The sequence below is a fragment of the Lathyrus oleraceus genome, chromosome 4 (assembly GCF_024323335.1).
Source record: "Lathyrus oleraceus cultivar Zhongwan6 chromosome 4, CAAS_Psat_ZW6_1.0, whole genome shotgun sequence".
NCBI lineage: Eukaryota > Viridiplantae > Streptophyta > Magnoliopsida > Fabales > Fabaceae > Lathyrus > Lathyrus oleraceus.
This window is the reverse complement of record NC_066582.1, coordinates 63,750,314-63,822,402: the sequence shown is the minus strand read 5'-3', so window position 1 is coordinate 63,822,402 and position 72,089 is coordinate 63,750,314. Positions and strand designations below refer to the sequence as shown.

The following is a 72,089-nucleotide window of genomic DNA, read 5'->3' as shown; positions in this document are numbered from 1 at the left end:
TTTGCTCTACCTTTTAGTAGATACCTAATACTTAGAAAGGTGATGTGAACAATGTCATTATTCAGTGAACAATGCTTCTAACCAGATACATTATCTAACATCTCTCCTGGAATGCTTTTTCACTAAGTTTGCTTTTATGTTCAAACCCTCCAATAACTCTTTCTCTCCTTTATAAAGGAAGTTGGATATTTGAAGTAAGGTGTACAATAATAATGCAATACAGTATCTTTAACATAACTCTGAACTTTTATTTGTAATTGTTATTGCATAAGATCTTAAGATTTCTTATCTTTGTATATCTTTGAAATCTCACGAGGTTAAGAACCTTTGTGTTTGTTGCACAACTATTATACTTATGATTATGTATCTAAGTATAATGGTTATCATATCTACTAAACTATTTGTTTAAAATAGAGAAAGTTTCTTGCCTGCATGCTTGAGCACTAAAGACTCTTGTTTGTGTACTTGAGCAATGAAGTTTCTTTCTAGGTTAATTAAGTATAAGTCTCTTGCAAGGTTGCTTGAGCAGAAATATCTTTCTAGGTTGATTGAGCAAGTGAAGTCTCTTGAAAGTGTGCTTGAGCAAAGTGTAATTTGTTGATTATAGTGAAAAGCTCTTATTCATGTAAGGAGACTGGATTACTCTCAGTTAAGGAGAGGAACCAGGATAACCTTTACGTGTTACTTGATTTTACTTCTGATCATTAGTATTTCCAATGTTGTTACCATTTATAATATCAGACTCTGAACGTTATTCAGACTCTGAAGTTGCACTATTATAAGCGAAATGATTTTTAGCATACACAATTCGACCCCCTCCCCATTCTTGTGTACTTTTCTCATATTCAGTTGGCATCAGAGCACAGTTTGTACTAACATTAAATTGTGGTGCAGTAATCGATCATGAGAAAAATATACTTACTATATCATGCCAGGTGCTTCTATTTCTTATGAATATATTGCTAATGAGAAAAGTCATTATCATACTAAACCACATTCATTCAATGGTGATTCCACTCAATTTAAATGGTGGAAAAGCAAAATGTATACTTACATCATTGACCTTGATGATGAGTTATATGACATATTTGAAGATTGCATAGACTTGGCTTTCGATGGTGTTGGGATGGTTAAAGATGGGAAAACTCTTACACCATCTTAAAAGAAAGTGTATAGAAAACATCACAGAGTAAGAGGTATTCTGATTGAGGCTCTACCTAACTCGGAATACATAAAAATCATTTATAAGTCTACTGTCAATACTATCTTTGAATCATTGTGTTCCACTTATGAAGGGAATCAACAAGTAGAAGAAGCTAATGAAAATCTTCTTGTTCAAAACTATGAGTTGTTCAGGATGGAGGATAATGAAGACATTGAAACCATATTTTCTAGGTTTCAAACTCATGTATCAGGCCTTGAGATCCTGAGCAAAAGTTACACCGTTGTTGATCCTATAAAGAAGATCTTGAGAAGTCTCCCTGCTAAATACATACCTCAAGTCACAACTACTTATGAGGCTAAAGACCTGAATACGATGAGTCTTGAGAGTCTGATAAGCAATCTTTAGAGTCATGAAGTGGAACTGAATGGATATGAGCCAGTGATGAAACCAAAAATGGTGGCGTTGAAATTTGTGGCTGGAAGATCTTATGGTAAAGCCATCAGATCCTCTAAAGTCTGGAAATCATAAGAAGTTCTGATGGTGACTCTGATGAGGAGGAAATGGCCTTTATCATCAGGAGGTTTCATCAATTAACAAGAAAGAACAACAAATTATCTAGTAAAAGCAATGGCTTCAAAGTGTCTAGTTCTAAAGATAAAGTCGATGACCAAAAAAACTATTTCAACTGTGAGAAGCCTAGGGTTGATTGTCTTGATCTGCAAAAAGAAAGATCAAATAAAGGAAGATTCCAAGAGGATAGCTTCAGAAGAAAATTGAAGGGTTTCATTGCAACATGGGATAAACTTGATAATGAAGATGGATCAGACAAAGATGAGGGACAAGCAAATCTGGCTCTAATGGCCATCACACCTTCAGATATAAAATATGAATCAACCTCTGGTTCAGATTCAGATGGAGAATGTAACACCCGAAAAACCTGTGTGTAATTAAGATGTTGCAATCTTTAAGTGCTTAAGTAATCCTTATTCGAATTCATTAAAGGGAAATCTAAAATTCAACTGAGTGAATATACACTCATAAAAAGTGATTGAGAAGCCGTCAAAATAGGTACATATTTATTTATCATTATCAATAGGGGTGGCCGCCCAATCAAGAGTAATACCTATTTGTATGAGAATACTTTCTACTTTGGTTGTGTTGTAAAAAAAAAGATAGTCCTGAACAATCCAGGATTTACCTAGTGATACTGATTTGAGTTAGTTGGCTATTGTATGGAATAACTGTCTTACCTTTGGGCGGTAGAAAATTCCAGCCAAACATGGTCGTTTGATATGACTCTTGATCTCGACCTCGCTAGGATCCAAACTTACGTAAATATATAAGAATTAATATAATATTGAGTCCTCCCTTCATCCTAGGAAATAATCTCTTTAGATGATAAAAGGCAGACATGTAGGGGAGAGCTATAAATTTCCACTCGGGAGGCAGAGGTAATGTCACCAGTTCGAACACCACAATGGAATTTCCAACATTCTCATAAAAGAAAGCGCAATAAGACTCATATGAAAAGGTTTCCTCTAAGGAAGACGCACTAGAAACACCATTAGACTTAAAACTATTGGAAATAATTATTTGACTCAAAGTCGGGCGATTAAACATTAAAGAAGTAGTATTCGAGTTATCTAGAGTTTATGCCCTTATTGGTGATGAAAAATCGTCATCAACAAAACTATCTCCCAAACTAGCAAGTTGTTCATCTATATATACCATAACAAAGATAAAGAAACAAGAATGATAAATTATGATTCAATGGATGGAACTGATAGCTGAAAGGGAGACGCGTCAAAAAGACAAAGATAAGCAAAGGATGCGGGAGGTTGATCATAACTCAAAGGAAACACCATTCTGACAGAGTAGTCAGATGTCATAATAACAAATTACCATAAGTTTTAAGAAGAAAGGATGGTTTCTCAAAGACTAAGCATACTCTAGCTCATAATGGAAGCAAAAGTTCATTTGTAAAGTTAAGCGACTCTTATATAAAAATGGTAAATCATAAATCAACGGTCCAGTAAAAGAAAATGGGGAGTTAGAAAGCATCTTCCATATTCTTCTTGGAAACACCATGCCACTTAAGTGCACTTAAGAATGCTAGATGAAAGCACCAACCCTAGCCTTCGAGGCTAGGGCCATGTGTTTTAAATTCTCTCAAAATGTCTTAATGGTGGGAAAGCCATTTAATGTGCATGTTCCCCGCTCCACGATGACCAGACTTATCAATTCCCACGTACATTCAATTAGGTATCATAAGGCCGACACAAATTTAGAAATACTTCTAGTTCAACACATCATGACAAGCCTTGAAGGAAAATGTTATGGGACAAAGCTTAAGGTATAAACACATTTTTCACACCTCACTTTACTCCTTTTTGGACTCATTCACTGACTTAAGTGTTAAAGTGTTAACATTGCAGTCCCCTCAATGTTCAACGCTCCAGAGACTTGTAACACCACATCAGGGGTCCTCCACCTCAAGTTACACCCAATTTGTTTATTTAAACTTAATTTTAGTAGCTATAACACAATCAGTATTACTAGAAGTCTTGGAAGACAAAGAAACAGGTTGAAGAAACCACAAAGAATGCTATATGTATATATATAAATATATATATATATATATATATATATATATATATATATATATATATATATATATAGACACACACACATGCATGCATACGGCTTAATATACAAACACATTTTTCAAACTTCATTCTACTTATTTATTGACCCATTCATTGACTTGGGTGTTGAAATGCTAACATTGTAGCCCCCCTCAATGTTCAACGCTCTAGAGACTTGTAACACCACATCAAGGGTCTGCCACCTAAAGTTACACCTAATTCTTTGTGGTTTCTTCAACCTATTTCTTTGACTTCCAAGATATCTAGTAATACTGATAGTGTTATAACTGTTAAAATTTAAAGTTTAAATAAACAAACTAGGTGTACTTTAAAGAAGAGTGATGAGAAGGAAATTGATAAATTTGTGGATTCATAAGATAATGGTCATGAAGTGAAGTCTTTTAGGGTGTTTAAACGCCTAAGTCAATGTTGGTTGATTCTATTAACATATGAGATTTGGGGAGCCTAATTAAGAAGGCAAAGAATAAGGAGATTATTACAATAATTTTTTTGGAGTTTGTGGCAATTCAAGAAACCAAGCTTAGTATGGTATCAACTTCTCTGATACTTTTTATTTGGGGTAATGAGTTTAGTGAATGGATTTATGTACCTACAATTTCTAATAATAGAGGTATCATATATCTGGTGTAGGTCAAATGAGTCTTTTATTTTCTCTTTTGCGAGTAAAAGCTTCATTGGTGTTTGCCTTTATTGCAGTGTTTCCAATTTTACATGTTGTATGGTTAATATTTATTCTAGTTATCCTATTATTGAGAAGACGACTATGTGGGCAAATCTTGTGCAAAGGAAAGAGGTCCTTAATGGTGACGTGTGGTGTATTATGAGAGATTTTAACTCAATGTGTTATATATGTGAAATAGGGTGGAAATGAGCTATGTTGGTTTGAGGGATCCAAATTATATATCACTTTTTCAAACTTTATTGCTTAAATGGAGTTATTGGATCTTGTTTTGCTTGGTATGAAATTTATGTGGTTTCAACATAATAAGGGAACAACTAGTACACATGATAGTTTTTGTTTTGTTTTTTAGGGTAGGTGTGATATTTGGCGGTAGAGTTCTCAATGGGCTCTTCCTGAAGATGTATACTATCATTGTCATATCACCCTTCGTTATGCAAACCAAATTTGGGGGCATAAACTTTTATATTTAAAATCATTGGCTCGACCCTTCTAATTTGAGGGAAATTGTTCATGTTAGTTGGGATAACTTTATTTCTTTAAGACATAAAGACTTTGTTCTTAAAGTGAAACAAAACTATATAAAAGTTACTCTGAAAGTGTGGAATAGAGAAATGTTTGGTCAACTGCATCATCATTTATATGCCTTGAAAGTAGAGGTTAATGCTTGGGATTTAAAGGTTGGGAGTGGTCTGCTTCAGCCTGATGAATATTCTTATAGGACTAGGGAAATTACGAATTTATGTTCTTTTCTCCTCACCAAGTACCCCACCTATTTCAAACATCCCATAGTAGGTGATAAAGAAAGAAGATACACATACCAATTTCTTTCATGCTCGTGTTAAAAGTAAAAGGGTGAGGAACGTATCTTACCTTTTCAAGTGGTGGGGATTGGATATAAGGGGTGGATGAGATTCGTCGGAGGTGACTAGTAACATTTTTGAGAATTTTTAAGAACTTATCATGGATATTCGTCTTTTAGATGGCACACCTTTTCGGTCTCTCTCTAAATGATGTTGAGATGATATCTTTATGTTTTCTCCAATCAAAGACAAATCTGGCGATCTTTGTATATGATGGGAATAAGAGTCCAAGTCATAATGGTTTTAATTTTTCTTTTTGGAGGAGACTTTGGCATCTTATGAGAGACGATATGAGGATCTTATTTACCCAGTTTCATAGTCAGACTTATATTCCCTTGAGTTTTTTCTTACTTTATGACTTTGATTTTGAAAGTAGAGTCTCGTTCCCATTTCAATGAGTTCCGTCATATTTCTCTAGTGATGGATCTTGATAAACTGGTTACCAAAGGGTTGACTACTGGATTGACGAAGGTTATGGAGAAACTTATTTCTCCAAATCAACCAACCTTTCTCAAAGGGAGATTTATGATTGATGAAGTTGTGGTAGAGAATGAGTTGGTGGATCTTACAAAGAGATTAAAGAAAGATTTCCTTCTTTTTAAGGTGGATTTTGAAAAGTCTTATGACTCGTCGAGTTAGAGTTTTTTGGGTTATATGCTGGATAGGTTTGGGTTTGATATGAAATGGTGGGCATGGATACATGCTTGTATTTGTTGTTGCAATCCACATGTATTAGTTAATGGGTATCCGACTCAAGAGATCAATATTTAGAGAGGGTTGAAACAAGGCGACTCACTTTCCCCTTTTATTTTCTTGCTGGTGGTAAATAGTTTAAGTGGTTTGTTTTCTATGGTAGTGGAGTTGGAGTTGTCCTCATGGTTTATGGTTGAGACGTCTGACCCGGTGGTTTCTCATCTTCAGTATGCATGTGATACCCTTATTTTTTTTGAAGCGTAGATGGATAATCTTTAGGTTATCAAATTTATGCTTTTGGGTTTTAAGCTAGAATCATGCTCCATGTAGATTTCACTAAGAGATTTCTTAATGGTATCAATTTCTACTTTTTTTTGGGATTTAGTAGAAGAGTTTCTCCATTGTAAGATTGAAAGCTTTCCTATTAAATACCTAGGGCTCCATATGTGTGTTAATCCCCATAGGGAGTCTTCTTGGGAACCTCTCACCAGTCTTTTATCTATAAGGTTGGTTACTTGGCAAAATAATTATGTTAGCTCGGGGGTAGTTATTCTTCTAAATTTGGTTCTTAATTTAATTATTGTTTTCTATCTCTTTTTTCTTAATATGCCAGTTAAGATTTGAGAGAAAATTACGAAGATTTATAAAAGGTTCTTGTGGAAAGGGTGAATGGGGGTTCGAAGATACCTTTGGTTAGTTGATATGATGTTTGTAAACCAAGAAGGTGTAACCGGTTATATGTTCCGATATCTCCACTTGGTTAACTTGGCATTCATTGGTATGTGGCACTTGAGGCTTTTATCTCAGGAAAATGGGTTATGGAGGAATATTCTTTCTACTAGGTATGAGTCTCACATGGTTTCTTCAATGAAGGAGGTAGTTCCTCCAATTACTGCTTTGCCTCATCTTGGTGGAAATTGATCTATCTTTTAAGATATAAAAATGGAGAGTCTACTGATTGGTTTGTTGATAGACTCAAAAGAAGAACTGAGTTTGATATTCTTACATCCTTTTGGTATGACCCTTGGGCGGGGGATATTCCACTTAAAGAGACGTTTTAAAATACTCCATCTCATTGATCGTCATTAGGGTAGAAAAGTCAATGGGTGTCGCATCCTGCGAAAAATCAACCGGCGGGACTCAAATAAAAACACAACACAGAGCCGCCACTGCGCGTTATTTATCCCAAAATAGGGAAAGGAAACGCTCAGAGAAACCTGGAAAGGAAATGGTCTCGTGACCAAAGAGAAAGGGTAAGGGAGTCGGTTACGCAAGGGGAAGGTATTAGCACCCCTCACGTCCGTCGTACTCGACGGGATCCACGTTCTAAAATAAAGAAAAGGTTGCTAAAACATCACACACACACACAAGGGAACGCAGGTGGGGTTAGGAGAAGGGAGCTCGATAGGACATCGCATCCTATGCCTACATATCTTGTCTGGAACAAGAATCAGAGCCACTGTAGTTCGGCTTACGCACGCCAAACAACACAAAACATACAACAGATGGCAAACATGGAGCCCGACAACCACTCGATGGAATTACGTCAGCATCCGAACCAAAACACAAAAACGGCAAACGTGGAGCCCGACAGCCAATCACTGGACTTACGTCGGCATCCGAACCAAACACACGCCAAAGGGCAAACGTGGAGCCCGACAGCCAATTACTGGACTTACGTCGGCATCCGAACCAAACACACAGAAAATGGCAAACGTGGAGCCCGACAGCCAATCACTGGACTTACGTCGGCATCCGAGCCAAAACACGCACAATCAGATAACAAATAAACACACGCAAAAAGAAAAAAAAGGTTGCCCGGAGTGGTCTCGCACGACCACCTGCCTACATACCTCGTCTGGAACAAGGATCAGGGCGATGTAGTTCCCCTGAAAGGGACTGAATCACTAGCCAGAAACCAGGGAAAGACACACTACTAGGGAGCTGGACTCGAGCCTAGTGTTGTCATGCATCGTTACCCTAAGTTCAGTTTTCTATCCTACTTGCATAAGCAAACTACTCCTATCCAGGAAAGAAGCAAGCACACAAGCATACAAAATAATTCAAGCATACATCAAATGAGAACAAGCATCTCAAACAGATATCCACATAGCACGCACTATAACCAAACAAGTGGGCTCACACAATAGGTTTGACTGCCTCAGCAAGTCATCTGTACGGGCTGTGTTTGCTCTTAACCTTGCCATTACGAGGCTAAGGTGAAGCAGATGAAAGGTGAAGTGAGGATCAGACCTCACAGCTCTTATCCCTGACCAGGGAGAGCTTCTGACAAATGAGCATGGGTCCAGAATGGGGGAACCCTTCTATACTCAGAGACTCTGACACAATGTGCACTGCACAAGATCTTGGGCTTGTGATCTCAATGCTACAACCATGTAATGGGAGCAAGGAGAAGACTCAACTGAATAGTGGGGGATAGATTGCATATCCCTACCTTCCACCAATTGCCTTGATTAAGGACTTTACCTGCTTAGGCACAATATTAAACAATCACAAACATTGCCTCTTAAGGAGGACTTCAGACAGTTTGCCCGGCCAAATAACAAACCGGGTCTCCAGACTACATGAAGTCAAGAGGACCTACCTCAAATGGTTTACACAACCAAGCAGCGGCTATCAAGCAAGTTCTTAAAAGAACTAGAAGCGGCTAAATGTACCTGTACAAAAGCTAACCAGTTAGCAACTCAGACAACCAATCAGAAAACAACAAATGTTAATCAGTCAGACTATGCAAGCCAAGGCACACAAAGGCAAGCCATGAGCTCAAGCCCAAGCTTCACAACCTACAAAACAATGTTATGTTAGTGTACAAACATCACACAACATCATTTCAATCAACTTGGATCATTCTCCATGAGCATTGTGCTATTCATCCTGAAAAATCAAGCAAATGTTAGCAACAAGACCACTAGGCCAAGCCTAGGGTCCAAAAGCAAGAAAAGTTCCTAAACAGCAAGGTATCTCTAACCAAAGTCAAATTAATGTCAAACAAAAGCCAACACAATTAGTCCCATGTCCATATCATCCACCACATTCATTTCATGACCAAAACATGTCAACTTATGTCAAATGGAACACAAAACATCCAAACAGAACTATTGCATCCAATTCCATATCAAAACAATTCCAAAAAATCTCAAATAAATTACCCCTAAACAGGACATATCCTAGGTCTAGCATGTCAAATTTTAGCTTAATTGGACAAAGGAAACCATGTCAATGAAAATCAACAAAAACAGACACAATTATATGAGCCAAACCACCACTTCAACACATGCATTCATTTCAAAAATTCATAAATCAATGAAAACAATAAAGAAATGACTGGGACCAAAAGCATTATGTTCTATCATGTGTCTATAACCAGCAAGCCAAATTTCATGTTCATTCAATACCATATGAGCATTTCACATAAGATCTACCAACCTATGTCACACAAGCTTGCATAATTGGCTAACAAAAATGAAAAATAGCAATCAATTTGAAAATGCCACATAAAATTCCACAAAAATTCACATAGCTTCTTAACATGTTAACGAACCATCATGCAAAATTTCATATTATTCTAACAAGTATAAGCCATGCAAATAAATCCAGCAAGTTGACATAATGAGGTGTGACACAAATTGTCACACCTAGGTTCCAAAATTCATAACTCAAACACCAGGAATCCAAAATTCATGAAATTTACATGTAAATAAACATCAACCAGTCTACAATTACCACAAAAAATTTCAAGCATTTCTTTGTAACCATGAGGATTTCACAATGGATATGGCAAAAGGTACCAAAATTGCACACATGTTAATCAACCCTAGGTCAAACTAAATTCTCTCCAAGCACAACTTCCAAAAATAGGTCAACAAAATTCTACAGGGAATTAGGAAGTCATAGAAAAAATCCTCACATTTTTCTGATTTTCTAAAGTGATTATGAATTTTTAAGAATTTTTTAGAATTAATATAATTTAAATGAATTTTACAGTGGCAGAGTTGTAAATATGGAAACGCGGGGGCGGTAAACAACATATTTGAAAATTCAAATGGAAATGAAGATCAAACACATGAAATTTCCAGAAACTTCATCTTCCAAGTCTAGCAATGCCAAGAACACGTGGATTTCAAATCATCACCAAAATGAACAAGTAAACATCCGTTAGAACCGTCTTAACATGTAGATCTCAAATATGAACTTAATTTAACCTAAAAGTTCCTAAATCATCTGAATCGATCGCCCTAGGGTTTTGGTTCGAAACTTAAAATCCAGATTTCATGAGCTACGGTTCACCATTCGCAAAACTACAAACATCACCATGATCTACATGAAACAAACTATAGAACGCATATACCAATTCATAGAATCGTGACGGTCGAATTTCGACATACCTGGAAATTACAGTGTTGTTCTTGCTGTTCTTTGCGTGCTTCGACCTCAAACAGATGGAGTAAAGGCTTGTGGAAGTTAGATGCAAGGCTTAGGTTCCATTGACTTCACTTCTAGTACACGAAAACTCGATTTGCCATGAATGATGCTTGCTTGGACAGTTGAGCTTTGGTGCGAATTGGATGATGAAATGCAAAAACAGTTGACGATGATGATGAGAGGAGTTCGCAGCAAAAAGAACTTCGAAAATTGAGCAAGAATTGGGGAAGATCTTGTCAATTTTTGGTTTTGGTGTTCTTGAGAATTTGAGAGAATGTGATGAGTTTTTGGATCTGATTTGGTGAAGTGTGAATTCTGTTATGGTTAGTTAGGATTAGGATTATATATTCCAACTTAATCAATGCTTAATCACACCAATTAGCAAAAATGCCAATGATTAGTGAAATGTGTCATTTTCAAGCTAGGGGCAAAATTGAACTTTCACATGCCAGCTCATGACAGCTCATTGCCACCTCACACACCTCCTAAACACCTGTCATGAGCTATTGCCATTTGTCTCATGTTCATTGGACATGTATTTTAGAATTTCCACATGTGATGGCTATGTCATATATTTTCAAGTTCATTTTAAAAGCCAATTTCCAAACCATGAAGCCTTGGCATGTTATGAATATTCCAACAAGTTTCAAATGCCATTTGTGAAGTGTTGAAATAATCCCCATCCAAAAATTCCCATTATTTCTCAAGTTGGACAATTTTGCCCCTGGTTCATTTAACTGTCCAGTTGAAATTTGACTTTTTGCATTGACCATTTTTTGAAGAAATCCAATTATGCACCATGAAAGTACATGTCAAATGGAGTTTGTGCATATAAAGAACACCCAATTTGGACACTCCATGTGGAAGTTATGCCCTCCTGATTATGGGTCATTTCTGAAATTCACTGGACCATAACTTGACAACCATACATGGGATTTTCAAGTTCTTGGACTTTTTAGAAAGTTGAGAACAAGATCTACAACTTCCATGTTGAACAAATTTTCATTTGGAGCTTCCTTGGACACGTGGTTTTGAGGTCAAAACTTTCCATTTTTGGAAACTTCTATTACAAGTCACTTTCTATTTTTGGCAGTTTTTGTTCTGACTTGATTTTCTTCATTCTTGAGCTTTGAGATGTCAAATAACACTTGTTTCAACATGAATGAAGTGTATCCAACTCATTTTCACCTCCAAATCCATCAGATCATGCACAGTTGACCACAGTTGACTTTTCAATTGATAGATGAATTTGGCAATGCACTGATCAATATGAGCCCCAACCTCTGATGAAATGGCCCAAGGGGGAAACCCTAGCCTCAATTAACTCAATACAATCACATAATGATCCCCATACACATCACAAACCCCTCCTCCTGATCATGCCCTGATTGGCCCAATGCAACTGATTAGGGTTGACCAGTGGTCAAAACCCTAATCTCAAGGGATTAGCTTCAACACTTGATGAAATCCAACCATGATGATGATGATGTATCAATGCAATCAAGAAGAAGACCAATATCCTTGGAGAATCACAAAACCCTAATTCACAGCCCAATCCTCAGATGGCCAATGATCAGTCAATAAACCCTAGGCTTGCACTTTGACTTTCTCATCTTCTGATCAAGACTTGGGAGGATGACTTGCACAATGTAACCACATGATATGCAATATGCAATGCCTACTGACCTAAAGATGTATGTAATATGTTAATGCTAGTCCCAAGAGAGGAGGGCAAATTTTGAGGTGTTACAATGGGGTAGCAGTGTTAAAGGATGGTTTGTTTAGTTGTAATTTTTAATGAAGGATACCTTTCTTAGTTTGAGAACATGGGTTAGTTAATTTGTTTTTACCTGTCCTTTAAGAGGTAACTCTATTGCAAGATAGTGATTGCTGGTGGTGGAAGGTTGTTATAAATGGGGGTCTACTTAGTAGCTTCGAGATATAACTCCCTTATCGAGGCAAAGCTTGGTTTGTTCCTTCCTCTGAATAAGGTGGACCAACTTCTGTCTCGTATTTGGATTAGTTGAGCTCCGTCCAAAGTGTTGGTTTTCGCTTGGAAACTCCTTATTAATAAGTTTATCTATAGAGAGAATTTGTTACGGCACGAGGTCATTTTGGATCCAACTGGGTTGTAGTTATTTTTATGGGATGTTCGTAGAGTTGAGTCGACTTTTCACCTGTGTGTCACTTGTGAGGTCGTCTTGCATATGTGGTATACAATATTTAGGTGATTAAGTTAACCTTTAGTCATTCTGGAGGATGTTGCGTCTCTTTTGGAGATATTTGTTGCCTTAAATGTGTTTCCTAAGATTAGAGGTGATCTGATTATGATTTAACACTCGGTGATATGGTCTATTCGAAAATCCTTAAACAATTTTATTTTTTCCAGGTACATCCGTGTACACGAAACACTTGGAGCATATAAGCATTACACTGACTTGGAAATGGTACCTTTGAAAGTATTTGAACTAATCTTGTCCCTTCTCCGGTTGGTTGGAGAACCCTATTTTCTATTTAAGTCAATAACGACTTAAAATGTCTATGGTCTTACTTGATTTATATTTATTACCACCTTCCTTCTTAAAGTATTATGACCCGAGGTTATTGGAATTTAATCGGTGTTTCTTCGTCATCAAGGGTTGACCATGTTTTTCTATGCTTGTTTAAGGATTGTCTCGTTGTCTCTTTAATAAGGTCTTCTTTTGTTTTGGCGGGGTTTCTGAAATATGTAGTTTTGGTCTTGTTAAACATGTATTTATTTTTTGAGATTAGATGTAGTGCACCAACAACGTAAAATAGTTTTACATCGTCACCTGATAGAGATTCATCATTCAGCCATATCATATAATTAATTTAAAAATATTAAGGTGACTTGAATAATACGATTTTTTTACCCAAATAACCCAGTTTTTTTAAAAAAAAAAACCCAAAATAACCCACATTTCAGATAATTTCCCAAACCACCCCACTTTAAAAAAAAAATAAAACACGTCAAAGCATCGGTGTCAGACCAATTGAAGATTGCTCTCTAATTTAAAGAGAAGACGTCAATTGGATTGACTTCTACACCTAGTGTTGTCAATCCAATTGACACATATGTGTTAGGTTGAAGAGGTTGCACCAATTGGTCTGACACCTATGTGTGTTGTGTACTTTTTAGTATAAATAGAGATGTGGTGTGATTCATTTTTTCACATCTCTTCTCATTATATTGCAAACATGGTTCGTCTTCATCGTCACAATGGGAAAGTGATTTATTCGAGAGACAAGCCTCCGATGAAGATGCTCTTTTGAAATATTTGTAGTTTCGAGCAACTACAAAGGGAGTTATTTCGTTGGTTAGACTTAAACATACCTGAAGGCGGAAAAATTAGAAGTATTACAATGTCGTGCATGGGTGAGTGCGAGTTAAAAATGATAATGATGTGAGAGAAATGATGTTTGGACCAAATGATATTAGTTTGATTGTTGTAATCAGTTAGAAATATTGTGTTTAAATGTTGTGGTTACATATTTTTATTTGTTTTGATGTTTGTTGCATGTGTTGTTTATTTAGACTTGTTGTTGTTTGTTTTATGATATATTGGTTTCTTGTTGGAAATTGTTGTTGTTTTTAAGTGTGTTCAAGTCAGGGTGATGTTTGTTGTTAACATTGTTGTAACAAAAATTTATTAATGTATCAAAATCTAAGGTTACAAAAATTGAAAGGAGAAACTAAATTATGATGTAGAGGTTTCTCCGAGATTGGGACAATTTTTCAGGTTGTATCCGGGTTGACAATATATATATTACATAATCTTATCATTTTATCAGCCGTACCCATTTATATTCTAATACGCGTGCTGTTTGGCCGTCCTTTTTTATTTCTTTTCATCTCATAATTATGTAAAACTATGTCCCCTTGATATAGAAGCCAATATTCCTTTATTGTTGGCACTGTGAAGCTTTCGTTGTAGACATTCATGACGTTAATGGCCTTGTCAACACTAGATAAATGGTTGTAAGCGTCATGTCGAGTATGTGCGCATGCCACAATGACATGGGAGCAAGGTATACGGAAGGCCCAAAACTTGCCACTGTCGCCCCAACTCCTGTTTAGCCTGACATCATAAGATAAATTTGGCCTCCCCTCATTATGGTCCATTGTTTCCTGTACACTGAAAGTTTTTCTATGACGGTCAAAGATTGTAACTGCGTGTATGCTAGCTTTGATAGTTTCCTCTTTCATCACTTTCATGCAACATTCACTGAATAATTGACCTAACACTAACACTACACTCCATCTTTCACCTCTGGTTGCAAAGGTCGATGTCAACCTAAAATAGGTTATTCTCACCAATGCGGTTATTGGTAGATTTCTAATGCCTTTGAAGACGTTGTTCATGCATTTCACAAGGTTTGTTGTCATGTGGCCCCATCGACATCCTCCATTAAATGCCCTTGTCCACTGCTCCAATAGTATATTATCCACCCACCTTCTTGCATCTGCATTTGACAATCTAATTTCGTCATGGTAGTGTTAAAATGATGGTTGAGTTAGAGAATATCCTGCATTCACCACTTTTTTGCGAAGATTCTTGTCTTTGATTGCACGCATGAAGTTTTGTGCGATATGTCTAATGCAATAGACATAGGTAAAAGGAGGATTATGCCATATTTTATCATGGTTATTGTAAGCATTCTCAATAGCAACATGTATGTCTGAAATCAAATAGAGATTGACTTGTGGAGCGACATGTGTTCTGAGATAACTAAGGAAGAAAATCTAACCACCAGCGGTTTCTCCTTCAACCAGATTAAAGGCTATGGGAAAGACATCATTGTTATCGTCTTGTGCAACAACCATAAGCAAGGTGCCCTTGTATTTTAAGTGTAACCATGTTCCATCAATTTGAACAATAGCTTTGCAGAATGTGAAACCTTTGATGCATGGTTGAAACACCCAAAAGAGTCGGTGAAATATTCTTTTTCTACCAACACAAGTTCCGTCTGGCGTAAATGATGGCAATGTCTCCATAATTGAAACAGTCCCCGGTGCATATGTTTTAAGTGCCGTTAAAAACTGTGGCAATTCTTTGTATGAATCCTCCCAGTTGATGAATACCTGTTCAATAACTTTTGTCTTTGCAATCCATGCTTTCTTGTACAAGTGAGTATAATTATATTGTGTGACGATATGAGATATTATTATACTCACCTTCACTGATGGGTCCTTGTCAACAAGCAGCAAAATGTCTTAACATATCAATTCAACGCTTAATTTTTTGTGATCATGTACAATATTAGTGGCAGTGCAACTGTGAGGTGTATTTACAAAACCTATCTTCTAAGAATCATTTCTCTTCCTGTGAGACGCAGCCAACCGAAACTTGCAAAGAATGTTACGACATTCAATGACATACCTTCTCGAATTAGAGTGTTTCACATTGAAATCAATAGAGTTATCCATGTGAATTTATTTGATAGCTCATACACATTCTTCTTTAGTGAGGAACATGTCTTCCACTTTTAACTCACCCTCTAACCGCATATACGGGTTGTAAAAAATATCGTCGGATGTGTCATTGTCATGCAAGTCCATGTTTGCAGTTCAGTATGCTTCAACACATCCCAGATCCCTCGACAAACCTCGGAGAATGACATCTACGAAAAGTTAATGACCAATGGAACTTTAACCCTTGGCAAGGCTTCGCTAGATCTGAGTGTCGAAAATGGAAGAACCGACAAGACCATGTCTTAAGTGACGTTGTGATGCCAACCGAAGAAAAACCAACTCATAAATATATGGCTTGGTACATATCGGTTGGATTTGAGTTCCTCGCCGATGATATGTACCTATACGATCCACGTCAAGTCACTTACACATAAGAAGATTCAACATCTAACCCCCACAACATTATCAAACTAGTTACACACAACCCCTACCCAAAAAAATTATCGGCCCACAAACAGACAAACCTACGATCTTAACATGTCAAACACCCAACTATAATACCAAAAGCATACCCCGTTCCACCATCAACAAGAAGATCGTAATCAAGACACCCAACATCGTTATGCGTCCAACACATCACCCTACCATAACCGCCTAAGCCAAAACACTCAATGATCACTTAACACCACTCGTCCCTCCTACTATAGCAAAGAAGCTCAAACATCACAAAACCAAAACATGCAACAATCATATGACTACCAAACACCACAACCATTTCAACCTTTCCTCGACGCATCATTCACACCAATGTTGTCCTCCAATAACTCAAACATAAGCCAACTACTCTGGCATGAGACACAAACTCAACTATGACGGTAACGCTTCATTGCATACACAAGACTTCGCGAATTTGTCTGAATATCTTAGGGAATCTCCTGCAGGCGGTGGTGATGTTCCTGGATCCTAAATCCTCAAACACTTGAGGTGAATCATCAACGTAGACTATGGCCACACGTTCAGGTAGCTAGGGGATGTGGAACCGGAGGTCGGTTGAGTCATCTCGGTCAATGACATTGGTATTTTTGGTATTCATATGTAAACACATATTAATATTAATACCAATTTGTCAGATTTCGACTTTCATATAAAATATTCATTATTTTTCAAAAAAAATTACACAACACACAGATGTGCCAGACTAATTGACGACATCTCTTAAACCTAAGACATAAGTGTCAATTGGATTGATAACACAAAATATAGAAGACAATCCAATTGGCGTCTCCTCTTAAAATTAAAGAGCAGTAGACAATTGAACTGACACAAATGCTTCAATATGGAATAAATTAAAAAATTATTTGAAATATGAATTCTTTTCGATTTTTTTTTTAAATTGAATTATTTAGACAAAAAAAATCAGATAATACATGATAGTAATTACAGTAATTGACATTATAAAATTATCACTTTATTATTTTTATTTATTTCATTATAAAAAAAACTTTTATTTTTTCAAAGAATATTCAAGTCTCGTGGGTCATATAGCTGACGCGTAACCCTATATATTTATGTTTTTCCTCTCAACTCAGTTATTCTCAATCGTATCTCAATTTTGTTATTCGGTTTATTAGGGTTTTTGTTGTTTCCCAACAAGTCTCTCGCTAACCCAAGGTTTTTCTCCCAATGGGAAGATATCGTAGCCGTAGCAGAAGTTTCAGCCCTCGCCGCCGTAGCAGAACCCCACCTCGCGGTCGCAAGCGTTATGATGATGATCGCCATCCTGAAACCAGGTCTCGCAGAGACCGTCGTTCTCCTCTCCCTTCTGGCTTACTCGTTCGTAATCTCCCCCTCGATGCTAGGTTTGTATCTTTTCCTCCATTCATGTTTTCAATTTCATTTTATTTATCAAAAGTTTCCAATCATTAAGCTCCAACACTATACCCTAGTTTATGTCTTGAAACCACTAGAATGGTAATGCTATCTTCAATTGGATAGGGAAAATAATTTTTTGTTGCCAATGCCTCAATGGGGTGGCATTGGTTTACCTTTTTTTTCTCCTCTGTTATGCTGTGTTCTTTTAATTCAATGGAATTTTGAACTGAAAAGGATATGAGGAAACAAAGTTTACCTTTTAATTTATATGATGCAGACCTGAAGATCTTAGGGGGCCATTTGAACGCTATGGTCCTGTGAAGGATGTTTACCTTCCTAGAAATTATTACACTGGGTATGTATGTTCTAAGTTTTGCTTGATATTTACCGTTACAACTCATTCTGCGTTCAATAAGATAGTATGTAATTGTGTGAATTTGATCGGGATTTGTATACTGGGTGTTAAAGTCCCACATCGAGTATGCTTGGTGAAGTATTAGGTTTATTTGGGGAGCCCTCGCTTGGAAGCTACTTCAATACTTCACCGAGCATTCCATGCTACTCAATATGAGACTTAGCACTGCCTAATGCTTAAGTCGTTATCGGGATTGTGACTAGAGCCTTAGTTAAGTTGTGATTGGGTTGTTTTCAGAGTGAATTTTTTTTTGAATTGCTTTTGTAGGGAACCTCGTGGCTTTGGATTTGTGAAATATCGATATGGCGAAGATGCGGCAGAGGCAAAGCAACATCTGAATCACAGTGTCATTGGTGGACGCGAAATAAGAATTGTGTTTGCTGAGGAAAATAGGAAAACCCCTCAAGAAATGCGTGTCACTTCTCATGGAAGGTGTGATTACAGTTATGTGTGCTAGTAAATTTTTAATTTTGCACTTCTCATGGAAAACCTTGGTTTCATTCTTATCAAATTTTTTTAAATGTTATTAATAGTAGCCGAAATGGAGGTGGTAGCAGAAGGAGAGCTCGGTCAAGATCTCCACGGCGTCGTTATCGATGTCAGTGTACATATTCACCTCAGCTTTAAAATTGCATCTTAAATATGATAACATTGTACTTATGCTTTATTTGAGAAGCCAATCCATTTATTCATGTTATTATATCTGCATTGTTTGCAGCCTACTCTAGGTCTCCATCACCTGCCAGGGACAATTCAAGGTTTGATTTTTACGCTTCTTTAATGATTTATTTTTCCTTGTATGTATTAGAATATTTTGTTAAACATATTATCAAATTTATTTATTATTTATTATACATTATGTTTTAGGCAACTGGCTACATTTGATTGCATTTAGGTTCTAAAACATTATTTGTAATTGAAATTTAGAAAATAATTGCATTTCATAAGTTGGAAATGTCTTATTTTAGCTGTAAAATGTCATGTTTTGAAATGGTCTTATTTAAGGATGTTTGATACTTGGTTGGAAATCATTATAAACAAAATTGATCAGCAGAGCCACAGGCGATGAAAGGAATTTCTCTGTTCAGTTTTTTTTTTTCTGTCACATTATTTTGTTACTTTCATATTAGTCCGTCCTCTGGTAAATTTCTCTATTAGAACACTTGTTTGTTGTTAGGCTTGGTTAACTAAGATGACTGTTCATGCACTTCTGTCTGGACTTTGTTTATTCTGGTGGATGATTGAAGTGGCAAGAGCTGGTTCTTAAAATGGATATTATATGTGATAGATGTACTATTCCTTTGCTCAGCAAGAGTATAATTAGCAAGGTTTACTTCTAACAGTTAGAGTGCCTTCCAATCCTATGACCCTGACAAGACTCCTATAATATGTTTAAGTGAATTGAATGATATCTGCTTATGGTCTTCTTTATGCAGATAATAATGTGAATTGAAGAGTTTAAAGATTGGTTAATAAAGATTAACGAGTAAAGAGGCTTAAAGTGATGTGGTACTTGCTTACGTATCTTTCAAAGTCCCTCCATAAGAAATATCCATACCAAACTTGCCTTATTCTGCCAGTTGTGCGGCTGGTATTTTGTTTGTTGCTTTCGATTGGTCCAAATAAGTACTTCTTTTGATTCCCTTACCCATTTTCTGTAAAGAAGATTCTGTTTAGTTTGATATATTGTTTTTCATATACTATCCAGTTTAAAAAGAATATAAAGCTTATAGTTGGCCAAAGAAAATCATGCTCAAAGAATGGAAGCCAAAGTATTTACGTGTAGAGATATGATGTGCAAGAAAGATAATTGTCATTTTTAAATAGTTGGGACAAAGAGAGCTATGAAGTTACCAGATGCTGATCTTGCAGTACATCATTCATAGCTGTCAATGTTTGGATCCAAGTGTCATGTAGTTGTCCAGAAACTTTGGAAAGGTACAGGTAAAGGTCACATTTTGGCTAACTAGATTCTTAAGAGGAAGTAAGTGTTAGTTCTCATAAGAAACAAAAAATGGTTTGGGTGACTGTACCAATTATAAGTGTAATTTGTTTTTACTTTAACAAGAAATGTTAGTGTATTATGTTAGTGGAAGGAGTTGAACTCATAACCTACTTACGTGTTTAGTTTGTTGTTGTTGCATATATTCTGATCTTGATTTATTGGATGTGTGTGGTTGGTGTTCTCTATATACTTATGTTATGCGTAGGTATGCATTTGTATTGATTTTGCCTTTTCATTACCTTGATTGTTTGACTAAATTGTCTAGCTGACATGTTGATTTAGGGATGACAGAGGTAGGGATGGTTATTCTCCAGAGCGATCAAGATCTTATTCTAGGTCTGTTTCTCCCGGTGGTCGGAAGGAAGACAAAATGTCCCCTCGTGCCTCCCCTGGTGGTAGGAAGGACCGCAGGGGGTCCTCTCGTGCCTCTCCGGATGATGGGAAGGATGACAGGAGGAGCCCTCGTGCCTCTCCTGGTGTTGGGAAGGATGACAGGAGGTCCTCTCGTGCCTCTCCAGGTGGTGGGAAGGACGACAGGATGTCACCTCGTGCCAGGGAGAATGGTCGAAGTCCAAATGTTAAGGAAGATCAGGCACCTACCAGATCTGAGAGCCCTAGGGACAAAGATCACAGTCCTTCAAGGTCTCGCTCACGGTCATACAGGTATGAAGTTTCGGATCTTTTTCATTGTATTGTATTATTTTACCCAAGTTATTTCTATTCTAATATGATCCCTAATGTGCCTGCATATTAAGGAGACTCTGAAGCAGTTAGAATTATGGAATATAATTGGGAACTGGTATGAAGTAGTTTGAATTTTGCCCTTTTAAAGTGAGATTGTCTATAAGAAGATTTGTATCTGTCTATATTTGATTTCAAGGGCATTTTAACTTTACACCCATGAACATTTCAGTGGTGGGCGTGGCCCTGCTATGTTTAATTGAGTTTCAAAAAATTGTTTTTTAAAACTGGCATTGTTATTTATATTTCCAGGGTTGAATACTCTGTTCTAATTGTTTGCTAAATTCTAGTATTACTTCATTCCTAATTATCATCTTCTGCCAGTCTTGTTGTAAATTGTTCCATTATTATATTTTCTACTCAAGTGACTTTATAGTGAAGCTGAAGGTTGAAATCCTATTATTGCATTGAGCACAATCTGCATGTTTCTCCATATCTCTGACATTGAAAGGGATTTTCATTTTCAACTTAGTCTTGAATTGAAATTAGATAATTGGTGGTTGATTATTTCTTTATCTTTATGCAGTCCACGCTGATTTTCCACCAAGCATGTGAAGTACTGGAGATAAATTGAAAGACACTGATGAATCTGTTATGTTTATTTTAGACTGTTGAAAACAATTCCAATGGATAATAGTTTTTGACTTGGTCTGCCATTTTAGTAGATACCGGCTTAAGTCCATTTTGTCTGTTTTCTGAATACTGGTTTTTTGTTATTCCACAGCAGATTCCCCTACTATGGATAATTAGTTAAGGTTGATGTTTTAATATTTATTGTTTGTCTATCTTGTGCTGCCATGCAGAGTATTTCATAATTATTTTTTGAAGTATTCCTTAAAACATTACCCCTCCATTCTCTTTTATAAATATTTTTTTTTTACAATCATTGAATATTTGATGTCTCTGATCTATAGTCTTAATATATCATTTATTTAGTGAACCTAAATATCAAAGTTTTCTTATAAAAGAGAATGGATGGAGGACTAGTTTTCACTAGTAACTAACTAGCCACCAAGGTTTGTTTATGGGATTTGGATTGAATGACCTTATGATGCCAACTTTCAGCCATTCTAAATCATTAGATCAATCTCACGCTTTACATGGTGCCATGTTTAATAAGTTTTGCAAAAGGAGACAAAATGAAAAATGCTTTCATCGTCATCTCTATAACTTATATGTCATTGGCATCTCTAGCTAAACTGATGTTACCGCATTGGAGGGGAAGGGAAGAAGATAGAGAGTGATGAATGAGAAGAGATGATTGTTATTATGAAAGAGGATTGATGAAAATTACATAAGTAATTAGTATTTATACACATGTAAAGTAATTAGTATTTATACACATGTAGTAACTAACTAACTACTTAAGCTTTAATTCATACATAATATGCTCCTTTAATTTAAATTTTTACCAAATGATACACATCAAAAGTTCATATTTCAAATTTTGTGTGCTTTCTTAATTCAAACTTTTACTAAGTAATACATATAAGAAGTTGATATTTCAAACTCTGCGTCTTCAAACTCTAACAACAATTTAGAAGCTGCTTTAGACTTTAGCTACACTTTAGAAGTTGCTTTAGACTCCAACGGTTCGTAAGTAGTTTCCATTTCTGACTCCTTCAGAAGCTGATGGTTTAGACGCTAACAAAGCTTTAGAGGCTAGACTGTCCCATCTTATAACTCCTCAAAAGGTTGTCGTTTCAGAGGCTAGACTGTTCCAGCCTCTGACACCTTCAGATGTTGATGATTCAGAAGTCATCAAAGTTTCAGAGGCTAGTAGTCTTGAAGTCATTCTAACTTTTGAATTAAATGTCATCATTCTCATGTCTATCTTTAGTTTAGAAAATAGTTCTCATTTTACCGTCTTAGTCAAGATATCAACAATCTGGTCTTTGGTAGGACAATATCTCATCACTAATCTTCCATTATTCACTTGCTCCCTTATGTAATGAAACTTTGTTGTAATATGCTTCAATCTTCCATGAGAGACATGATTCTTTGTTAAATTTATTGCAGATTTGTTGTCACATGGGAGCTTGATTGATACTTGAATGTTAACACCAAGTTTAATCAATACAACTTCAATCCAAGCAGCTTGACAAACAACTGAACAACTAACAATATATTCTAACTCACTGCTAGACATAGCCACAACAGATTGCTTGTAAGAGATCTAAGAGATTGAAGCTCCTTGAAACTTGAAGACATACTCTATTGGTATTCTTATCCAGTCTGTCACCATACAAGTCCGAATCAGAAAATTCGTTCACCTATTCTTTTCTTCTCTTTCTTCCATGTGAGAAGAATATACCATGCCTCAAGGTTCCCTTGATGTATCTTAGTACTCTTTTCCCAGTCAGCTGATGAAACTTTCTTGGATTATGCATGAATCTGCTTAATACTCCTACAACAAAGTTGATATTTGGTAGATTATTCCATAAGTACACCTCAATGATCCAATCATCTGCTTGTATAGGGTGACATCTGCCATTTCTTCATCATTATCTTCTTTCAGCTTCTGACCCGATTCAACATGAGTCACAACAACATTGTAGTTCAACATGTTGAATCTTTTCAGCAAGTCAGTAGCATACTTTGTTTGATGCAAGATTATTCCACCTTCTTTGTATAGAAATTCCATATCAAGGAAGTAAGACACGTTACCCAGATTTGACATTTCAAATTATGATTTCATTGTACTCTTGAGGTCTTCAATTTTCAGTTGATATTCTCCAGTTATCAATAGGTTATCCACGTATATACATATCAACAATAATATGTCACCTTGCTTGTATTTTACATTCAAACCATACTCAACTAAACATCTTTTAAAACCATGACTGGTGAAGAAAATATCAATTCTCATGTTCCATGCTCTTAGTGCCTGCTTCAAACCATACAAAGTCTTGTATAGTCTATACACCACATGTTATTCTCCCTTTACTTCAAAGTCTGGAGCTTGAGACACGTACAACGTTTCATCAAGAAGGCCATTTAGGAAGACAAGTTTTATATCCATGTGTGAAAAGTCTACCTTTTATTGCAAGCTAATGCCACTACAAGTCTTATAGTCTCACGCCTTGCTACTGGTGCAAATACCTTAGAGTAATCCATACCTTGTCTCAAAGAAAATTCCTTGCCACAAGTCTTTCTTTGTGCTTTACTATTGTTCTTTCTGGACTCAAATTTACTTTGAAAATCCACTTCACATCAATTGACTTCTTTCTTTCTGGTAGTTAAGTGAGTTTCCATGTGCCATATTTTTCAATTGAACTGAGTTCCTCCTTCATTGCATCTTTTCACACTTTGTCTTGCATTGCATCCTGATAATTCAGTGGTTCTGCACCTGCTAACATTGCTAAGTGTATTATTTCTCCTTCCTCATCTACTGTATTATTAGACACAATTTCATAACAATTCAGCCTTGCAAGTATCTGTCTGTTTCTGGTTGGTCTTGCCCTCTAAGTAGAATTCACTACATCAACTGAAGTCTTAGTTAAGTCTGGATTCACTTCAGCATAATCAAACTGCATTGGAGTCTGCATTGGAACCACTCTTGTTCTTTCTCCACCTTGGTTCCAATCCCAGGGTTCTGCTTCTCTGATGATTACATCACTACTAACCACCAATTTCAGGAATTGGATTATATAAACTATATGCTCCATTTGGATGGTAACCAACTAAGATCATAAGTTCAATTTTATCTTCAAGTTTGGTCCTTCTTTCATCTGACAAATGTCTATAGCATAAGGATCCAAATACTTTGAGATGAGTGATGTAAGACTTGCTTCCTGGCCAATATTCTTTTGGCACCCGATTATTTAAATTCTTGGTAGGACATCTATGTAGAACATAAGCAACACTAGGCAATGCTTCCCCCTAGAATTTATGAGGCAATGACTTTTGTTTCAACATGCTCCTAGTCATTTCAACCAAGCTTATATTCCTTCTTTCAACCATACCATTATGTTGAGGGTGTGTAAGATGAGTTTACTTCATGCAAAATTCCATTTTCATGATAGAATTGCTTGAATTCATGAGAATTGTATTCCCCTCCCCCATCTGCCTGAGTATCTTAATCAGTCTTCCACTTTGTTTTTCAGTTATAACCTTAAACCTTTTGAACATGTTTAAAGCTTCTCCTTTGGTCTTTATCAAGTACACCCACAACATTCTACTGAATTCATGATATGAAGTACTTGCTTCCTCCATAAGAAAGAGTTTCAAAAGGACCACAAATGTCAGATGAAACTAAATACAATACATGTTTGACTCTTATTGACAACTTATTCACAAAAGGTAACCTACTTTACTTCCCAAGCATGTATATGTCACATGCTTTATCCGATGACACTATTTTAGGTAATCCTTATACTAAATTCACAGTATTCAATTTATTTAGACTTCTAAAATTCAGATGCCCATATCTTTTGTACCAAAACCAACTTTCTTCCTTAGCAATTGATGAATAAAGACAATGTGATTTTGAGGCCTTCAAACTAACCTTCCAGATTGTGTTTTTGGTCAAAGTTGATTTCAGAATCATTCTTTTCTTCTTGTCATATAGCTTCAGTGAGCCTCCTTCCATGATTACTGAGAATCCTTTAGATGTTTCTTCTATATTTAGATGTAATAATATTTTTTCTATCAATTGCGAAAATATATAAATCAAAATAAAATCAAAATAATAAGTAATATATATATATATATATATATATATATATATATATATATATATATATATATATATATATATATATATATATTAAAATTTTATAAAACAAAATATGCTAAGAAAAAAGAGAGGAGTTAACCAAAATGACAAAAGAAAAACAAATCTCAATTTATCAACTAAAATGTAAAGAGAATTAAAAAAAACAAATACATCCGGTATCATCAGGGACGGAGCTATTTTGTAGCAAGAGCGCGCCATGTCCCCACCATAATGATCATTTATTCAATATTTAATATTATAAGCAGTATATTAATATATATTAAAAATTAGGAAGACTATTTTATAATGGCTCACACTTAATAAGTAATATTGAATGATTTAGTTTCTCACACACACCAATTATTCCTCTACATTTAAAATATCCAGTTGTTTATTTTTTATTTAAAAAGTAATTAATTTTATATAATAAATAAAATAAATATTTTAAATAAAATTAAAAAAACTCAACTTTTCTTTTTCTATTCCTATTAATTCTCTTTGACTCTTTTCAAGTATTAACAAATCACTTTTTCTTACTGCAAAGTGCGTTATTAGTTTATTCTTCATTGTTGTTCTTTTAAAAGGTAAAGTTTTTAATTTTAATCTTTATGAATTTATAATTTATTTTTATTATTGTAGTAAGAGTAAAAATATGTTATTATTACCCTATTGAGCTTTTGAGATTGTGTTAATGGTATAAAATTTAATTTTAGAGTTTTGTAGTGTTTATTTAAAGTTGTTCTATTTGTATCAATTTTATAGTATTAGTATACACTTTTTGAATATGATTTTAATTATATTTTTTTGTTATTTTTAGTAATAAACAATGGAAAAGTATTTAAAAAAAATCAACAGAGCAATCATCAACTTTTAAAATGTATACTTATATTTTTTTTTATGTTGAAAATGAGAAAATCATTCAACATTTTCAAAACATAAAAAATCATAGAAAACAATTATAATGTATATTTATATTTTTGAAAATGAAATATTATATTTATATTGACTCCAATACACAAAATTTTTGGCTCCGCGCCCGGGTATCATAAAAAATATAAGCAAATCTTTAATTTAATCTCAACTTTTGAATAATTAGAGTATGAGAGCTTAAATTTAAAAAGACACAGTATTAATTGTAAATACAAAAAATTGTCAAAAAATTGAACATAATATAAAATTTTCAAAAGTAAAATTGTAAATAATAAAATTTGACAAATATTAATATTAATGTTGTTCTTTTTTCAAATATTAGTAAATTTTAACAAATTTATATTTTCAGTAGAAATTTCAATGTGCAATTTTTTATAAAAATAAAAGAAAGAAAGATGAAAATGTATTTTACATATATGGGCTCTCTATTATACGATAAAATAGGTTATAAATTTGCATGTAAAGTTTTAACTATATGGATAATCTTATATAACTTATATCATTCTATTTCTACATTCTTTAATATTTAATACGACATGTCACATGTGACAAATGATACTCATCCCTACAAAGGTGACTTTTCTATTTTAAATTAAAGTGGAAATCAATTGATGCGAAAAAATATCAATTATTCTTCCAATCCTTTTAATAAGATGGTTACACATTTGAAAGCTTGTGAAAATCTCTTGAAAGGCAGAATCTAGAAAAACTCTCGTCTCCTTTTCTGGCTTGTTGTCACTCGGTTCATGTGGTTAGTGCGGAATGATATGCTCTTTAGTGGTTGGTTTAAAGGACTGTCGAAATTGTGGCTTTGGTGAAATCTCTCTCATGGGATTGGTTTGGTGTTAACTCTAAAGGTCATCTTGTATCTGATAAAAGTTCTTAGTTTATTGATCCTTTGGGTTGTATTTCTTAACTATTAATTTATGAACTCTGTTTTCTCTTTTCGGTTGGTTCCCTTGCCCCTGGGTAATGTTGGTTTAGGAGTTTTGTTTTTCTTTTCAATTCAGTTCATTTTGTATTAGGGTTTAGTATCTTTTGTACTCGTTTTTATACATATTGCTTATAAAAAAATATGGTTGATGGATATTACAAACAAAGAATTATCACGTGAATACGATGATAAAATGCTTCTTTTCACGGGTCACTGACAACACAATACATACTTTATTTTAATCATTTCTTTTTTTTGAAAGGCAAAATCCTTATTTTTAAATGTTAAAATTTTCCTCTTTTTTTTTTTGTATTTTTCCATCTCACGGGTCTCTCTCTCTCTCTCTCTCTCTCTCTCTGTGTGTGTGTGTGTATGATTTTTTTAATATAGTTGAGTTTATATAATTATTGTTCATTTTACAATTAAGTAATTCATTTCAAATTTACATATGTATCTAAATATATTTTATATCATATCAATAAATTTACTAGTGCGGGCGCACGAGTATTTTACTAGTTGGAGTTAAGAAAAGTGGTAGGGCCATACTTAACCCTATAAATGCTATTAGGTTTCTGCTATTGGACCACCTACCATTTATATTCATGCTCTAGATGTCAAGTCCCATGCGTGAAATTGTGTGTTAAGAGTCTCACATTGGATAATATATGACATGAACATGTGCTTATTGTTAGATAAAGCTTCAAAATTGAATGGATCCAGGCTGGAATCATGAACTCATCACTTTCCTTATAATATTTCAAGCACTCTCGAATGTCTTAGAGTTTATATGCAGGAATATCCAAGATAGTTCAGCCTATACTTGAGTTTGCACAAGACAAATGAAAACTCGAATCTAGGAAAGAGAATATGAAAATTTTCTAAAGAGGATATATGTTTTGTGATGTGATTTATGAATTTGGAATGATTTATTTATATGTCATGTTTGTGTTGTTTCACAAGGTTGCGATCCTTGATGAAACAACATCCTTTCAGCAACACTTTTACCAAAAATTATGTTGTTTCGCGTGCAACAACGTTTTCCAAGAGTTGCATATCTTCATTCAGCAACACTTCACGAAGTTTTTTCTATTTTCAAGTTCAAAATTCAAACTCAAGCAACAATAAAAAAACTAGAGCAACTACCATTTACCACATGTCGGACGAAGGCCGACCGTCGAAGTGCCACCAGCGTCGCCATATAATGTTGCGAGTAGCCCGATTGCTCTGATGTATCACGCCTAAGTGCTTAAGTACCGCCTACAAGCCGCCACTAACGCCTCTATGCCCACACCCTCGAACCCGGTATCATCGGTGGCGACACCAGCGATGAGGTATATGGAGGAGACAAGTGACATAATACTTGAGGCTACCACACTTGCCCATGTGACACTTTATCCTCTTTTGTCCTTTTGTTGAGTTAATGAACGTAAATCTTTATAAAGACTTTTAATGTGAGTGTCACTTTTTATGTGAGATTATTTCTCAAGCATTTATATGCATTTACTCACTTCCATTTTTCTTGTCATTTTGGAACATACCCATGGACATTTATTGTTCATAAATTACAATAATCCCCTACTTGTTCTAATAATAACAAGACTACTTCAGGAAAAGAGAAATAAATAACGTTAATACAATTAAGTATCTTTCCATTTGAACTTAACCTTGGAAAGGATAACACAAAGTCTAATTAGAATGTTAGGTAACAATGCTTTGAACAGTTATCCATCTTAATTATACCGACATTACCTTACCCACACTCTTTAATGGCTATTCGCCTATATCTTTCGCCTAACATTATTTATGGTCATGTGCTTTTCCTGTTTTCATGAATTTTTCATGAGAGAAACTCTAAATCTCACTTTGAGACGATACCATCTCGAAATTTACATAGGTGAAGTTCATATTGTATTTATTTTCTTGAGATACTTATCCTCGATATATAACTTTATTAAGAGTTTGAAAAAACTCAACCCTCAATATCTAATGGTCAACATTGTCACATAATGTTGCACAAACATCCAAATCAATGACTTATTGTTACCCATTGAATCTTAGGTTAAGGTATGTTAACTTCAGATTCGGTTGCTACCGCTGTCGGAGCCCTTATTCAAAGAGTTTCAATCCCATACCTCTCGAGGTAGTCTTTATTAAGTCTCTGGCCAGTGGCTTAGTAAATGGATCAACTAAATTATAGCTTGTTTTTATATATATATATATATATATATATATATATATATAATATATATATATATATATATATATATATATATATATATATATATCAGTGAAATGATCTCATCCTTGATTAATTTTCTCACGAAAGAATGTCTAAGACCTATGTTCATAGATTTTATGTTATATATTTCACTGAATTCTCTTGCTAGGGTGGCTTGGCTATCACAATTTATTAGCACTTTTGAAACACTGTCTTTAGTCAATGGAACTTCCAACATAATGTCCCTTAACCTTTCTGCTTCTTGACCAGTGGAAGCAAGTGCCACAAACTCTGATTCCATGGTCGAAAGAGTAATGCATGTTTGTTTCTTGCTTTTCCAAGAAATTTCACCCCAAGCTAATGTAAATATCCACCAAACTATAGATTTATGATCTCCAACACTCGATATCCAACTCACATCGGTGTATCCTTCTAGTATGGTAGGAAACCTACCATAATGAAGGCCAAATTTTTTAGTCTTTAAAAGGTAACCAAAAATCCTAGTTATGGCCTTCCAATGTTCACCATTTGGATTTCTAGTAAATCTACTCATCTTACTAACTGCAAATGATATGTCAGGTCTGGTGAATTGCATTAGATACATTAGACATCCAATTGGGCCACAATTCTTCCATTGTTCTTTTGAAGTTTGACACTAGGATCAAATGGAGTGATTATTTCCTTAAAGTGAAGGTGTTTGAACTTATCCAACATTTTCTCAATATAATGTGTTTGACTAAGTTCATAACCCCCACTATTTTGTTTTACTTTGATACCTAAAATATTGTCAACTAGTCCAAGATCTTTCATCTTGAATGTGGAAGTTAGAAATGTCTTTGTTTCTAAAATTTCATTCATCTCATTGCTAATGATCAACATATCATCAACATATAGACACAAAACATTACAATGTTTTCACACACCTTCGTGTACAAACATTTTTCAAAATAATTTGGAGTAAATCAATTTGAAAATATGATAGAGTCAAACTTTTGATGCCATTATTTTCGTGTCTGTTTGAAACCATATAAGGATTTGACAAGTTTGCATATCTTTTGTTCATTTCTAGAAAGCACATAACCTTTTGGTTGTTCCATGTAGATTTCCTCATCGAGATCTCCATTTAAGAATTTTGTTTTAACATCCATTTGATTAATTATAAGTTCATTGAGAGAAGCTAATGCAAACAATACTCTTATGGTCGTCGTCCTTGCCACTGATGCATATGTATCGAAATAATCAACACCTTCTTTTTGTCTGAATCCTTTTCTACTAATCTAGCCTCGTAGGTATTTAGTGTACCATCACTATGATACTTATTTCTAAACACCCATTTACATCCAATGATCCTTGAATCCTTAGGAAGATCGACAAGTTCCCAAGTGTGGTTTGAAATTATTGAATCCATTTTGTCTAGGATAATATCTTTCCAAAAAGAAGAGTCCCTTGAAGCCACTGATTCTTTATAGGTTTTAGGATCATCCTCTAATTGAATAATAATAGATATCTTATGAACACCATTCTCACAATTTCTGTAAACTAGATAAAACAAAATAAGTTGAGAATCAATTTCATTTGGTCAGAGGACTTTAGCTTTTCGTGCTCTTCCTAAGCTCGGGTTGTGTTTCAACAATCTGTGAAATACTTTCAAGTTGTATTTCAATAATTTGTGGAGAATATTCATCATAAGATTCTTCATTTTTGGGAATCTCATATTCCTTATCAGGGTTTCAAAGAACTCCACATCTCGGGATTCAACAATTACATTAGACTCCAGATTTAAAAGTCTATATGCTTTGTTGTTAGATGCATATCCTATGAAAGCACATTTGATCCCTCTAGGACCCAATTTAGTTCTTTTAGGATCCATATTCTTATAATATACTACACACCACACACTCTAAAATAACCTATATTTAGTGATCTACCTTTCCATATCTCATATGGAGAAATACCAGTTACCTTTAAAGGAATCATATTCATTATATGACATGCATACAGTAATGCTTCACCTCACAAATTAAATGGAGACTTAAAATCCATTAACATAACATTTATCATTTTTTGATATGTTTGATTCTTTCTCTCGGCTAGATCATTTTATTGTGGTGTACGAGGTACATAACATTCATGTATAATGCCATATTCTTCACAATATGCATCAAATAATGTAAAAAAATACTCACCGCCCCTATCACTCTTAAGGACTTCGATACTTCTACTTAATTGATTTTGTACTTATGCTTTATAAATTTTAAAGGTATTAAATGCATCATATTTATGTTTTAAAAGGTATATATGTGTGAACTTAGAGAAATCATCGATAAAGATTATGAAATACCAATTTTCTCCACGGGTTAACATGCCATTAAGTTCACACATATCATAGTGCACAAGATCAAGCAATTTTGATTTTATTTCAACACAATTGAAAGGTTTCTTGATCATTTTGATTTAATACATCACGTTTTTCGAAATCATGAATATTGCATGAGATCAATCCAGATTTAATTAGTTTATTCACATTACTAATACAAACATGTGCTACTCTAGAATTCCATAAAGAAATAGATTTAAGCATATAAGAAGAATTAGAAATTTCATTAATAATATTATCGGTAGTACAAAGTTTGATCATTCCCTCATTGGAATATCCCTTTCCTACAAATACACTGTTACAGGTTAATATTAGTTTGCCCGATTCATATACAGACTTAATACCGATATTCCCAACAAGTCCCCACTAACAAGGTTCTTATTCATGTCGGGAACATGAAGTACATTGACAAGAGTGACTTTCTTTTTGGAAGTGAAATATAGTTCGACGGATCCCAGTCCAATGACTCTAGATCGTACTTCATTTCTCATATGCACTTCTTGTCCATCATTAATTCATAATAGGTTTTAAATGTTGCTTGGTCATAAAAAAACATGCACGGCAGCACATGTATCATACCACCATCCATCCACTTTACCTTTGATTGCCATAATCTCGCTCACCTTAGTAATTATGTCATCATTGGCATGAACAACATTAACTTTGTTTTTGGACTTGTTATGTATGCAGTCTCGAGCAAAGTGGCCTAGTTTGTTGCACACATAACAACCGTCTTTTGGTCCTTTCCGCCTGCTGGAGTTCTTTGAACTTGTTATGTTTCTTCTTAAGTCAAAGATGGTTCTTCATGACATCATGTTTCCTCTTTCCTTTTGCAATCACAACATTGACTTTAGAGTATCCAATGTACTCAGACTTTTGTCTATCCTTCGTATCCTCTACGATTTAAAGGTGTTTATGAAGTTTCTCCAATGAGAAATCCTCAGAACAATGCATCAATTTCTTCCTGTATCATTTCCACAAAGGTGGCAATTTTGCATTGATTGCACCAACTTGGAAAACTTCTGAAATATCTATTTTTATAGCTTTTATTTTATTCACTAGAGCCTGCAACTCGTGTACTTATGCAAGAATTGCTTGGAGTATAACATTTTAAAATCAAAGTATTTAGATATTAATAAATTTTTTGTACATTCCTCTTCAAACTTGAATTTGAATTTGAGTGCTTTCTAGATTTCTGTTGCAGATTGAGTATCAATGTATAGATCACTGAGACAATCGGATAATGCGTTCAGAATATGTCCACGACATAACAATTCATCTTCCTTTCGTTTCTTTCGTTCCTTCTTGATTTCATCGGTGTCATCTTTTGTTGGTTTTGGAATTGGTGTCAAATCAGGATCTAAGACATAATGAATCTCCAAGGCAGTCAATAGAAACGTCATATTATCTTGCCAACAAGTGAAGTTTGTTCCATTGAAACGATCCAATTTGACAAGGTCCTGGTTCATCACTTTGATGCTTGAAACTGAAGCGTCGGTGGCCATGATTTGAGATGCTATATGACAGTTAAATAAAGCTTATAGATTGAATGGATCCATACTAGAATCATGAACAAATCACTTTCCTTATAGTATTTCAAGCACTCTCGAATGTCTTAGAGTTTATATACAGGAATACCCAAGATAATTTAGCATATACTCGAGTTTTCACAAGACAAATGAAAACTCGAATGTAAGGAAGAGAATCTGGAATTTTTCTGAAGAGGATATGTGTTTTGTGATTTGATTTCTAAATTCGGAATGATTTATTATAGGTCATGTTTGTGTTGTTTCACAAGGTTACGATCCTTAATGAAATAACATATTTTCAGCAACACTTTTACCAAAAGTTGTGTTGTTTCACCTACAACAACATTTTCCAAAAGTTACATATCTTCATTTAGCAACACTTCACGAAGTATTACCTATTTCTGAATTCAAAATTCAAATTCAAGCAATGATAAAAAAAAAAAGAGAAACGGTCGAAGACCGACAACCGGTGGTCGGAGCGCCACCGTATAACGCCGCGAGTAGCCTGATTGCTCAGATGTATCGTACCTAAGGGCTCAAGTGCCGCCTATAAGCCTCCACTAGCGCCTCCACGTCCACGCTCTTATATCTGGTATCGAAGCCGGAGCCGGTATCGCCGGTGACGACATCCACGATGAGGTGTATGGAGGAGACAAATGTCATAATGCTGGGGACCACCACACTTGTCAATGTGACACTTTATTCTCTTTTGTCATTTTATTGAGTTAACGAGCATAACTCTTTATAAAGGCTTTTAATGTGAGTGTCACTTTCTATGTGAGACTATTTTCCAAGCATTTATTGACATTTACTCACATATACTTTTCTTTTTATTTTGGAACATACCCATGGATATTTATTGTTCATAAATTATAACATTTATAAGTGGGGCAATCTCACCCTACAAGTCTGTTTTATAGGATTAAGTTAAGCCCAACCACATTTCTTAACATGGTATCAAGAGTCTCGTTTAAGTTCTCGTGACTCCCCTGCCTGCTATCAGTTTTTTTCTATTGTGTCACCCACAATTTATTTTCACGCTTTAAATGTCAAATCCTAGGTGTGAAGAGGTGTATTAAAAGTCTCGAATAAGATAATATATGGTTTGAACATGTGATTATAAGCGGCGCCAATCCTCACCCTACAAGTCGATTTTGTAGGGTTAAGTTAAACTCAACCACATTTTTTAACACGATATCAAGAGTCTCGTTTAGGATATTAGGTTTCCCCTAGTAGGTCATCCACCATTTATTTCTACACTCTTGATGTCTAATCATATGCATAAATGAATGTGTTAAGAGTCTCATATCAGATAATATATAAAATTGAGTTAGATATTTATTCTTCAAAATAATTTTTTAAATAAAATTAGAAATACAATTATAAAATTAAAAACCAAAACCTCATTAATCTCTTCCCAATTTCCCTCAGATTCCTCTCTTTCTTATTTCTACTACACAAAACAATGTAAATTTGAAGCGAAAATATTGTTAACTAAATTTTAATTTTATCTAAAAATCTATCCAATTGAGATTTCCGGTGACGTGGCCCAATGTAGTGAATGATGAGTGGCCACCCTCTAGAATCGTAATGCTTCTCCGAATCCCATCCCATAATTTCAATTCTCCACTCCGCTCTCAATCAACCACATCTCCCTTTTAAATTAATAACATTAAATTTATTCCTTCTCATTAATTATAATTTCCCATTTAAGATATAATAAAAAAATTAACACCCTCATTAATAACTTTCCCTTCCATTGCAATTTGCAAGGATACTTACCATTTATCCATTTTTTTTAATGAATAATACCAAAAAAAAAAACACTTTAATACGAGAAAATATGATAGAGAGTGGTAATTAATTTTATACTGTGAATTAATTATTATTATATATTCTATCAAATCAAATAATAAATTTTAAATTAATTACATAAAATAATTGATGGATAATTTTTATTGAACGAGGTGAACTATCAATTGTTACACTTATTTATTTAGTTGAACTATCAATACCAAGTTACTTACCTCACTTACCCTCTTGATTAAATATATAGTTATCATTCAATTGTCTAAAAAGAAAACATTTATGTAAATGTATGTTATTGTAAAAAAATTAAAATTCTAACAAATACAAAATATTTTATTTTTGGCTAGAAATGTTTTAATTATAAAAAAAATGATTAAGTTAAATACAAGTCAAATGTTTATCCTTTAGAATTTATAAGCATTTTCCAATTTATATTCATCCCATCTATTCCCATTCCCACCAAACAAAACAAAGGTTGTTACATTTTTCATTAATTTATTGCCTTCTTCCTCTTCCATACATTACACACACTCACACTCTCTCTATTCCATTTATTCATTCTTCTTCTTCTTCTTCTTCTTCTTCTGTAACTATGGATCTCTGCACATTCCCATGTCCTGCTTTTATCACACCTTCTCCTCATCCTAAAACAGCACTTTCTCACTCTCTATCTCAACGGCCTCTTCATTCTCTCTCTCCCTCCATCAATCAAAAGTATGCTGGAACTCGACTTTACGCTTCACTTTCAGAGACGGGGGAGTATTACTCACAGAGACCTCCAACTCCATTACTCGACACCATTAACTATCCAATCCATATGAAAAATCTCTCAACCAAGGTATTATTATTATTCTTTTGTAATTTTTAATTAAAATAATGTCATTCTTCTTAATTTTTATACCTTGATGATTGACTCAGGAACTGAAACAACTTGCGGATGAGCTTCGTTCTGATGTTATTTTCAGTGTTTCAAGAACCGGCGGCCATTTAGGTTCGAGTTTAGGTGTTGTTGAACTCACTATTGCTCTTCACTATGTCTTTAATACCCCTCAGGACAAGATTCTGTGGGATGTTGGTCACCAGGTTCGTGTTTTATCTATGGTTGTTGAGGATGATTCCAAGTTTGATACTTGTTTTAAATTGGAATTTTGTGATTTGATTTTGCAGTCATACCCTCATAAAATACTCACTGGTAGAAGAGATAAGATGCATACTATTAGACAGACTAATGGATTGGCTGGATTCACAAAACGATCTGAGAGTGAATATGATTCTTTTGGCACGGGTCATAGTTCAACCACTATTTCAGCTGGACTTGGTAATTCTTCTTTCTACTATCTGCCTGTAAAAAATTATTCATCACCGACACTTCGCCGTCTGAAGGCGTGTCCTTGTGTCCGACACGTGCCACGTGCTTCCATAAATGATTAAATTCAATAACCTCCGTTTTTCAAATAATTACCGGTGTCATCGTGTCAGCGGTGCACTCAAGATCAAGTGTTGGATCGTAAGATCGTAACATTTTACGTGCCAAGGATGCCGAAGAGTTTTATGATTAGAGAGAAAGATTGTTTTCGTCGCCCGTGTAGTCATGATTGAGCTTTTTGAAGCAAGATTGTAAAAAAACATGTTGGGCTTTTTTTTGGGGGGCCTGAATTGTAATTTTGATGTTTTTGTGTATGTGTGTGTATAAATATATACGAAATTATCATTTTTCCCTTAGGTAGGATCTTACGTGTTATGCTAACTATCAGAGTTTTATGATCTTTCACAAGCCGACTGATCCTACTTAACATCTCGTGCTTGACTTCATTGCGTGTCAGGGTCAATTTTGTGTTTTGTATATGTGTTTGTGTCGATGCTTCATAGTTTAAGACAATGATTTTTCGGGCAACATATACTATTTACATGAATGAATAATAGAATTGGAAGACGGTATAAGTTTTTTTCCTTTTCAGTGCTCCCATGTGATATTTTGATTTGGCTTTAATTTTGCCAATTCATTTTAACCCAATAGGAATGGCTGTTGGGAGAGATCTGAAGGGAAGAAAGAATGATGTAGTTGCAGTTATTGGTGATGGTGCTATGACGGCTGGTCAAGCTTATGAAGCTATGAACAATGCTGGATATCTTGATTCTGACATGATTGTCATTTTGAATGATAACAAACAAGTTTCTTTACCAACTGCTACTCTTGATGGACCTGCAGCACCTGTCGGAGCTTTGAGTAGTGCACTTAGTCGGTTACAATCAAACAAACCTCTTAGAGAATTGAGAGAGGTTGCCAAGGTGAGTAATAATATCATCCGATGAGTTACCTCAATTGCGGCAACTAAAGTATACTTGAAGCTTTTTCTTGACAAAAGGATAATATTTTGATAGGGAGTAACAAAACGAATTGGAGGTCCTATGCATGAATTGGCTGCGAAAGTTGACGAGTATGCTCGTGGTATGATCAGTGGTTCTGGATCAACACTTTTTGAAGAGCTTGGACTCTACTATATTGGTCCTGTTGATGGTCATAACATTGATGATTTAGTCGCCATTCTCAGAGAAGTGAAAAGTACCAATAGTACTGGTCCTGTATTGATCCATGTTGTCACCGAAAAAGGCCGTGGATATCCATACGCAGAGAAAGCGGATGACAAGTACCATGGTAATGGACCTTATCTATTCCTGTTCATAATTCACTAAATAAATAGATCACGCGTTGGTTTCAGATATTTAATGTGACACTCTCAATTTGAGTTTTGAACAATTACTATCCCTCTTTTTTCCTTGAGAAGCATATTCAATTATCTCAAATGAAAATCTATTTGTTTAGTGACCTATATGCTTTGACTTGCTATATTCCTCACAGATATGTGAGTTGGTTTTATTTTGTAGGAGTTGCCAAGTTTGATCCACCAACTGGAAAGCAATTCAAAGCCAAGGCTGCTACGCAGTCTTACACAACATACTTTGCAGAGGCTTTAATTGCAGAAGCTAAAGCTGACAAAGACATTATCGCAATCCATGCTGCGATGGGAGGTGGAACTGGCATGAATCTCTTCCATCGCCGATTCCCAACAAGATGCTTTGATGTCGGGATAGCGGAACAGCATGCCGTTACATTTGCTGCAGGCCTTGCTTGTGAAGGCCTTAAGCCTTTCTGTGCAATTTACTCGTCGTTCTTGCAGAGGGCCTATGATCAGGTAGACTAAGAACTTCTCTCCCAAAATACTTAAAAATTATGCAGTATTATGAGTTCTATACTTTTAGTTTTCAGGATAAGATTAGTGTATAGCACTATACCATATAAACTTTGAAAATTGAAATCAGTGCTCAAAGTTTGAATCCCATGTCTATACCACAGGTGGTCCATGATGTGGATTTGCAGAAGCTGCCTGTAAGATTTGCAATGGACAGAGCTGGATTAGTTGGTTCAGACGGTCCTACGCATAGTGGTACTTTCGATGTGACTTTTATGGCATGCCTTCCCAACATGGTGGTGATGGCTCCTTCTGATGAAGCAGAGCTTTGCCACATGGTTGCCACTGCAGCAGCCATTGACGATCGACCCAGTTGTTTCCGATACCCGAGGGGAAATGGCGTTGGTGTTGAACTCCCAGCTGAGTACAAAGGCATCCCTCTTGAGGTAAAGTTGGGATTATATCCCCATACTCATGCATACATAAATTTTGTTAATTTTTACTTCATATTTTGCTTTTATAGGGACCAATGAAAGTCATAATTTTGTAGGGACTTAACACATATTTAACCTTATTACAAATTACTTGATATCTGTGTTCTGGTATTTTAACAGATTGGGAAAGGTAGGATACTAATTGAAGGTGAAAGAGTAGCCCTCTTGGGATATGGATCAGCCGTTCAGAGCTGTTTAGCCGCAGCTTCCTTAGTGGAACGTCACGGCCTGCGCTTAACCGTTGCCGATGCACGTTTCTGCAAGCCACTGGATCGATCCTTGATTCGTAGCCTGGCAAAGTCGCACGAGGTTTTGATCACAGTAGAAGAAGGATCAATCGGAGGATTTGGTTCTCATGTTGCTCAATTCATGGCACTTGACGGCCTTCTAGATGGAAAATTAAAGGTAAGAAAGCAAACTTTCTTTTCATTCTTTTCAATCTCAACTTAAAAACAGTTACTAGTTACCAATTAAAATATCATCCGTTTTGATTTGCATTATAACTATGCAGTGGAGGCCGGTGGTTCTTCCGGACCGTTACATCGACCACGGATCACCTAATGACCAATTGTCTATGGCTGGTCTTACACCCTCTCACATAGCAGCAACAGTGTTCAACATACTTGGCCAGACAAGAGAGGCACTAGAGGTCATGTCATAATAAAAGAATACAAAGGAATTGAATTTGCAACTCCCCTCAATATACACATGCATTATGATTAATTCATCTTGTGTAACATGAAGAATTAACAATGTAAATTACTTAAGTAGATAATGCAGATTGCCAAATAGTCTAATACTGACAATTAATCACAAATAACTTGCCTAGGAAGTTAGTTCATGAATCATGACAGAGTCAAATTAAGAAGCCTATTTCATCTCGCACTATTCTCTTGTCACTTTCTCCATGTTCTAAAGTTTATTGCACAGATAATATATAAAAAGCACTTATGTGTATCATGACAAACGTAAAAGAATTCATCCTGTATTTTTTAGTGGCGCACTTTGTGCCGTGAGTAATCTATTGCGCCATTTCAGATTAGTAGAAAGTTTAAATACGTAAATTAAGCATATGAAGAGGACAAGACATAACATGCATCACAAGTGTCCCAATCCATTAATCACTAAACAAATCAATACATTTCAAATGTAATAATGAATACATATCAACAACAAATAGTGTAGAATCTTCTACATTATTGAACATGCATTTGGGTTTTCATCACTGAACATCATCAAATCTTCTGTTTCTATGCAACAATCATTTTCAAAAGGAAATGGTGGTATTATAACTAATCTGTCTGATTCACTGTTTGATTCCTCGTCTTGGTTGGACAGAATCTCCACTTTTTTCCCTGTGTTCTTTTTTAATTTCTTCAATACTTTTTTCGGATCGATTCGACCCGTTACCACCACCGTGTGTTGGTTCATGTCAGTAATGAACTTTTCCACTCCTAATTAACAACAACAACAAAAACATGATTGCACTACATTATAGGGTGAAATTGAAAAACAGCATCAAAAGAGACAAGAGATGCAGTACCTTTACACTTAGAGATGGCTTTTACAACGGTTCTTTCACAGGCGTTGCAATGCATTGAAACCTTGAATTCAACAACTATTAACTTGTTTTGTTCAACTTTTTTATTCTTTCCCATTGAATTGAAATGTTCAAGTGTGAATGTGACACTGCCATGCAAAAAACAAGAGGAAAAGGATATCAGAAACTATTGTGTTGAAATTGTAATTGTGAGGATGTATTGTTTCGTTGGTTGATTTTGTAGGAGCAGTTAGTTACATCGGTTAATATTATTATTTTTTCTTTTCTTTTCTTTTTAAAGTACAAATTTTGGAAAAGAATGAAATAAAAAAGTATCAACGTTAGTATTTTTTTTCAAATGAGTTAATTTATGTGCAATGTTAAAATCACAAATGTTTATAAAAATCATTTTATTAAATATTTACGTATTAAATTAAAGGTGGTGCAATGTCAGTGTAAACTTTTTTTACACCATCATCCAATAGAATTATAACGTCTGTCATGTCAGACCAGTATTTTAAAATTAAATATATGATTTGGCGGGATGCACGTCTCTGATTGGTTGATTGGTTGCCAGTGTAAAAATATTTTACACTTAGAATGATTAAATTATGTAAAATATTTTTATACAATTAATGCATATAATTAAATATTTTTAAATTTAAATTTATTTTAGGATATAATTTATATATACTTATTCATTCAATTCAATTGCACATAATAAGTAGTACTATATTTAACCGGTATCCACAGTTGTAAAACAATTTTTACGGTGGCATTTAATTAAAATATGATTTTGTCACATGCCCTCATCAACTACTTACAGGGTCGGGTATGGCAATTTGACTCGCAAAAATTATTCATAAAGAAAATGGTATAAATCCTCAAAATGGATACAGATATGGACACGAATACAGACAATTAGCCACTAAAATAAGAGGATATGAATGCGGATACATATATGTTAGTATTTACCCGTCAAATACTCGCATTATATATATTTATATTTTTATTATTATATATTATCAATTTTATTAAATATATCATTATTAAACTTGCACGTCTTTTAATATAAGTGTTTGTTTATTTCCTAACTCAACAATAACATTCTTGAATTTTTTTAATGTTGTTAAAAAATTAAAATGACATGATAAATTATAATTGATCGATAGTTTTTTTATTTGAAGTGCGGGTAAGTGAGTATCAGTATGGGTACCTAGCTACCCATTGGGTACCGAGTGTAAATGTTTGTGCCCATGCGGGTACGGGCTCGGGTACGTGGATTTTTTCAAACCGCGGGTATGAGGATGTGTACTCTGCTCAAACCCTACTCATTGACATCCCTAACTACCTACCTAAGATAATACAATGACTATCGAGAATGTAATTCATGGTGTAGAAGCATATTGCTATCGAAATACCTAGTTGTCGAAGTGTCGAGGAGTTAACCTCGACATGGATTTTTACTTAGGCCCAATTTTACAGTGGTAGCAGAATTATGTATTTGAGCTTTGCTTAGGGAGCAAGCAAATTCAATCTATAAATAGGCAGTTGCAAAGAATAAAACTCTAAGTTTAAAAGTAGAGAGAAACTCTGCAAAAATTCTCAAGTTCTTCTTATTCCTTATTCTTTAGAAAACCCTAATCTTTCTTTCTTCCCCAATTCAATTTTGTTTCTTTTTATTACAACTGTGCAGCGAAATCTTGCAACAAAGGTTGGTTGATTCAATCGAGTGAAGAGTGAAGAATAAGAGGAGTAATCAATCAGAAAGATTGATTCTTGTTCATCAAGATTCAGTTTGGAATTCTCCATGGGTTTTGGTCAATTTCTTGAAGGGAAATTGGTGAATTCTCAACATCTGGTATCTAGAGCACTTACCGAGTGATTCGTGGGAAGAAAAACACGACGATGATGAATCATCCGAACAAGAATTTTTTGGAGAGTCTCTCAATTCTAAAGAATCAAAATTACGAGAATTGGTGCAAACAAATAAATGTTCTCTTTTGTGATCAATATCTTTGGATCTTGTGAAGGAGGGAGTGATTCTACTTGCCCCAAACACGACGGATAAAGAAAAGGCTGCACTCAAAGAATTGAAGAAGAACCATTATAAAGCTCTCTTTATGATCCATCAATGTGTTGATGTAGACAATTTCGAAAATGTTAGTGATATTGAATAAGCGAAAGAAGCATGGAAAATTCTGGAAAAATCGTTTGGAGGCGTAGAAAAGGTGAAATAAGTGAGGTTACAAACTCACAAAAGAACGTATGAATTGCTTCAGATGGAAGACAATGAAAGCATAACTAATTTTTTCCACTAGGTTTACAAAACTGGTGAATCAAATCAAGATATATGTAGAAGTGTTGACATAAAGATTAGTTGTTTCAAAGATCTTGAGGTCGTTGGCTCCAAAGTTCGACCACGTGGTAGTAGCCATAAAAGAGTCGAAAGATTTGACAACATTGACAAAGGACGAGATTCAAGGGACACTTGAATCTCATGAACAAAGAATGACTGAAAGAGTTGTAGGCAAGTCGAAGAGTGATATGGCTTTGCAGGCACAATCAGCAAGAGAAAAGAAAGGTAAAGGAAAGTGGCTCGACAACAAAGATAGAAGAGGCTACAATAATTCAAGTTGTCGAAACCAGCCAGAAGGATCCTGGTCGAATAAGAGAAAATTCTCATACCAAAGCATCCATAGAGATGGCGTTGCAGGTAGAGGAAGGGGTGGTGGTAGAAAACCTAACAAAACTCACATTCAGTGTTTCAAATGTCAGAAGTATGGTCACTACTCTAGATAATGATGCAAAGTTTGCAAATCATGAAGAAAATTAGATGTTATTGATGGTCACAACAAGAGATGAAGAAAGATTCCAGGACCAATGGTACTTGTCCTCAGGATGCTCATCACACATGACTGGGAGGAAATATTGGTTTTTCAACATGAAACCCTCAATGAAGAACATGGTAAAATTTGCAAATGACAATACTCTAGCAGCTGAAGGTATTGGCGATGTTCTGATCATGAGGAAAGATGGAAAAATCTCAGTAATTTCCAATATACGATACATACCATGCATGAAAAGTAATTTGCTCAGTAAAAGGAAGTTGGTCAAAAAGAACTACAACTTTCCGATTAAAGACAAGATGATGAGATTCTCGAATCAGGTGGAAGGTTAAACTTGAAGGCACATATGTCTCATAATAGAACCTTCGGGATTGAACTTAATATGATGGAGCACAAGTGCCTTGCAACTGCAGCTAGTAGAGATGAATGGATATGACACTATAAACTTGGCCATCTCAATTTCAAAGACATCATAGGTCTGAAGAGAAAAAAATATGGTTTCAGGGTTACCAGAAATTGACGTTCCAAATGAAGTATGTGAGGAATGTGTGCAGTCGAAGCAACACAAGAACGTCTTAAACAAGGTTGCAGGAAGCAAGTCGAAGGCAATCCTTAAAGTCATATACTCTGATGTGTATGGTCATATCCAGGTGGGTTTGATTGGAGGTAACAAATGCTTTGTCATATTCATCGGTGATTTCAATCAAAATCTATGGACTTACCCAACCAAGAAGAAAATTGAAGTGATCGAGGTATTTTCCAAGTTTAAATCTATGGTCGAAAGACAAAGTGGTCGAAAGCTCAAGACTCTGAGGACTGGTGCTGGTGGAGAATATGCGTCGAAATATTTTGACATGTTATGTGAGAAAGAATGGATTGTGCATGAGGTGGTGTCACCCTACACTCCACGACTGAATGGAACTGTAGAAAGTAAGAATATAACCATCATGAATATGGTGAGAAGTATGTTGAAAGGAAAGCATCTACCTAAAGAATCATGGGGAGAAGTTGTGTCGATAACAGCATATATTTTGAACAGATGTTTGACGAAAAGGCTAGAAGGAATCACTCTAGGGGAATATTAGTATTCTGTTAAGCCTAGCTTGAGTCATCTGAAGATATTTGGATCTATAGCACATAGATATGTGCTAAATCAGTTGAGAAGAAAACTTGATGAGAAGTCGAGTCAGATGATCCTAATAGGATATCATTCGACTGGAGGTTACAAGTTGTTCGACCCAGTGAGCAAGAAAGTAGAATCACCAGGGACATGATCATAGATGAACTTAAGGAATGGGACTGGACTAAAAATGTCAAGAAAGATTCAGTAAGAATCTTATGTGAAGAACCAAAGTAAAGTCGAAAGAGAAGTTCAAGAAGAAGAAGTCAGAGGTCAAGCAACCATAAGCATACCTCAAAGACAAGACACATGCCGACAAGGTTGCAAGAATGTGTGATTACATTAGATAATGTGGTCGATGATGAAGGTGACCTGGTACGTTATGCTTTCTATGAAGATGTTGAACCAGTCAATGCAACTAAGGCATTAAAGGATATGAGTTACTTATACTATGTCTCTATGTCGATGACCTGTTGATAACAGGAGATTGTTAGAAGGAGATCGAAGACTTCAAACATGACCTAAGTGAGGAGTATGAAATGTCAAACTTGGGAAATCTCTCATACTTCCTTGGTATCGAATTCTATAAGAGTAGTAGAGGTTTGATGATGCACCAAAGAAGATATGCATACGAAATACTCAAGAGATTTGAGATGCAAGATTGTAACACAACCTTGACTTCAGCTGAGCCTAAATTGCAACAGTCGAAATACACAGATGAAGATGATGTAGATCCAATGCAGTATAAAAGACTCATTGGATCACTTTAATACCTTTGTCACACAAGGCCTGATCTAGCATACATTGTAGGTATGGTGAGTATATTCATGCAGAAGCGAAAGATATCGCACCTAGAAATGACGAAGAGGATACTAAGGTATCTGAAAGGAAATCTCGACCAAGGTTATCAAACTCGCGAGTTTACTCAGACTCGTAAAGGGTCTGTAGACTCAACTCCCAGATTCGACTCGTAAACTCGTACGAGTCTATGAAAAATTAAAAACAACTTTCAAAAAACTGTATATGACACATATATAATACAGACATATATTTTTAAACTTGTAAATGCTTCATATAATATATATATATATATATATATATATATATATATATATATATATATATATATATATATATATATATATATATATATATATATATATATATATATATATATATATATATATATATATATATATATATATATATATATAAAATAGAACATTAATTAACATCAAAATTTAAATTTCATACTCCATAACATTTTCTTTAACAAAAAAACTCAATAATAAAACAAACAAATTAGAAAAGTATGTAGTTAAAGACTTAAAGTACTAATTTCTTCTTAATTGACTGCTACATAAAGAAAAAAAATATAAAACAAATATACTAATGACTTTAAACATCCAAAGCTCCAGTGAAATCACAACCACCAATATCATCACCATCACCGTCATCAGTATCTTGAGTATCATCATTAAACTCTGCCCCTGATAAAACATCTTCTTCATCATTAGCCAAAGTTGGATTGCTTGATCTTCCACTTCCACCTAATTCAACATTCTCACCACCACCATCACCACCACCACCACCACCACCACTTTGCACAATATTAGTAACAACAACATCAATTTTCACAACGTTATTAGCAATAACATAATCTTTCTCAACATTAACTTCATTTTGCATATTTTCTTCATTGGGATCTTCAGCTATCCATTCATCATATTTATGCAAGAGAAACATCCGAGTGAAATGTATAAGAAAGTAATTACACAACGAAGAATTGATTTACGAGAATGAACGCGAACAAAGCAAGAGACAAAACAAATGCACACCATCAATGAATGGAGGAAGAAACTTTGTTGAAATAAGAGACTATGAGATAGGCTTTCTAATTCCCGTACAAGCAAAAAAGGTTCTTTTTTTAAAAATAAAATAAAATAAAATATTTTGGGGAGTTTGGACCTTTTTTGGGTTTTAAAACAAAACAAAATTCAAAAAAACTTGTAGACTCGTAAACTCGCCATAGACTCGCGAGTCTATACGACTTTGTACGAGTCTACCAGAGTCTGCTCGAGTCTATCAAAAACTGATTCTATGTGTAAGTCTACTCATTTTTGCTTCTTACGAGATTACGAGTCTACCCGCGAGGGAGAAATTTTGTTTCCTGTAGTTGATGAAGGAAAATAATGCAAGTTAGTGGATACACCGACTTAAGTTAGTGTAGTGATATTGAGGATAGAAAATCCATAACTGGCTAGGTGTTTATGCTAGGTGGTGCACCAGTTGCTCGGAGTTTGAGAAAGGAACCAGTAGTGGTATTGTCATCATGTGAATCACAATACATATATACTTCTTTTTTTGCATGTCAAGCAACGTGGATGGTGAATTTGGTTGAAGAGATTACAGGGAAAAGTCATGGAGCGATTACCATGAAGATAAACAATATATCTGCTATCAATCTGGCGAAGAATTCGATAGCGCATAGTCGAAGCAAGCACATCAAAATGAGGTTCCATTATCTTCGATAGCAGGTAGCTAATAGGAAGTTGAGCTTGGAACACTGCATAACTGAGAATCAGATTGCAGATATCATAACAAAAGGAGTGCAAGTCGAAGTGTTCAAGAAATTAAGGTCTATGATGAATGTAGATAGCATAGACACAATGAATTAGGTGGCGTATTGTGAATTTAAATCATGGTGTCAAAGCATGTTGTTGTCGAAACTCCTAGTTGTCGAAGTGTTGAGGAGTTACCCTCGACATGAACTTTTACTTGGGCCCAATTTTGCAGTGGTAACATGATTAGGTATTTGGCTTTACTTAGGGAGCAAGCGAACTCAATATATAAATAGGGAGTAACCCCAATCATTGTAAAAAAATAAAACACATGCTTGCAGTTGCAATGAATAAAATTCTCAATTTGAGAGCAGAAGAGAAAACTCTGCAGAAATTCTCAAGTTCTTCTTCTTCTTTCTTCTTTCGAAAATCCTAATCTTTATTTATTACCCAATTCAATTTTGTTTCTTTTCATTACAACTGTGCAACGAAATCTTACAACCAAGGTTGGTTGATTCACTCGAGTAAATAGTGAAGAACAAGAGGAGTAATGAATCAGAAAGATTGATTCTTGTTCATCAAGATTCGATTTGGAATTCTCCATAAATTTTGGTGAATTTCTTGAAAGGAAATTGGTGAATTTTTAACAATTCCCCATTATCCCTTAATTGCCCTTTTATCATTTTTAATTTACACTTCATTTTGTCTAAATGTGTAATTAACAATATCACAATGTACTTTCTATTCAATATTTCTCATTCTCTACCACTTGTCACATTCCTACTTGTCTATACCATTAACTCATTTTAAACCATTTCTTCATTTCCCTCTTTCCCCTCCCTCTTTCATTTCATCACATTCACGTTGCAGAAAAAGAGAGAGACTATAACATCCCGATATTTTTATATGCTACACTAGTAAAATTTATTATTTCCTGAATAATTTATTTAATGTGTAAGTTATATTTTAATTATTTATTATCATCAATCTACTTTAGTTATTTGTTTCTATTTCCCTAATTTAATTATTTATTTCATAAATAATTATTTTAATAAATTAATAATATTAAAATTAATTATCTTTATCTTTATATTTATTGATTTTGTTGATTTTATAAATATATTTACTATAATAATTAATCTTGAGTGTTATTATTATTATATTTGTTATTTTAACAATTATGTAAATGATAATGTGTGAGTATTTTAAATAAACAAATATTTATATTGATTAGATTATGTATTAAAAATAAAGGATAAAAGAAAAATGATTATAAGTATAAAATTAATGGGTTGAGCCCATTTTACTTCTCATATGAATAAAATAAAAGAAAAGGAAAATAAATCTAACTTCATCAAAAGTGACATTAAGCTACAGATCTGATCACGAAAGGTTCGAGATGGAGAGTGGTGATGGCACGAAGGTTCGCATTTGGGAAGATAATTGGATATCGGGTACCCCTGGGTTTAAAGTTCTTAGTGCCCCCAGGTGACTAGACAAAGATGCAAAAGTTGAGGATCTGATTGACCATGAGTTATGCCAATGGAAATTTGATTTCGTGAGCCTCTCTGTTTTGATCCGTCAGAAGCTAGAACAGTTATCAATATTAACTTATCCCTTAGAAGGCTCGGGGATAATCTGATATGGTATAAAGAGAAGGATAAGAAGTATAAGGTTAGATCAACTTTCCAGCTTTGTCTGCAAGAAATCTTTCTTCAGGGCCACCAAAGAATGACAACTTCCAACTCCGCCTTACAAACTGTTGATACTTGATCTTGACAAAGACTTACTTGAAGTATATTGGAAATACTCTTCTTGATATATAACAACTCAATGCCAGAATGCACTCAAGAAACGATACTTTCACCTGTTACATAAAAAACCAGCTACACAAAAAAACATTAGATACGCTAATGTACCACTAGTCTCCATTACACCCAATCTTTAGAGGAGGGTCCACAATCAAAGGAAAAAGACTAAGGATGAAAGTCAGGTGTGCCATATAATCTCGACCAACCACTGACATTACAAGGTGTTAGTCAAGTAATTCAGTTTTGGTGAATGAAGAACACACACACAAGGTTCAATCAAGTTTCTAGATGAGTGGGTCTTGGTTCTTGTTTTTTTATCAAGAGTTTGATCAATCACAACAATATTGATCAACTCATTCTCTAATTCACATGGATTCAATATCAAAATATCGGTGTTTCAAGAAGAAGAGATAAACATCGTGTAATGATGAACACACTAACAAGAGAAGACACAAATCACATTTTTGTCTCTATGGATTACACCATAGATTTCACACACTTATTATTTTTACCAAAAGAAAAAAATATTTAAATAAGTTATGGAAAATTGGACTTTTTAATTAATGATTTGAATCAAGAAGGTTTTATGATTTGAATCAACCTAGACATGCCCAAAAGGGGCGCTTTTTAAAGCACACGATTCGAATTATTATTTGCACTTGCTTCAAATCAAATGAGGTTATGATTCAAGTCATGTTCAATTTTTATGCATCATTTGATCCGTAAGTGAGTTCTGATTTTGAAAAGGTGAGTGATTCGAATCAAATATAACACATGATTCGAATCAAATACCAAAACATCCAAATTCAAATGTTCTAACTTGTGATTCAAGCTACTCATGTGGAAATGAAAAAATAGCATTTTCATAGGCTAAAAAAGGAAATACCAACTAGGATAAAATGAAAATAATCATGAGATATAGATGGTTCTCAATGATACAATTTAGTAGTTGAAGCGATTACAATAAAATGGAAATGAATAGTATAGTCATACAAATGAATTAAGATAACATCTAAATTACAAATACGCAATCAAACAATAATCGAATTGTAAAAACATCAAAACACAAATGATACTTAAAGTACGTAAACAATACCGAATGATACTATGTGCTTTCAAAAACTTCTTTCAGAAGCTTTTTTTCATAGCCAAGTTCCTTGAGGAGTTTTATTTTCTTGGAGTTAGCATAGTCAACGCATCTCCGTAAGGAGCACCTATACTAGTGAAGCTTTCATGGAACCAAGTTATTGCATCTTCCAACATCCCCCAAGAAAAGTAGGGTGGCACCTATATGCATTTGATAAGCAATCTTTATCATCATCTCTTAACGAGCAATCTCAGTCAATTTATCCATATAGGTGTAGTCACTTTTAGGGATGACACTTTGAATGTTTTTACCCGTCCTCGGTTCAAGACTAAATAAGAAATAAAAAAGCTTAAAGGGAGTGCGAGAATCCATAAGAGTTGTTCTATCTGAATTAGGACCCTTTTCCTTTGACTTCTTTCTAGGCAATCCATCTTCAACAGGGTCTTTATATCTTACTGGCCTTTTCTACCTGAATCATCACTGCAATTATAGAAGAAGACCTCTCATAAACATTATTTATGAATTTCCCTTTAAGAAGGGGTTTCGTTGTTGGATTAACTTTCTTCCTGAAGTCATGATTTAACCTCATTTAGGGATCCACCCACTTATTCAAGTTGGTCTTGCACCACAGTATTTCCCAGCTCCATATCCTAGGGAACTTCTTAAGAACATACTGCAAGCACAATATTTGCGACCATATATCCAAGTTTTATTTATGGTACACAGATGGAGAGTGTGTATCCCTTCCTCCCATTTTCTTCAAAGACATTATGTCAAGAAAATCCAAAGCATATGCAAGAGGAAGCAACACACGTCAATTACAAGATAAACAACTTGAAAGAAAATAAATTAAGTGACAAAATAATAAAGGATTCCCTCATTCCAAAATGTTTTATTCTTGTGAGGATTAACACCCTTAAGGTCTCTATAAGATAGGTCTCTATATAATTTTTTTTTATTCTTGGGAGGATTAACACGCCTCGACTATCAATTAGGTCTCTATATAATGTTTTTTATTCTTGGGAGGATTAACAACCTCAAGGCCCAACTCTCCAATGTTACTAATATCATTAAAGAATTTTGTAAGAGCATTCTTCGTGTATGTCTCATCATTAGACAAATCACCACTTTATGTATGTGTGTGTGTATCCTCGGAGTTACCATGAAATGATTTTGCCTCTAAAACTTTGGGAAATTATCTTTGCATGGTGAAGGGGGTAGGAGTACAGGGAGATAAGGGGAGAGAAAGTAACTCAAATATTACTCTTCTTTATTAAGATCTCATTTCTAAGTCTCACAGATATTCTCATTAGCAACACAACTAAAGGGTGCAACAAACTAGTAACAATATTTGAAGCCTTTGAAGTTGTTCATATAAATGTTAAACATCTTTCAAAATTGTTTGAAAGAAATAGACATTTGGGGAGATATGGGTTAGCATAGTTCTCATAACATGAAACAAATGAAAGAAGAACATAATTGTAGGAATGATATTCTTGTATTCACGCCAATGTTGGAATACTTTTACATAAGTCCAACTCACATGGTGCAACCGCGAGGGAAAAATTTCTAAATAGCCCAGAACCCTAACTTTGAGTCATTAACATGAATGGTGAATACCATCCTAGAAAATAAGCTTGTGCAAAATCAATCCACACACTTCATACTGGTTGCATAATTGCTTATCATTACCTGGACAAGTCACCTTCTAGTATGATAACAAACTCACGTGATGGTAAGCCTATATCATTTGAACATATGTAAATAAGAAATTCAATTAATGTTTAAATATACTAGAGAATCAAAAATACAATGAGACTAAATGTTTGTATACATAAACTTATTTGAGCTTACATAGAAATATAAATTTTGTGAGATTATTTATTTAGGAGAACTTATGAAAACAACTTATGACATTATTCATAAAGTTTTATCAACTTATTTTCACAAGTTCTTCAAGATAACCAAACTTTAATTTTGTATTTTAATATAAAATACAAAATAAAATATAAAAAATAATATATTTATTTATATTTATTAAATTAGCCCAGCCTAATAGGCTTAAAAGAATTTTTTTATGGCATGTGGCCTGACCTATTTAACTAAATAGGCTTATAAAAAAGCCTATGTCTTTTCTATTTAAAAAAAAAGTCTGGTCTGACATTTTCCATGTGCAGGCTAGGTCGTAGGCCTCTGTTAGTTGGTATGACTTATTCCCACCCCATCTTCGTCTCACTGTCAATATATAAAAATGTATACATGAGTATTACATCTCGAGTGTTCTTCTAACCACTAGCTAATCTCACCCTCAGTAGACCCGCGATCGAATGAACTCCTTATACACCTGGAAATAGACTCATCTTGTTGTTCATCTACGAGGTTCCCCATGGGTACCAGAAGCCTAATTGAATTTCACCAAAGGTGAAACTAATACCAACTTCCTTCATATCAATCCTAATAGGAGCATGCTCTCTAATTTCTAGGTTAGTCACTACTGGGTTCTCCACCTCTAGTTTTGTCATTTCAGGGTCAATCACATTTGCCTCAATTCAAGATGATGTGTCGCTAATATATGCGTCACTACTAAGATCAATAAAAAGGATACTTATAGGTGGGTTTCCAAAATGTGTCATTATTAAAGAGCTAACAAGAAACAAAGAAAATCGAGAGATAAGAAAACCGTTACCTAATATTTTAGTATAGGTTCTGAAGATTAAAGGAGAAAACAACTTGATTCAAGAAAAAGACTCAAAACCACATAAAGCTTCAACAACAACAATGGCAGAAATCACAAGGAGAAGAAAAGAGTTATTATCATTTAGAAACAAAGGAGGTCGACAGGTGAAACTCAATCTCAAACCCCTAATGTGTAGGCATTGAAGAACGCTAAGATCAATGACCATGATTCAACAAAAGATAAAAATACTTCCAACAATCAAGATTAAGCCCCAGTTCTGCAACAATACTCAAGTGCACGCAGGTGGGCCTAGGCGTATCACCCTCTTATCCTAGGCGCATGTGAGGACCTAGAGAACTTCTCTGAGGTAACGTTTCGGCTAGACGATGGACATTAAATGTGCATGTTTTCAGTGCCACCTACTTTCACTAACCCTATCTCTTCCTGGGGGCACCTTCTTAAGAGACTTACTTTCTCGGGAAAAAACCACACTTAGACCGGTCTCCATTTCTTACTTCATCACTGATAGCAAGGACTTAGGGGGGTGTTATGGGTTAGCCAAAATCGGCCCAGTACAACGGCTCAATCTAGCCAACGATCTCCAGTTACTGACGTACACGTGGACATCCGCTTTTGAGCATCACATATGAGTGTGCCTTTTGTGTTCATATCCACCTTTGAAGTGCATCAGACGGTCCCAGGCATCTCACATTGCATCAATCGAAAACGATTCTAAATTGTCTCCCATTTATAAGTGTGACTCTCTGAATCACGTTCAAGTATTATTCTCGTTTAGAGTTGCATAGTTCCATCTTTCTTAAACACTTACTTGAATGTAAGAATATTAACCTTTCGGATACCCCTCTTGAATCATTATAGACCTTAACCACTTAACTAAAAACCTTTTAACATTGGTCATAATCAATTAAAAAATAATATGTTTGTAGCATAGTTCTATTCCCCTCCCCAAATCTAAATTTATTCTCACATATATAAAAACAAAAGCATCGGCCTCAATCAATTTATTTTTACTCATTTGACTTGTTACTCCTCTAGCCTATATTTGCTCACATATTTTATTCTATTTTTACAAGTAAAGATTGGATTAAAATTGTACAAGGGATACATCAAGTTAGAATAACATATAGATTAACAATCTAACTAGATCATAAAACCTCACCATTGATTCGGACTAAAAACCAATCCCTAACTTAGCACATTATTTAACTCAAAATGTAAATATGCTAGAATTTCATTTTCAGAATAAAATATTATTCCTAGCACCCAAATGCTCCATCCAACAAACAGAGTCCACATGAAACTCTTAAGATCATCTTTATAAACCAATCTAATATTCCTGTTAAGTTCACAATCATGCAACATATTGTGCATAGAGTAGAGATGAAATGGGTAACGTCTCACTACTTTTATTTATTTGTTATGTTAGTTAGTAAGTAATGCATCTCCACCCAAGGATGAGATATGAATCTGCTTAAAAAAATTCATTGATAATCATATAAATTTAAATTGTTTGTCTTTTTATTTGTAGTGGACCATTATTTAAAAAAGTTCAATATTTTTAATAGTAAATTTACATTATTGGGAGAAAGTTAAATAAGTATATTAAACGATCGAATAATGATTAATTTAATAAAATCAAGTGAAGCTATCATTGAACATGGACTCATATTAATCTTCAGTTTATTAATATCATATACTTTATATACAGTGCGACAATTTTGCCCCCATATATTATTTTAGACTGGCGTAGCGTAGTGTTAAAATTTAAAAGGCTATTTTTGGAAAACAAATTGGGGCATTCGGAGAATCGAACTCCAGACCTCTCGCACCCAAAGCGAGAATCATACCACTAGACCAAATGCCCTTGATGACTTTGAAATGTAACGTAAATTATATATCACAAATAAATTATTAGTCCATTTAGTAAGACACGAAAAATGTATTTTTGGGCCATTTAGATTTGTAAGATCTAATCAATCATTTTTTCTTGATGAATGTTCATAATGCCAACAATTCAATCCTCCAACACAAACACCACAATTACTTATGTGCGTGTTGTGTGGTGTTTCAAATAATTAGTAGTATGTTTGAAACTCTTATAATTACTTCTTTAATATTTAAAGCTCTTATCATTACTGTCTTTTAATATCTTAAGTTTAAGTTTAAACACTGTTATTTTAATTTCAATGAGTTTTTGTCTACTGATGCATTCACTCACAATTAATATGTCAAATTAAGGGTTTTATTTTAATCTTTTTTACATTATTTTTTTCTTCAACAATTGTAAGTTTGTGGAAATAATTTTTGTAAATGGTACACACACTATATCAAAATATAAAAGTACAAAATATATGAATAATGTTTGCTAAGGCATTGTGATCCATAAGATGTGTCAAAATGAGTTAGGATATGTTTGCAGAAAACTGATTAATTACAAATGGCAAACAAACTTTTTAGGGGAAAATCCATATCATGGTATATTAGTGTGGTTGTTACAATTATGGCTAGAATACGATTTGTCCGTATTTTAGTGCGGGGTGGGATAAGTGTTTAGACTCTCACCATCTAATGTGTTTATTTTGTCTCGGTCTCTTTTTTTACAGGTTTTTACGAGCATAAATATTTATATAAAATTTTGTGAATTACGGTTAAAAGATGCAGCGTCTGCAGGTTTTTTCCGCCCCGTCCTCACTTTTTTTCGAGGCGGACTTAGATTTTAGACCCACAACCTCAACTATGTTCACCCGTCCCACTCCATTTTCTGCGGGCTTTACGGGGCAGATCTAGACGGGCCAGGCATGCCCGTTTGTCACCCCTAGATATAACTAGGGGACACGACCCGCCGTGCATACCCGTTTTGTCCACACTTTTTTGCGGGATGGATAAATATTTTATTTTTGCACCCTTTAATGTGTTTACCCCGTTCTACCCCGTTTTTTACAAGCTTTTGTTTTTACTTGTAATTTTTAGATCTAAAATGTTCAATATCCACAAGTCCGTACCACTCCGCCCTCATGCAAGTGGGGGCAACATTTTAGATCCAGACTCTCATATATATTTATTCCACCTCATTCCATTTTATTGCATGCTTTTGAGTGACATATTTAAATAGAGCGGAGATGCGAAGTAGATATAAACATGTAGAAATTAAAATGATATTTTAAGATGATGTTGAAACAATATATTTAGTGATTGACATTTATTAGAATTGCTTTGATATTTATAAATATGTGAAAGTTATTAAGGTTTCTTTAATAAATGACAAACCAACATCTTCTAAAAGTTAGTTTGATTGGTGTAAGTGTTGACATAAATGAATAGAAAATTAATGAATTTAAGTTAGCATCTGTTAACAATACATTTATTAAAAAACACTGGTAAAAATGTTACTAAGATTCTTAATTTTTTCCCCTATAAGTGAACATAAATGGATATTTGATTGGGTTAGTGTAAAGAATCGATTTGGGGAATTAGGGCTGCTAGAATTTCAGTGTTTGCAGGGATTGTGTGCACGTCGGAACGACACTCCTTCCCGGTGGTTTAAACTCTTAATCATAGGATTAGGGACCGCCCTGTAAGGACACCGATACTGGGGGTTATCCTTTCCCTGTGAATCTCCTTTGTATGGTGCGGTTGAGCTTCGTGACCGGAATTGGGGTTTTTTCCCTTCGAGTTAGGGTTCCATGGCACAACAAGAGGGGGGATTTGAGATTGTAAATCCAAGGAAGGCTATTGATCTTGGGCGGGATTACTTTTATTGAGAAGAGGATCACCAAACGGCGTTAATGAAAGGCTTGTGGTTCATTTATGACCACAATCTCACATTGCGTGAATGGAACCCAAACTTATATCCTTCAAATGATGTTGTTGATCAGTTGGCTGTGTGGGTTCATATTCCGGGACTTTCTATTGAGTATTATGATCAAAGGTTTCTTACCTTCATTGGTAATCGTATTGGCAAGGCTATCAAGGTGGACAAGAACACCCTCACAAGGGAACGGGGAAATATGTGAGACCTTGTATACAAGTTGATCTTTCTAAACCCCTTATGGCTATGTTTTCTATTAAGGGTCGCCATTGCAAAGTGGAGTACGAAGGTCTCCATTTATTGTGTCTTAGTTGTGAGAAATATGGACATTATGCAGAAAATTGTCAGGATAAGGTTTATGCTGCACAAGACAAGATAGAAAGTAAGGCTTAAGGTCAAAATGAAGTGGAAGAGGGTATCTCTAAAACTAAATCACAGGCTGTCATAAAAGGCCCGTGGATGGTCGTGAATAAATCGAGAAGAAGGAAAATAGATAACACATCGACCACTATAAACACGGTTTTACAGAAAGTAATAAAAGAGTCTAGCAAGAGTAAAGGCTCCCGCTTTTCAGCTTTGGAAGAGGAATGGGAAGATAGAGATATGGATATCACGGTGAGACAAGAAAGTAAGAAATACCCTCCTGACAAAACTAAGAATTCATCTTGCAATATGTAAGAGGTTCAGGATATTCTCAATGAAAAGCCGTTGTTGTCACAAGGAGTTCAGAAGAAGAAACAAGGCAAGGCATGAGGAAAGAAAGATGGAAATTTCGCGAAGAGTTTGACTATCTCATCAAAAGGAATAAATAAGAAGAAAAGTAAATGGGATCTAGAAATACAATCAGGCAAAATTTGGGCAAATTCAAGTCTACTATAGAGATGGGAGAGTTGCTAAGGGATTGTCAGGTGGATTTGAACAGAGACTCTGAAATAGATGTAATTTTTTTTGTGCAAACTGGACTTATGCATAAACTTGAACAATGGGGACCTAAAGTATTAAGGGCACGTGGAGCTTCTTTAGACAACATGCCTCCTGTTTCGCATGGGTCTTCTATACCAAGTGATCCTGGCATAGAAACTACTCCAGACAATTTTGAAATTGAAGGAGGAGACAAAGCTCATAAGGATAACGGTGAAGATGAGACGGTGGCTAAAACACCAGTGGATAAACAAGGCAATCAGAAATTTTTCATGAACTCATTTTGATGATTGATCAACTTTCTTGTATGTTATGGAATTGTAGGGGAGCAAGCAACAAAGCTTTCTTTCTTATGTGTAACGTTTATGTAAAAGAGAAGCGTCATGATATTCTTATTATCATGTAGACTAGGTCGGATCCCGGGAAACTCCAAAATTTGTTTGGTCGTATGGGCTATAATGGTTTTACTAGTACTGAAGTGAGAGGCTATGTTGGTGGTATTGAGATGGGATGGAAAGAGGATTTGGTGAATATGCATATTTTGAAATTGAATTTCCAATATATCCACGCTGTTGTCCGTACTAAGGATGGGCTTAATTGGAATTTGACCGCGGTTTATGCCAACCCTAGGGAGGATTCTAAAAATGGCTTATGGAAGGACCTTACTCATATTAGGAAGAACATGTCTAATGGGTGGCTTGTGGTTGTAGATTTTAATGATATTTTGCACGCATCGGAGAAACGGGTGTGTGTGGCTGCTACTAGACACAGATGTAACAAATTTCAAGATAGAATTAATACTTGCTCTCTTGTGGATCTTGGACCTACATGCTACAAATATACTTGGCGTGGCCATATTGCTCCGGGTGGCAGAAGAGTTTTTGAAAAGCTTGATAGTGCTCTTAGCAATGACATTTGGCGAAACATGTTTCCAGAGGCTCATGTTCAAGTGTTACACCAGCTTGAGTACTCTGACCATCATCCCATCTTTATTCGTTTTCAGGATAAAGAAATTAGTAGGAGGAATAGAGATTTCAGATTTAAAAGTGCCTGGTTAGTTGACAAGTCCTTTGATAGTTTGATTAAGGAGGCTTGGAATAATAGTGTTACTCTTGGTGGAAACCTGAAGGCCCTCAAAGAGCAAGCTGTTTAGTGGAATTTACACAATCTTAAAAGCATTAACAAGGAGAAGAATAGTCTGTTGAGGTGTATTAAAGGCATTCAAAAAACTGCGATAGGCAGAGGCGATCATGCTGGGCTGAGGAAGTTAGAGAGGAATTTACAAAATAAACTTGACAAGCTGTTATACCAGGAAGAGCTTATGTGGTTCCAACGCGCCAAAGTTCAATGGATGGTTGATGGAGATAGAAACACAAAATGTTACCATACTAAAGTTGTTTAGAGGCGTAAAAATAAGGTGGTTAACATGATTAAGGATGATAAGGGCGGGTGGATTGAGGATGAGGATAGAATAAAAGATTTGTTCAAAACAAGTTTCCAAAATCTCTTCACCAAAGACCTTGAGATCCCCTGGGCCTGATGGTTTCTCGACGGGTTTCTATCAAAGCACTTGGAAGATAACATGGAATAGCTTTTGTAGGTTCCTCAAGAGTTTGTGGCTCAAAGTGTCTAGTATTGCCGAGATTAATTTTACTGATTTTTGTCTGATTCTGAAAACTACCAGTCCTCAAACGGTTACTCAATTTCGTCCTATTGCTCTATGCAACTCTGTCTATAAGCTTTTCACAAAACTTATTGTCAATAGGATGAAACCTTTTATGGACATTTTGATTACTTCTAATCAGACTAGTTTCATACCTAAGAGAAACATTCACGAAAACATCATGGTGGTGCAAGAGATTCTTCACAGCATGCGTTGTACGAAAGGCAAAAAAGGCTACTTCGCCATCAAGATTGACCTGGAGATAGCATAGACAATATCATCTGGTGTTTTGTGGAGCGTATTTTAGAGGATGCTATCATTCCTGAGGTGGTGCGTGATCATATCATGGAAGTTATCTATACTAACAAAATGCATGTTCAATGGAAAGGGGCAAAAGGTTAGTATTCCGATGCTAAAAAAGGTCTAAGACAAGGAGATCTCTTGTCTCCTTATCTTTTTGTTCTTTGCATCGACAAACTTTCTCATTTGATTCTGGATTCCGTTGAGGCCAATCAATGGGAGTGTTTGAAGATTGGTAAAGGAGGTCCTAAAGTTTCCCATCTCATGTTTGTGGATGATCTTATCCTCTTTGGAGCGGCTACGGAAAAATAAATTGATATTGTGCTAAATATTCTTCATATTTTCTGTCAAATGTCTAGGCAGCGAGTGAGCATGGAGAAATCCAACATCACCTTATCTAGGAACACTAGTAAAAGCGACAAGCGCTTAATTTTGAACAAGACAGGTTTATGAGAAACTGAAGTTTTGGGGATGTATTTAGGTGTACCGTTAACCTGAAGAAGTCCTAGATGTAAATATTATGGGTATTTGCTTGAGAAAGTTAAGGCCAAGCTTTCTAACTGGAAAAGAAATCAATTTTCTTTTGTTGGTCGAGTCACTCTTGCCAAAGTCGTGGTTGAAGCGCTTCCAACCTATAGTATGATGACAACAGTTATTCCTAAGACGTGTCTTAAAGAGATTCAACAAATGCAAAGGGCGTTTATCTGGGGTGACAGTCATGATAAACATCATATGCACACTATTCGATGGAGTGTGATTGTTTTGCCTAAGTACCAAGGTGGATTGGAAATTAGGAAACTTGAGTTTATGAATCAAGCTTGCATTGCTAAACTTGGTTGGCAGCTGAAGAATGGAAAACAAACTTTGTGGTGTGATGTTATAAGAAGCAAGTATATTACAAATAGGCAACAAAATGATAGATTACATGAAAAAACGATAGGCACTAGCCTTTGGAAACAGTTAGTCTTGGTGTGGCCTCAAATGGAGAGTTTGACTTTTTGGGAAATGAGGAACAACAAGGAGATAAGATTTTGGGAGGATGCCTGGATAGAGCCAGGTATGAAGTTAATTTCTAAGCTGCAAAATCAGAATCTCAAAGTGGATTCTCAAGCGACAGTGGATACTATGGTAACTCAAAATGGGGACTGGAATTGGAACATACTGTCCGCATTGATTGATAATGTCACTTTGGAGAAAATCAAAGTTATTCCTCCTCATACCCTGAATTCTAGGGAGGCTGACATGCGCATTTGGAGTGGGACTGCTAATGGGGAATTTACGATAGCTTCTATGCATCAGTTTCTCGCTCCTCCAGGAAGCAGTAGAGCTTTCAACAATAGGATTGTTTGGAAAAGTATCCGGCAGCTTCAAGTTCTGGAGCGTATTCGATGTTTTATTTGGAAACTTTTTCATAATGGTCTCACTACTAACAAGTATCTTGGTCATCTCCAGTTGAGGAGTGCTAACTATGATGTATGTAGATCGCAGGAAGAAACTTCTCTCCATGCTTTGAGAGATTGTGTCATTGCGAAACAGGTTTGGTCTAAGCTTGTTAGCAATACTCATAAACATGAATTTTTTCAAGTTGATCTCCAGGTTTGGCTTCAAAACAATATTCAGAATGTTTACAATTCTCGACATTGGATCTGGGGCGCGATTTGTGCTTATGTGTGCCATACTGCCACAAAACCAATTTGGTCATGCCTAACAATATGGCTCAAAACATCATGGCTCTGGTGCATCAATATAGTAGCTACAGTCATTTGAAACATCGTTTGGTTCCCATCACCTCCTTCACTTTTCAGGTTCAGTGGCGGCCTCCTGAGAAAGATTGGATATGTCTGAATATGGATGGGCTGTTAAGCACGATGGCTCAGCGGGTTGTGGCGGGCTTTTACGGGATAGTAATGGTAATTGGCATAAAGGTTTTAGCAAGCATATATGGACGAGTTCTGTTTTTTCTGTTGAGCTTTGGGGAATGTTAAGAGGAATTCATATTGCTCTGCTTATTGATAAACTTCATATTCAAGTAGATAACAAAAGAGTGGTGGAGATGCTGCAAGTGATGACTCAATTTGATTATAATTTGATACAACACGTAGAACAATTTGATAAGAACTTCGAAGAAATCAAGATTGAGAATATCTATCGTGAAGCGAATAGTGCGGATTTATTAGGTAAACAGGGTTGTAATGGTAGCAATAAGATTTTCTATACTAGTCCTAGGTGGCTTCTTTCTCTTCTTAAAGAGAATCTTTTTGGTTAGTTTGTCTCTTGTTTTTTGGACTTTTGCCTTCTTTTATTAATAAAAAAATGAAACATGATTAAATTACTCGGCCAAACAACGGTTCTGGTTATAGCTATATACATACGAAAGAACTTTAAAAAATCAGTAGTACCATTTTATTTTGACGGTCTCTTTTTTTAGTTTTAAAAAAATAAATTTTATTTTGACGGGTCAATTTGTTTTAGTTTATAAAAATATGTTTTTTTTGTATTTTTAAATTTAATTTTTATAAAGATGTTTTGTAAAAAGATTAATTTTAAAAAAATATATTTTTTAAGAATAATTTTTATTTTTATAAATTGAAAAATTAATTTTGATGTACTGTAATATAAATATATATTATCAAAAATTAAAACATAATCAAAATCACAATTTAAAAAATATATATATCAAAAAATTAATTTTTATCAAAAAAAATTTAAAATAACTTCAAATTTAAATCATTTTTAAAATTTTAATATGATTATAGCAGAAGAATGAAATATTTAAAATAACTATTTAAATTAATTTTCTATTTGAAATTTTAAAAAGAAAATTAACAAAAAAATATACCACACTATGAAAATCATTTTTTTAAAATTAAAACAATCAACCCAGAGTTGCACGAAACAAGGGAAAGGAAAAAAAAAAGTGATTATCTTCGTCAGGGCTATTCAAGTCTAAGATCATACATTCATGCAAGAGAAATCTAACCATAACAGATAACAAAATAACATACTATAACTTTTATATGTTTGTAAACTGTCACTACGAAAGCCACGAATGCAACCAAGAACCGGCACAAAAACAACCTTTGTCTTTCAAGAGTTAGCCGGAACAGTACCCCAAAATGTTACACCGTGCTGTCATATCAGCAAAAACTATAGTTTCATCTAATTACAAAAGGCTAAGCTTCCAAAAAGAAAAACTATATTATATATCATATCAAACCTCAAGGATATCAGTCTCTACCAAGGCTTCTTCCTCCCCGCCAAACTTCATCTAAGGCCAAAGGAACGAAGGTGGTAGCGCACCCGGATCAAGCTCCCAGAAGCCGCTGAGATTGCCATGCTCTTGTGTCAGTTTGAAAGCTGGAATTTGGTGAGAGAAACTAAGCAAATATTTTCTGGCTATTCTCACTTTGACAGAAGAACCTTCATTTACTTTGCCTCTGAAGACGCTACGATAACCACTAACATTCTCCAAAGCTAAAGTCTCTATAAACCAATTACCTTCTTCAAGAACTTCCACTATATCATACTCCAAATTTTTCAGGTCAGAACACTTGATTTCATTTGACCATTTCCTATATAGAGCCCATACTTCACCTTTTCTCGGATAGATGGCGTAGCTCTTCCCGATAGCCTCAGCTTGTACTTGATGTGAAATACAAGACAGGCTATTGTAAACAGAGAGAAAATCATTTGTTTTCATGATTCTAAACCTGCCACAGGTAGTAAGCATATCTTCATCTTTCCATTTAGTGGTACCCTCTGGTAGCTGGGAGCAAGCAAGCCAATTAACATGTAACTCAAGATCAGGGCTAGTCCCAATTTTTTTAATCTCACCATAGTATTTTGGCATTCCATCTTCATCACTGTAAAATGCCCATATTTGACCAATCTGGAACTTATCAAGAGACCTCCAAGTTTCAAAGTTGAAGAATTGAGCATCTGGAATTTCAAAAGCATCAAGGGTTGAAGTTGGAGTAGCATGGCCGTCATCCATATCACCAAGAGAATCTTTTATCTCAGTCGGATTGCTTGGTTCAATATTAACCTTGGGAGTGGATGCAATTTCTTCCGGCCTCGTCAAGGGTTTTGATCTTTGTGAAGATTTTGCATTCTGACTGCCACGTGAACTATGCTCAATCTTCGCATCCAAATTTCGAGGAACAGCAAACTCTTCAAGATTCATTGGTATAGATGCAGGATCAAATTCTAAATATCCTAATTGAACACCTGCTCCTTCCTGACCAGTCATTTTGAAAGATGGAATCCTGTGAGAAAATCTAAATAACTCCAGGGATGGAATTTGAAATGGCCGGTTGTCTTCTTTCATAATGTGAAAGAAGAGGCTTACAAAACCTTTCAACTTACCCAAGTACACAACAGATACACCCTCACCTTCGACATAATCTGACAAGATTTCAACAAACTCATATCTATACTGCTTACGAAATTCTGCATTCATGTACCATTTGATATCCCAATTTTTAAAAACAGCCCATGTTTCTCCCTTTCTAGGATAGACTTTAAAAGTATTGCGGCCAATCCTATCACACTGAGCTAGATGAGAAAACATAAGATGATCTTTAATCAAATCAGTGGTACCAAGTTTAAATTTACCACAAGCCACAGGCAAATCCTTATCTACCCACTTGATTTCATCCTTGTCATCTGGATGTGGTTCAAGCCATGTTGCCTTCAAATGAAATTCAGGAGAGAGAACTTCTCTGATTAAAGCGTAGAATCTAGGCATGCCATCTGTTGTATCATAGATAGCCCAAATCTGCCCAGGCGCAAAACATCCTTTTTTTCTGTCCTTGTCAAAATTGCTGAACTCAGCATTGAGATAGACATAAGCATTAGGATAATTTGTTGCCTTATAGATTGAATTTGGAGAAGAATGCTCTGCATTGGGATATACGTTAGCATTAGGATGATTTGTTGCCTTATAGACTGAATTTGGAGAAAAATGCTCTGAAGATTCACCCATCTGCTTTGATCCACCCACGGCTTCTTTTCCATTTGCCCAAGTTTTTTCCTCATTTCTATTCAGTGAGCTCTCTTTTGAATGAAAATCTTGTTTCTGCTTTACCTTTTCTTGTTCATCCTTTGGATCAGCTGCCGAACCATTCTGATAATTCGTTTTGGCGGTCTCATTATGACTTTGACCATTAACACAAGGTGCTCCATCTTTTGGATCAGCTGCTGAGCCATTCTGATCATTCGTTTTAGCGGTATCATTATGAAGACCATTAACACAAGGTGCTCCATTCTCCTCACCCCTTTTTGAAGTTCTTAATAAGTCATTGTCACTCATATTATCACTGTAGGAAACATTAAACTTCTGTCGCACAGATCTGTGTGGCTGCCCAGTTGAATGGTTTTTTACACCTGGAAAGCCATTCACACCAGCAAATATTTCACAGTCAGAATCAGAATCACCACTACTTGAAGAATCAGAGCTTAGACTGAGTCCTTCCAATGGATCCCACTTTCTCTTTACATTTGGCTTTCCCGAGACATCAACGGGATCTTTATTCTTGAAAGGCCCTGTATTGGACTTCTCAGTATGCGAGTTGCCTTCAGATCCAACACTTTCCTTCCAAGTACCTTGATTCAAACCATCTTTCTTCTGGCCAAATGCTTGCTGACTTGAGTTAGTTGTTTGAGACGAACCTTGCCCGTCCACAATATATGCAACGAAGGGCCTATGGCATTGTTGACAGCGAATAGATTTATTTATAACTTCTCTATAGTACTGATACCTCACGGTGCAAAATGGGCAGGCAGTCCAAAAAGTGCGGCGCACACCGTTTTGCTGCTGCTGTGCAGGCTGCTTATTTTGCTGCTGCTGTGCAGGCTGCTTATTTTGCTGCTGCTTTTGGGTGTTTGAGTTTGTAAAGTTGGGGCTGACATTGTTTTTCATTGCAGAATTGAAATTCGGAGGAACCTTCTGTTGATTTTGACGAGGCATAAAAGCTTTGTTCAACCTAAGCTTCATGTCATACCTAATTCGGTTAACAGTGTCTGAAAGTACTCTTTGAGCTTCCCCAATCAGCTTAAATGCAGATTCAGCACCAGAAAACTTGTTTTTATCGGGATGAAGCTGAAGAGCAAACTTTCGATACTGCTTCTTAATCATTGCGTCACCAGCTGTGTGTTCTAGCTGAAGAATTCCATACCAGTCCATCTCATTATCGAACACTTTCTGCTCTGCAGAGCAGTGCACATCACAAACAACAAGCATTTGAGCTATATTATCCAAAACTGGATACAACTGCTTAGCCTTAAGAGCAAATTTACGAGCCCCCGCGAAATCCTTGTTTTCCATCTTCTTTGCAGCAATGTCCTTGGCCCTTATGGCCTCTTCTTTGTTGCAGTCCATCAAAGATCCAAATCTCAAAACCGTAGAGTGCGAGGTGTAGCCAAGTGTACTGCCAAAAGATATAGATTTAATTTAACTGCTCTACAACAGCTTAACCAAATTAAAATGCAGAGAGTGAACATACCTTCCAATATCCCACTTCCACCAGTCTCCCAAAAGATGTGCAGCCTTCAAATTTACATCCGCCCTGCATTGGTCAACTCAAATCTTGAAATAATGTATGAACCATTGAAGTTTTTTTATATTACAAACAAAATTCCAAGTATAAAATCACATCATCAGTAGATGAGTTCAACAGTTGAATCCATCCAAAAAAAGAGTGGTGCAATCAATAATACAGGCCTCTAACACAAACTGTAAGCAACCATATGCCTCAAACCAAACAAAATATAACCAGAAAGTGATAATCATGTTCATCATTTTTTTATCTCACAATGACTCACTTCAAATGTCTCTCATCTTTGAATCAAACATAAGAGAATTATGATCATCGTCTCACCATTAAAATTTATTGGATTTAACAACTTCAAACATATATAAGTTGGGTCCAATATATTTTAATGGTGAGATGATGAACATGACCCTTGATGTTTGATTCAAAAATAAGAGGATCCAAATCTGTTTAAAATAAAACACATAATCTAGAAAATAAAAACCAATTTTTTTTCACAAATTAAACAAACCCTAAATTTTCCAATTCCACTCCTCCACGATCAAAATTTCCTTCCGGCAGCACATAAATCACCAAACTCAATTTTTCAAAGCAGACACAAACACAAATTGAATGTTACGAAAATGATTCAATCAAACAACAAAAAACCACCACCAAACTTTATACCCTTATCTTATTCCACTAAAAAAACTACAATCCAACAACTAAATCAAAATCAATCAAATAAACTAAGATCATTTAACAATCTACTTCATATCATCATCAAAAAAGGGCACACTTCAACTTCCCCTAAAGCAGCACAAAATTCAAACTCCAAAGCAAAACAAAGTTCAAATCAAATACCAAACAAAAACCCTAATCTACTTCAAAATAAACAACTGAAACGTTAAAAAAAATTGAATGAAGCAAAAAACAAACACAACGTAAAAAACTCGAAACAACAATAAATGGACCACGAGATACCAGATTCATCACCATGTAAGAAAATGCACACAACAAACTCGACATGCATGAACTAAAGAGTAAAAATTACGAAGCCCTAAATTCTGTTAAGCAACGAAACAGAAAAAAACAAGGACAAAAAATATGAATTTAGAGCAGAGAAAATAGAGAATATAGGGAAGTAAGGAGTTGAATGGGGACCTTGGCAGAGTAACTGGTAGTGGTGAAGAAGAGATTTTGAAGAAAAGACCAAATTTCTGACTTGTGAAAATGACACACAATAACACAATGCAAACACCAATGTCGTCGTCGTTCTTTATCATTTATATATTATTACAAATTCTATAGATTTCATACATTGCTCAAACATTCATTCATCTTGGATTCTTCATCTCATCATTCGAGCCCGTTTGGCCCAAAGTTAATGTGATAAAAGCCCATTTGTTTCTCAACCACTCTTTTCTCTTCTCTTCTCTTCTGAAAATCACTTGAAGAATCTAAATAAAATTATCAAGAATGATAAATTATTGTTAAACAATCTCGGTTATTGATTTGATATTAGATGGGTGAAATTTGTAATTGTTCGTATTTTGAAAATAAGTTTCATTAATTAAGGCACGGAATATGCTGATTTAGAGAAACTGGTAAATTTTATTTGGTTATACAGTGGTGACTAAAGAGATAGTGTCTGAGAAGATATTGTTAGCAAATATTTTTATACACTATTTGTTTGGGTTAGTTAGTTTGCTTAAGAACAAAAAAATCACAATTCAATAATATATTTCATTCATACCATAATGACGAAAAACATACCTGAGAAATACTTTAGCATGTGTATGTATCTCATCTCTGACACCGACAAATCCTGATATTGTGTGGTAGATTAAGCGTGTAGGAGTATCATTCCACGCGACAGCATAACCATGTTGGCATTCATGTGATTCAGATAAATAATATATGTCATTCTTATGATATCAATAGTTGATATGGGAGGATTGCCAATAATTGTACGTTTAAATCTATTTATTGCTTCTATATTTGTAAGAATTAATTTCTCTATACATGTAATACATCTAAGGTTATTGAAAATCATCCGAACATTTGTGTACTTCTTTGTTTGTTTATGGTATGGATTGCAAATAACTTTGAAGAATTGATCCAAACCTGACATTTCGACATGCCTTATATCCACATTATCAAAATCTTCTAGACTACATCAACGTTGGTTCTTCTTCCTCGAACATCCATCGAACCGACTCAATTCAACTATCTTACACAGGGGTTCGATTCGATTCCTCATGGTATACTATGACCATATATACTTTGTTGATGGCACCAAAACATATCCTTTAGTAAATCATGAAGATCACACAAACATGTAGAGTCAAGAGTAACTAATACCACATGTTAGTATTTCTTCAATAGATACAAGTATCATCATCATGCTTGGTAATGTCAAAATTTCTAAACAAGCATAGGATAGCCGCAACAAAAATGTATGCAAGCAAAAGTTACTCTTACACCATGCATCTTAAGGAACACTTATCTCACTTCACCAAAAGTACTGTACCATATATTGATTACGTATAAGGAATCAAATTTATGTTTGATGAACTAGTTGTGATCAACTCTTCATTGAATGATATTGATCTCATTTTTCATACACTCAATGGACTTAGATTTGAATTCAAACAAACTTTGTTGCACTTTATGTTCATGACAATCAAATTGAAATTGATGTTCTTCATAACTTGTTGATTGACTACTTAGATCATCTTAAAAGAAATGAAGATTCATCTCGCATGACGTATTTCCATGGTGCTAGTAAAAGAAAACCACACTTTAAATATTGTTATTACACTCCTAATCAAACCAACCTCTTTTAACTTACTTGTTTACGTTGATGCAGATTCGGGTGATAAAATGAAGCATATCTTCGAGGACTATTATTTTATTCAGAAACAAATCCAACTTGGGATTTTACATATCTCTCATGTATTCATGAAGTGTGAATTGAATTACATTCTAACAAAACCCTAGCAACACAAAAATCCAAATATTTTACATTCAATATGAGGTTTGTTGATGGAAACATGCTCTTAAGAGGGACATATAGAAGAATCATCCAACATGTACGACTGGATAAGCATGCCACACAGCCACACGACTCAGCTAAACGATACCCCTCATTATTTAGGTTAAATCACAACATCATTCGATACGGAAAACCTATCAATAATTGATAATAATTGTATGTTCAATTCTATAGCAAACCATCAACCAAGTGAGTATAACCATGGGTTAAATGTCTTGTCAATCGCTAACGATTCACCATATGACAAAGCCAAAATCTCATTGTAAATAAAATTGATCCTCAAAAATTTTATGCTCGATCCAATACCTAATGATATAAGGGCAAACAAAATAATATGTTACCTTTGTCGTCATATTATCTTTGGCATCATTCCTCTGCGATACTTCAATCAAAAACACTGATACAATAATTACCATCTCCCTCGCAAAGCGACATTAATACTAGTGTAACAATCCGTTTTGTTCCGATAAAAAATATCTTTATAATTTTTTATTAAGTTATTTATAATTTGTGATAGGTGTCTATATAAATTTATCAATTTGATATATATATATATATATATATATATATATATATATATATATATATATATATATATATATATATATATATATATATATATATATATATATATATGCTCAAATTGTAATTGTAATTATCTATAATGTCCAAGTTGGTCAAAAAATCACTACTTAATTTCTTTTAGACTGAAATACACTTTTCGTCCCCCTACTTTGATGTTTTTTAATTTTTAGTTCCTTTATTTTAAAATCCAGTTTTTTGATCCTTGAATTTTACATCATTTGGAATTTTGATGACCTCCTTTCAATTTTGCATACGTAACAATGATGATCGGGACCAAAGAATATTTTTGATGAGTTGACAGTGATGACTATGATTATTTATTATTTGATATTTTTTAATTAATTAATTAATAATTTCATTTAGTTTTTTAGAAATTTATTTGAAAATTATTTATTAATAAAAAATCTAATATTTAAAAGAATAATTTTGGACTTTAAGCTAAGTCCAATTATTAAATTGTATTTGTTTTCAATATATAAACAATAATATTTTCTTTGAAGAAAACGATGTGGGACATAAAATACAATGAAATGTCATCTACCCACACCTATACTTGCATGAATCCTTCTGATTATGTACTTACATATTAAAGCACTATTGAATAAATAAGTTCAGTATTCAATAAGCATTCTATCTCATTTTGTCAAAATTTATGGCTCTAAAGCATTTTCCTTTTTGTAAAAGCTTGAGATTATGGACAAATAATTGGATATTTTCTTCTTCTACATAGTTCAAATTAGCTCATTTATTTAAACAAAAGGATAGACAACAATACATTAAAAATTATAAGCAGATAGATAATTTGTAGGATTGTGAGCTTTCATTATTAACTATGTGGTTCTTTGTGAACAAACTAGAAGCAAGCTAGAAGAGCATTTGAAAAAGTCTATGATATAGACAAGGTAGATGAAAGAGTGAATAGAGCAGTATCAGCAACTAATAGAGCAGCCAATGTAACTAAAGTGGTTGTTATCAAGGCTGAAAAATAAAATGCATCATGTTAACAACGAGAGCATCTCAATTTCCGTTTTGACACTATCAACTATAACTTTTGTTTTAATCGATTAACATGAGATTATGGAATATATTTTTAGCTAGTTACTCTTGTGTAAGCTGCCATCATCTCCACCATTTGTTGGCTGAAAGAAAACATACTTATTATATATCTGCTACGATTGTTTTATAGAGGGAGGAAAGGCGATTAGTGATGATGTTCACTCATATGGTAAAACTATGTGCATTAGTTTTATTCTCTTTAATTTTGCCTATAGTTTCATAAATTTATTTAGCTGTATATGCTGGTGAAATATTGTAAGATAGTATGATATAAATAAGAAAAGAATCATCTTTCATAAGATGTTTGTTCTATTGTTCCTAATTGATAATTGCTTTATTTGACTATGAGGTGTGTTTTTTATTTCATGTTAATAAGTTGATTATGAAGGTGTGAAAATCACAAGAAATGGGGGTTTGAATTGGGTTTTACTGGCAAAAGATTTTTCCAAAACAAGAACACCACTAACAAGTTAATAGCAAAGAGATAAAAATACAAGTATTTTTATCCTGGTTCTCTTGAAACTCAAAGCTAATCTAGTCCATCCGCCAATGTGATTTTTCCTTATACACAAGGACCTAATCCACTATAATTAACAGATTACAACAAACACAAAGAATAACCTTATTTGTCTTATCAAGGATCCAATTAAACCTTAGTCTCCTTAAGGACTCACAAAGAACAACCTTCTTTGTCTTCTCAAGGATAACCTCCTTAAGGAATCAAACAAACAGTTTGAAGAGTATTATGTGTGTTACAAGATGCTTCTACACAAGCAGATTTTACACAAATGAATAACAAACACTTAAAGAAATATTGCATATAAGAGAATGCTAGTTTTTCACAAAGAAAATAACTTGTCAAAATATTTGTGCAACCAATGTTTTTCTTCAAGTCTCCAATGCATACTTATATAGCATAAGCATACGACCGTTGGAGGAAAAAATGGGGAAAGCTCATTTGAGCGGCTGTCCCCTGTTGGATGGAAAAGGAATGATAATGCATATTGTGCTTTCACCCATAAAATCAGTGATAGGTGTGATGTATAGTATTGTCCTTGTCCACGAAATCATGTAGTGGAAAGGATGTTCGTTTTGTACTATGTGCTATTTAATCATATTTCCATTTTGATCGTATCTTCAAATTCATTGGCTTCTGATGAAAGTTGATGAAGCATAAAATGAAGAACCATAGAGCTGGATTCAGAAACTTCAGAATCTTTGGTCAAAACTTTGACAACATCAGTAATCTGACTTGAGATCTTTAGTCTTCAGAATCCTTAATTAGAACCTTGATAACTTCAACCGTTTGTCTTGAGATCTTCATAAT

General features: G+C 34.8%; 4 protein-coding genes and 1 non-coding gene across 7 annotated transcripts; 2 read left to right on the top strand and 3 right to left on the bottom strand.

Annotated features, from left to right (window-relative positions):
* Positions 1-17,520: 17,520 nt before the first annotated feature.
* Positions 17,521-21,761, top strand: LOC127073365 (serine/arginine-rich SC35-like splicing factor SCL28). Of its 2 annotated transcripts, none has more exons than XM_051014519.1 (7): positions 17,521-17,802; positions 18,093-18,170; positions 18,498-18,662; positions 18,767-18,828; positions 18,949-18,988; positions 20,518-20,898; positions 21,503-21,761. In XM_051014519.1, exons 1-7 carry the CDS (start codon positions 17,627-17,629, stop codon positions 21,510-21,512), a joined length of 912 nt encoding a protein of 303 aa, XP_050870476.1. In that variant the 5' UTR covers positions 17,521-17,626; the 3' UTR covers positions 21,513-21,761. The 2 variants fall into 2 exon arrangements, with proteins under 2 accessions (XP_050870476.1, XP_050870475.1); XM_051014518.1 differs by having other exon boundaries at positions 18,764-18,828.
* A 14,112-nt stretch (positions 21,762-35,873) lies between these two features.
* On the top strand, positions 35,874-40,060 carry LOC127073363 (probable 1-deoxy-D-xylulose-5-phosphate synthase, chloroplastic). The gene is made up of 9 exons (XM_051014516.1): positions 35,874-36,328; positions 36,409-36,573; positions 36,658-36,808; positions 37,508-37,779; positions 37,873-38,146; positions 38,377-38,684; positions 38,846-39,127; positions 39,296-39,580; positions 39,687-40,060. The coding sequence occupies exons 1-9, from the start codon at positions 36,083-36,085 to the stop codon at positions 39,834-39,836; spliced, it is 2,133 nt and encodes a 710-aa protein (XP_050870473.1). The 5' UTR covers positions 35,874-36,082; the 3' UTR covers positions 39,837-40,060.
* Positions 40,061-40,166: 106 nt separating this feature from the next.
* Positions 40,167-40,897, bottom strand: LOC127073364 (heavy metal-associated isoprenylated plant protein 19). Its single transcript, XM_051014517.1, has 2 exons — positions 40,719-40,897; positions 40,167-40,629 (listed from the first exon to the last, which is right to left on the bottom strand). Exons 1-2 carry the CDS (start codon positions 40,831-40,833, stop codon positions 40,367-40,369), a joined length of 378 nt encoding a protein of 125 aa, XP_050870474.1. The 5' UTR covers positions 40,834-40,897; the 3' UTR covers positions 40,167-40,366.
* Positions 40,898-54,633: 13,736 nt separating this feature from the next.
* On the bottom strand, positions 54,634-54,705 carry TRNAP-UGG (transfer RNA proline (anticodon UGG)). The gene has a single exon. It is a non-coding gene; the product is annotated as a tRNA-Pro (tRNA).
* Positions 54,706-62,515: 7,810 nt separating this feature from the next.
* LOC127073362 (uncharacterized) lies at positions 62,516-67,393 on the bottom strand. Of its 2 annotated transcripts, none has more exons than XM_051014514.1 (3): positions 67,228-67,393; positions 66,037-66,099; positions 62,516-65,961 (listed from the first exon to the last, which is right to left on the bottom strand). In XM_051014514.1, exons 1-3 carry the CDS (start codon positions 67,347-67,349, stop codon positions 62,802-62,804), a joined length of 3,345 nt encoding a protein of 1,114 aa, XP_050870471.1. In that variant the 5' UTR covers positions 67,350-67,393; the 3' UTR covers positions 62,516-62,801. The 2 variants fall into 2 exon arrangements, with proteins under 2 accessions (XP_050870471.1, XP_050870472.1); XM_051014515.1 differs by lacking the exon at positions 67,228-67,393 and adding an exon at positions 67,048-67,221.
* Positions 67,394-72,089: the final 4,696 nt, after the last annotated feature.

Coding starts and splice junctions, on each gene's coding strand:
- LOC127073365 (XM_051014518.1), top strand. CDS start 17,627: ATGGGAAGATATCGTAGCCGTAGCAGAAGTTTCAGCCCTCGCCGCCGT. Junction 18,663..18,763: donor CGTGTCACTTCTCATGGAAG/GTGTGATTACAG, acceptor TGTTATTAATAG/TAGCCGAAATGGAGGTGGTA. Junction 18,829..18,948: donor TCCACGGCGTCGTTATCGAT/GTCAGTGTACAT, acceptor CATTGTTTGCAG/CCTACTCTAGGTCTCCATCA.
- LOC127073363 (XM_051014516.1), top strand. CDS start 36,083: ATGGATCTCTGCACATTCCCATGTCCTGCTTTTATCACACCTTCTCCT. Junction 38,685..38,845: donor TGCAGAGGGCCTATGATCAG/GTAGACTAAGAA, acceptor TCTATACCACAG/GTGGTCCATGATGTGGATTT. Junction 39,128..39,295: donor ACAAAGGCATCCCTCTTGAG/GTAAAGTTGGGA, acceptor GTATTTTAACAG/ATTGGGAAAGGTAGGATACT.
- LOC127073364 (XM_051014517.1), bottom strand. CDS start 40,833: ATGGGAAAGAATAAAAAAGTTGAACAAAACAAGTTAATAGTTGTTGAA. Junction 40,630..40,718: donor AGCCATCTCTAAGTGTAAAG/GTACTGCATCTC, acceptor GTTGTTAATTAG/GAGTGGAAAAGTTCATTACT.
- LOC127073362 (XM_051014514.1), bottom strand. CDS start 67,349: ATGATAAAGAACGACGACGACATTGGTGTTTGCATTGTGTTATTGTGT. Junction 66,100..67,227: donor CTACCAGTTACTCTGCCAAG/GTCCCCATTCAA, acceptor TGACCAATGCAG/GGCGGATGTAAATTTGAAGG. Junction 65,962..66,036: donor TGGAAGTGGGATATTGGAAG/GTATGTTCACTC, acceptor ATCTTTTGGCAG/TACACTTGGCTACACCTCGC.